This window comes from Camelus bactrianus, chromosome 24, assembly GCF_048773025.1.
Source record: "Camelus bactrianus isolate YW-2024 breed Bactrian camel chromosome 24, ASM4877302v1, whole genome shotgun sequence".
NCBI lineage: Eukaryota > Metazoa > Chordata > Mammalia > Artiodactyla > Camelidae > Camelus > Camelus bactrianus.
In genome coordinates, this window is record NC_133562.1 from 26,954,724 (window position 1) to 27,026,812 (window position 72,089).

The 72,089-nt window shown below is 42.4% G+C and overlaps 1 long non-coding RNA gene across 1 annotated transcript; it reads left to right on the forward strand.

Moving 5' to 3' along the window:
* Positions 1 to 17,002: 17,002 nt before the first annotated feature.
* On the forward strand, positions 17,003 to 24,031 carry LOC141574932 (uncharacterized). The gene is made up of 4 exons (XR_012502065.1): positions 17,003 to 17,244; positions 17,769 to 17,903; positions 20,614 to 20,721; positions 23,916 to 24,031. It is a non-coding gene; the product is annotated as an uncharacterized LOC141574932 (long non-coding RNA).
* The last annotated feature ends 48,058 nt before the right edge of the window (positions 24,032 to 72,089 follow it).

Sequence of the window (72,089 nt, forward strand, 5' to 3'; positions counted from 1 at the left end):
GATGTGCATGAAAACAAAGCTGGAGACCAAGTTACCATGCTGGTGGTCTTCAAAATATTAGTTACATAAAAGGCACATCTGAGTGTGCAGATTACTTTCTATTACAGTTTTTATGTTTTAAAATGAAATTCCAATGAAATATCTGTGGACCCCATGATTTTCTCTGAAAACTATCATTTTGTTAAACCCAATATGAAAACCACTGCTATAGATTATAAGAAAAACTCAGAAATAAAAATGCTGTTACTGAATTTGTGAGTTCAAGATTTGCAGATACTAACTACTATGTATAAAATAGATAAACAACAAATTTCTACTGTATAGCACAGGGAACAATATTCAATATCTTTTAGAAGCCTATAATGAAAGAGGATATGAAAATGAATATATGTATGTATGTGTATGACTGAAACATGCTGTAGACCAGAAATTGACACAGCATTGTAAAATGACTATACTTCAATTTTTAAAAAAGTCAAAAAGAAGTATTACTGAAAGAAAAAGTCTATTAAGATGATCTGGGCAGCCATATAATGCTAATTTTTTAACCTTATTTCTTAAATGTTCTTGATTCTGAAATAATTTGATGAGTCACTTACTAGAAGAGTGTACAGTATGAGTTTATTGTCTTGTGGCCTTGGATTTGTATTCCCAGCCTTGCCAGTTAGCAGCTGGGTGACACTGGACAATTAATGCCTCTAAGCCTGTTTCCTCTTCTCTAAAATGAGACCGTGGGATGATCAGCTGCATTAAGGTACAGTGCCTAGTATATTGCTGAGATTCAACAAACAGTGCCAGCTGTGTGGTTCTCAATATGTGCATCAACCTCTATTAATAGTACAGATTATATCAAAGAACCTGAGAGCATGCATATAAATTCCTATTGGCTGTGACCTGTTAAATTTACCTAGTATTTCAAAAATACACTTGAAAAATCTTCAAATCAGTATATGAACTTAGTTTAAAAACTGAAAAGATCAGTGGGTAGGTTTTTTTTAATGATTTGTCTTCTGGGATTAAGCAGGCCTGGTTTAGGTGATATGTTGTCAAAGATTATCTTTTTTATTAATATGACCCATGAAATTCCTTGTGCTTTATTGTCTTTAAAAAGTTGATGACTATAAAATGAGGGCCAGATCTAGCCTTTTGCTTGTTTTTCATCTGTCTCATGGGCAGGTGCTGTTTTGTGCTGTGGCCATGTGACTGGTGCAGTCACTGGATGTGACAGTATTCTACACATTGGGGCCCTTACCACGGCACTGTAGAATTTGACACTTCTCAACTTGTAAATGGGAAAAAAAGGAAGCTTTTGACCTGTAATAATACACAAAATAATGACACAGTATTTTCTCCTTCTAATGTAAAAGGCGAGAAGTCAGTGCTTTATTTTTCTCTCTATAAAATACATGAATAGAGATAACATACATGACCCCGGGATTATTTTTAATATAGGTTAATGACTCAAATTAGGAGAAACATACCTTTCTCCTGCTCAGCTGTCTGAGCAGTCCCTGATGCCTCTCTGCCTTCCATTTCTAATTTCTGACTTTTAGGTCATTTGCTTTTCTGCATGTTTGCTCTGCTGTTGCTTTATGCTAGAACCCCTTCTTTCTGACACCTCTCACCTGTTAAATTAGGTTGAGTGCTCAGTACTGCTGTGCTAGTTACCATTGGGGTCACTTATTTTAACCATACTAAGCAATACTTACACCCCCTGGTATTTCTGTAGAGGAGAAAAAACACATTGTGCCTTTTTCTTTTGTTCATAAAATCAGTTCTGTCCTTCAGTCAGGCTACTCTGAGTCTGATCAAGTATTTAGGGGGCAGGCAAGATCTTTTCCCTAGAGTCCTACTGAATATCCCTGCCACTTAATTAGTGATTCTGCTCTGATGATATACCCTACTTTTTTGTTTTTAATTTTTTTTTAGCAAGTCTGTTCCTTTTTGGGCACGCTTCAAATAGCAGTGGTGACCTTGTTACTGAGTCCAAACTCATTCTGCTCACTGCAAAACAGGCCAGTAAATCTGGAGACAAGGTGTTGGGGCAAGGAAAAGTGATTTTATTCAGAAAGCCGGCAGACCAAGAGGATGGCCAACTAATATCTTGGAGAATCATCCTTCTCCAGTCAGAATACAGACTCCTTTTATACAACAACAATAACAGCAACAACAACAACAACAACAAAAAACATCACAGGGGAGAGGTGTGGTTCATTGTTGCAAACTTCTTGCTGCAGGAATTCTTTGTTCTTGCAGCCATCCATGTGTGTCCCTGTAAACCTTCAACAAAACAAAGGTTGTTCTCTATTTTGCAACTTGCCATCTCTACATAAGTGCGGAAGTGCTAACATCCTTAAAGGTCAGAGCCCCAAGAATAGGCTTTCCTGTAGATTTCAGTCTAAAGGCAACATTGTTTCACAAAAGGTGCAGAGCCGGCAAGACTAAGCCTAGAAAACAGGGCACAGTGGTTAAAACTAAAGGAACAGATCCAATATGGCATCAGATTTGTTCTCCTCTATTACAACCTGAAGCATTAGATAGAAAGATAGCCCGTTGTAAGGCATTCTTACACAGTCACATGTAGGGCTTGGCTACATCTTAAGTTTAGAGTTGAAAATAGTCCCTCAGAATTTTATACTATGCAACTCACAGATTATGAAGAGGAAGAGGAGGCTATATATATTGTCTTATTTTTAGGCATTAATTACTTAGTCATGGATACCAGGAGAAAAGGAGACTGGTCTCCCTGCTTCTCTTCTTTTTTTCCACCCTTCTATGACACTTTTATTCTTTTCTCTAACTTTGAAAATTCCACTGTTAGTAATGAAAGGTACAAAGTGAGTTAATAAAAGACTTATCAAAATCTTAGATCATTATTGTCATTAGGTCCTTTGAATTCTTTTTTCCAGAGTTTGTTTCTTGGTGGGAAGGGGAGGAGTTTAATAGGGATGGAAGAGTGAACAGTGACATCAGGTTTTCTATTGTGGGTGACTGGGTGAGTAATCATGCCACGGCTAAAACATCAGATCCTGGGAGTAGAACTGGTTTTGTTGGGGAATATAATTAATTCATTTGAGGTTGTGTTAGATGTGATTTACTTATAGAACAGTCTGAATGTCTATTTGGAAATTTAATATTCAGAAAAGAATTAAGGACAAAAGACATAGATTTGTAAGTCACAGGCATATGGGTAATAATTAAGTGAAAAGTCTTGATTAAATTATCCAGCCCTCCTCCCTAAAAAGAGAGTTTTTAAAAAAGAGGGCTAAAGATGGAGTCCTGAGATGAATAATGTACCATAAAAGATGGAGAAGTATCCATCAGAATGGTGGGGAGAGGAAGGCTCTCTATGGAAGAAACAGTTCCCAGGGAGAGGGCCGTGTTAGATGTCTCAGAGGGTGAAGAAAATTTAAAAAGGTGAAGAAATTTAAAGGCTGGATTTGGCCACTAGGAAATTACTTTTTTGTTATAGCAGCTTTAATACAGGATATTGGAACACATAGTGGATGGCAAAGTTAGAGGACTGAATTTCAGTGGAAGAAACAGAAGATGAGATGCCTGGTGGCATCAGGAGGCAAAGAGAGAGAGGCAGAGGAGAGAGAGAATCCTTACAAAATGTCAGTCTGAGAAATTTAGGAGTAGTTTTATGCAGTGCAGAGGTTTGTTATGGGTGGTAGGAAGAGACAGTAACTAGTGGAGTGAGATTTTACAATGACCCCGTCAGGACGCATCTCCGCCTGCTGACAGGGGTTACTGAGCCCGCCATGATTTCATGCTGGTGGGCTGTGCCACGTACTAGCAAGTTTATATTTCACCCTGTGTTTATCACATCATATTGTCCCACAGCCTTGTTCACCATTTCCGGTAGATTAAGGGGTGACATTAGTGTTTTATATTTTCATGTATTTGTGTGGTCATGCTAGAGATTACATTTATTTCAACTGATGTTTCTTACAGACAGAGCAGCAGTGACATTGAGGCTCTACACCAGACGTATTGTCATGTAGCCCTTTCTTGGGAAGATGCAGATGAGCAAGGAACTGAGAGTGATGCAGGGGGAAATACCGAGAGCTCAGTGAAAGAGCATCCTCAAGAAGAGGAACGGTCCTCAAAAGCATCTCTACCACGGAATGTGGTAAAAGCTGCTTCCTTTGAGACTCTCTCTGAACAGTTTCCAGTGTGGTGTAATTTAAATTCAATTTACTGTAGTGATTGTTTCTCAATCTGAATTTATAGGATTTGTTTAAATGGAATCTGGGAATTGTCGGTTTAACTATAAATTTAGAGCTGAACATAGGGTAAAATTTCAGTTCCTCCTATAATGTGTCTTCCCAAATTAAGAAATCGCTTAAGTATTTTCACATTATTTATGCTTTTCCATGAACATATACTAAAGTTATTTTTTAAATAGAGAACAGTATTTGGGATCAACTAAATACATATTTAGCATGTGTGTGTTTGTGTACGTGTACGTACACCCATACTTGTATATTTGACGTGTGTAGGGGGGAGGGAGAGAAAATATGTAAATATATAATTCAAATATAAATACCTAAGAAGATTTTCTTGTACAAGCAGGTTTACAGTGGGAAACTGAGATTATTATATGTGCCATTTTATTAACTGTCTCAATCAGAGACAGTGTAATTTTGGTGGTAGTAGATGTTAAATTAAGCAATTCACATAACATTTTTGGTTGCTGTTTTAACTTTTCTCCCCTCTTAGATCTGCCCACGGTAGAGAAGCTGATGAAGCCTATCAGAATAGATTCCTTTGGGGTTGGTGGTTTTGACTTACAACCTGTCAGGTAAGAGTTTTTTGGAATGGATTGTGCAGGGTGTTTATTTCTTTATTGTTTTGTCACTGGAAAGGTTTGGCGTCATTTGTTCTGTGTAGCCACCCCTAGTGAATGATTAACGGATAACTAGTATGAGTCTACCTGTGAGACACTCCTCTCTTCCTAGTCTTTATCAACTAGTTTATCAAAATTCTTCTAGTGTTAAAATTTTTTAAAAAATAGATGCCACTAAAAATGTTTGTACAATTAGGTAGATAATCTTTAAGCTTTTCACTGGAAAAATAAAATCTCATCAGCTTTAATAGCTCAGGGACAGTTGATTCAAATGGTAAGAGAGAACATGGATTTTATTCTGTATATGAGTCATCCATTTGCTTCTTTTTAAACCAGTTAGTTTTGCACTTAGTCACAGACCAGCCATCATCTCCTAGGGTGAGTTCTTTGGTCACAGGATAAACAGGCTTTGTGAAAATGTTCCAGCTCCAGTAGCTTTTAATGGAAGCTTGTGGGACCTTGCTGTCATTCACCAGCACAGGGTACCATGTCACAGTAACCTTATCATAAGACAAGTGTCACATCCATTATCTCATGAGATCCGTACAATAAGTAGGTCAGGCATCTTTATCCCCATCATTCAAGTGATGAGACTGAGGTGAACCAACTTAGTGGTGGGGCTCTCACAAGAACCAGATGATGACAGCTAACATTTTTACCCCTCGCTTACTGTGGGCTTGATACTGTGCTAGGTTCTTTACATATTAGATTTCACTTACTCTTACAGCAGCCCCATGAGGTATATATATTCCATTATCACTCCCATTTCATAGATGAGAAACCTAGGCTTAAAGAGGTTAAATAAATTGTTCAAGATCACATGGCCATAACCCAGCAATGCACTTGGATTGTCAGGTCTTTGATCTCTGTGAAATATTTCTGTGAAAAGCCTGTCATCCATTCTTGTATTATTTGTTCATTTGTGTTTTCAACAGACAAGTTTTTGAGCCCCTCCTTGAACCCCAGGCTCATCATGAAATCCACGTGCAGTGATTTCCTGGCATTCTTTGTATTGAGTGTGCTAGTTGAGAGAAAGTGATATGCTGTAGCTTACCCTAAACCCTGTCTACTTACTGCTAAGTCTAGCGTTCTCCCCTGGTCTGCAGTGCTAGTTAGTGTTTTTATGGGGCTGATTGGGCTCCCTTATCACTGCTGCTTGGGGCTACACTTGGGTCACTGAAGGGATTTTTCTACACATCTTGTGTCTTTGTTGGCATAACTGACACAATTTTAATAATGTGAATTCTAAATAGAGATGTTTACATTTGTGTTTAGAAGCTAAAAACAAATATACTTACATTAAAGGCATAACAATAATTATAGGAATGTCAGTAGTAGGAAGTTGAATATACATATCCAAAACCTCTTTAGTAAACCATAGGATAAGTAATCCTAGCTGCTGTAACAAATAATCCTTAAAATTTTAGTAGCTTAGCATCATCAATTACTTATGTCTTGCTCACATCATAATTCCAAGTGTCTCATTGGAGTTGGGGGTGGGACTCTGCTCCACATAGTCATTTAGGGACCCAGGCAGCTTTCTGTCATCAACACATGGTTTTGAGGTCCTCCTGGCCTCATCAGTCAATAAGGAAAGGAAATAGATGGTTAGCATGCTTCCTTTTAACTGCCTAATCACAGGAGTGTTACCTCTCTTCAGCCCACATTGTGTTGGTAAGAACCAGCACATCCAACTAAACTAGGTCCAAGAGGGCTAGGAAGTGTGGTTTGCTCATATGGCCAGAAAGAAATGTAAATGCATTTGGTAGGCATCTAACCAGTATCCACCAGAAGCTTTCCTTCTAACAGCCAAATATCCATTCCACTCTTCCTTGAATGAAGACCTACTCAGCCCCTCCCCAAAGCAAACAGCCCAGAGTCCCACTCAGAAACGTATCCATCTGAAAGGCCAGGATTTCCAGGAGAAGCACGATTCTCTTTGTCAGGTTTCAGTGTAGCTCCTCATTGTCTACTAATCAGTGAATTAAAAGACAAGTTTCATCCTTCCTTCCCCACCCCAATATGGTGGTGAGACTAAGATTACTCCTAATCAGAAAGGAGAAGAGTGAGGAAGCTACAGCAATCAGTAGGGCAGCTTTGAGATCCACTGAAAGGCCTTATGAAGACCCCCTACCTTCAAGTTGGGCATTTTCCTTAATTAGGCCATTATTCTGCTTTTAAGGAAGAACTACTTCATAAATATATTGTTCCGTGTAACTCCTGGTTCCAGTGGTCTTGTGTTTCTTCACCACTGGCTTCAACTGAAGTGGGTAACGGGAGGAGGGGGCGCCCATCTTTGAGAATGCACTCTTTCTCCACCTGCTTTCTGCCTGCAAGTAGGTGGTTCTAAGGCTGCCAGACAAGTCTCTAGCTTTTTTTATTTTTTTAAAGTAGAGTTGTGGTTTCTTTGTCATCTTTGTCATTACAGCTGCTTCAGAAAGTTTTTTAGGCTTCTGATCAATTTGGTTCCAGTCAGTCCCATGTGCTAGTAATTACATTTAAAGAAAACTAGTTTGCTTTTTTTTCTGTTTAATTGCAGCTCTCTGGTTATTATGAGGAGCAATAATCTTAAGTTTGAAGATGACACCTCTAATGTGATATTTGCCAAGGAACTGAGTCACTCTTCAACAAAGAATTCTCATGAAATCTTGCATTTTCACAGCATTTTTCAGTGCTGAATCTTACTGTTTGAGTCCAGATGCAGAGAGTGAGCCTAAGAGGCCCTGAGTTTCTAGACTCTGTTCCCTTGGATTCCTTCTTTAAAGACCAGCCCATTCTGTCTTGAGCTCATATTTTTCCCATAGTATCTTGTCAGCAGTAGCCAGTAGTAGCTGGCATTTCAACACTTCCTGTCCTCTCCTACCATTCTCAGACTCTGCTGAGGGCCCCAGGTTCAGGAGCCAGTGGTCAGCCTTATAAACTACTGTAGGTGACAACTTAGCAAATGTTTTGTCACTTTTCATAAAATATGAGTTTGCTCCCTCTCCAGCCTCTAGTATCAGTTTCCTTGTCACCCAGAACCGAACCACTAAGCCCATGACACGTATTTTAGCTTCTGGTCACTGTTGCCTGACATTCTAAAGGCTGGAACTGGTGATGGTCCTGTGTAGACTGGAGGTGGAGTGGAGTGCAGTTCAGCTGGTGCGCGGCACACACGGGAAGCAGTGTTAGTGAGTGGCTGACTGGGTCCTGCTGCCACAAAGAAGAGCTCTTAGGTTTTCTGATGATTCCAGCTACTTCTCATAGTTATTTCTAGCAGTTATTGAGAAGCCAATCTAACTCATATGAATTGGTAGCCTCTTAAACGTTTCTTTAATCTTATTTTATAAATTACAAAATTAAGTGAACTAACTGACCATGATTAAGGTAATTTGAAAATGACAATATCCATGTTTTTGGAGCTCCCATAATATGCTGATGTTCACCCATATTTATAACATCTTCTTAAAGGATATTTCTGATATTTTAAAAATGCAATGTTCTGAAATGTTACATTGCATTTAAGTGTTTTAAGGCACAGAAATGATTTCATTTTAAAATCCTAGTGATTTTAAGATTTTCCTATACCATGATGAAATCCATGCTTTTTAATATTTATATTCTATGCTTTATTGATGTAAATTATGGTTGCTTCTTTAGTTTCTACTAGAAAGGTATGAAATGTTTTTCCTGCCTCAAATGTATGTTGATGTTATAATATGGACAAAGGATATATTACAAAAGGGCCATTTAGAAATTCATTTTTGATTTTTCTTCAACAAAAGCAATCTCAGTCTTGTTTGGTTTGGCTTTCCTATGAAGTAGTTCTTTGAGTAAACCATGAAATCCCTTATACTGTATTAAAATTATTATCTGAAATTTAAAACAATTATGTGACACCATGTGAGTATACTCTGTTAACCAGAATTGTAATATATTTAACATTAATGACCTAATTTGAGAGTTACAGGTATTAAATATATTTAATAGTATTATATGTTAATAATATAAATGTTTCCATGTATATCATGTGTATACATATATATTTATAAAATTAATATTTGAGGAGTCATATAAGGTTCATTCTCTGTGTCCTGTTTTGTTTTATAGCTACAAGAAACTGGCTAAGAATAAAGAAACTGAATTTGTTAACCCTTTACCCCTTAAGATGAATCCAAATCTTATGTCTCAAGAAACAAAATGTGAACCAATTTTTGGACAAAAATGAGCATATAGTTTTACAAAAGTCAACAAATGAAGGTACAGAAAATAACTGTCCAAGAGTAACTACTGTGGAAGAACAAATAGATAAAATGTACCTTGATATTTTGAAGAAAACAGTATCTGTTTGTCCTTGATTATTACCCCAGGGTGACAAAATACATAAGGTAAGTGTTTATAGTTTATATTGATTGGACATAGTGATCAATGAAATTACATAAATACTGCTGACAGGTATGTACTTCGTGAGCCAGTGGGACTGATTACAGAGTAACTGCCACATGGATCTTGGGTATCTGTGTGCAGTTATCTGTTACAACACCCTGTCGTCCCCAGATTTTAAAATGTCACTGTAGCATTAGCTTTCTTTTAGAAGCCATTTTTTACATTTTAAATTTTTTAAACAAACATAGTCCAGAATTTGAGTAGCATAAGAAAATTAAGTTTATTCTGGTGCTTTTTACTCAATCTTATCAGTAGTCTGTGCTGTGCAAAAGGAGGTAAGTTGGCATTTCATATAAATGCTGTTAGTGACTGTTGAGAAACTTATACATCTTTGTTCCTTGTTTCTGTGTTCTTGATTTATTCTGTTTTATAGACTCATGACCACAGTATTCCATTTTTATTTTATGATTTTTATTTATATGTTTACCATAAACTAGCCATAAACTATCTCCAGTTCCTTGTGAAATAAGGCAGGGTACTAAGCAGTTTTTACCTTGAGAAATCTGGAGGAAAAAAGATAAGATTTTAAGTCATTTCAACTGTGTTCTTCTCCACTCTTCTCCATGTTCATTCTTGTAATTACATGTTTTCCTTTCTGGCAAGCCTGTTTTGTTTTATTATTTTGCTATTTTTGTTCCTGACTTTGAAGATGTGCTTCAGAATGCTAAAATCCTGATGAATTAGGCTTGGAGAACTTGAATGTCGTGGCTCACCTTCTACAAACTGTGTTCTTCAGTAAGCACTATGGTTTTGCAATCTGTTAAATTGTTTTTACAACTGTCACTGATGTTTGTTTAAGTACTGAAGAATTTGTACTTGTGCACAGACTTTTAGATCTCAGCTGAGTTCCGGAGAAGCAGGAGCTGGGACTGGTACACAGCTACCACACAGGAAGGCCAGAAGCACCCATCCTTTATTTAGAGAAAACCCCAAAGTGGATTATATGCATCAGTTAGGAGCTCAGGCTAAGGCAAACCCAGTTCACCATTCAAGACATTTTCTACTCTTGAAAACTTCAAAGAACATTATGAAAAGCAAAACCTTGAGATCCATCTCTGCCTCAAATCAAGCCAGGAAAAAAGGTAATTGTACACACTTTTCATAATAAAATTCAGTACATTTTCCTTATTCTCTACTTTCCCTGTTTCCTTCTCTCCTTCTAAGAACTTTCCTTATTTGCAGAAAAAAATTTTATCTTAAGGTGCTACATCCTGTCTCTTAAAGACAGATTCAGTTCACTTCAGTTCAGGGGGTTTGTCATCATTAATTCTAGGTTTTCCTGAATGAGACCCAGAAAGTTTTGGAGGTGAATGTAAGATAGGAGAGTCAAACCCTTCCTCAGCTGGTTGGCTTTGTAATATCCAAAATGTTTGCCAGAAAAGAGCTATAAATGCATAATGCAAAGGGCAATGTACAAATGAAGGTGGATACAGAGAGAAATATCTGGATATGAGTTTGTTCTAGTGTTGGAGGGTCTGGATGTTTTATTAATCACTTGTGTGTGTTTGTACATCCCAGTGCCTCTCTGAGTTATTTCCTGGTGGGGTCATCCATTTTGGCAGGAGGAAAGGAAGATAGAGTTGGCCTTGGTGAGAGAGCCCTTTGAAAAAAGACTTGTAGGAGGAATTGGAATTGGCTGTGTGGGTGTGTGGGGGAAGCATATTCCAGAAAATGAAACAGTGTGAAAGTCCCGAAGGAGGAATGCCTGGCATTTTGGGGATCAGCATAGAAACCCACATGGCTGGGGCAGAGTGGGCAGAGAGGGGAAGGGGAGGTGAGATCGGGCATCACAGGGACAGGCACAGTCGGCTTTTCTAGGGCATGAAGCAGCCTTGGGTTTCACTCAGTTTGGAAAGGTGAGTGCCTGGGAAGTTGTGAGCATGGCAGTGACTTCACTTGATGCATCCTTTAGACAGATTCCTCTGGCTGATGCCATTGACTGAATGCATTCAAATATAGACCCACATCATAGGGGCACAGGAAGAAGCACAGAGACCTGTTAGAAGGGGATTTGAGGAATCCGGGCTGGAAGTGATGGGGCTCGATCCAGGGTGGTGGCAGTGGTGATAATGAGAAGCAGTTGGATGGTGATGTATTTAGGAGATAGAGCCGAAAGTCTAAGAGATTGGTCCGGGGTTGTGAGAGAGGCGTCATGGATGATGGCAGGGTTTTTGGCTTGAGCAGCTGGAAGAATGCAGTTCCCCTCCAGCTGGGATAGAGGGGGAGGCAGAGTGGGCTTGAGGGTGGAGAGAGGACCAGGAGTTGAGCTGCTGAGATGCTAATTTTGAGATGCCTGTTCTGTGTGCAAGTGGAGATGGCAAGGAGGCAGTTAGATGGAGGAGTCTGAAGTTGAGAGGGAGGTGTGGACTGTAGGTATCAAGTGTTGTTAAAAATGAATATTTTTGAAGCCATGGGTTTTTTTTTTAATTGAAGTATAATGAATTTACAGTATTGTGTTAGTTTCAGGAGTACAGCAAAGTGAATCAGTTTTTTTGCAGATTATATTCTGTTATGGGTTATTACAAGTCATTGAGTAGAGTTCCCTGTGCTGTACAGTAAATCCTTGTTGCTGAACTATTCTATGTACAGTAGTTTGTGTCTGTTAATCACATACCCTTGATTTCTCCTTTCCCCCACCTCCCCTTGTTAACCACCAGTTTCTTTTCTGTCTGTGAGTCTTTCTGTTTTCATATATGTTCATTTGTATTATTTTTTAAATTCCCCATGTAAAGTGATATATAGTTTTTGTCTTTCTCCATCTGACTTACTTCATTACACATAATATTCTCCTAGACTTGACAAAGATTATCAAGGGAGCATATCTGGAGAGAAAAGGCAAACCAAGGCCTGAGCCTGGGGCATTCTGACCTAATGAGTTCAGGAGGGAGAGGGCTATCCTGCAAGGACAGAGTAAGGTTGAGGCAACCTGAGCATGTGCACTCCTGAAGCCACGTGGGGAGAGTATACAGAGAAGAGTTGATCTGCCGTGTCCTCTGCTGCTGAGAGAGAGAGAGAATGAGGACTGACAGCTGACTTTGGAGTTTAGCAGGAAGGAGGCCGTAGGCATTGGACAAGCAGTTTCCGTGGGCAGGTGGCTGTGAAAGGCAGACTGGGAACAGGAGAAGTGGAATTGGCTACTTCAAGGTATAGACCCCCCTGGAGAAAAGGGTGTAAAAGGTGGGGGGAAGGCAGTATCTGGCAGGAGGGTGGAGTCAGGGGAAGCCTTTTGTCTTGCCTTGTTTTGAATTTAATGAGAGAAATCATGATATGAATGAACAATAGAATGTTTGCTCTTTTTGGAAAGATGCAGTAGCTGGGAAGAAATGCGTGATGAGGGGAGTCGTAGAGCAGAGTCCTCGAGTGCAGGGGCTGTAATGGGGTCCAGGGCACAGTGGGAGGGTTGGCTTCAGGTGGGAATGTGGACAGTTCACCTGTGGAAAAGGAGAAAGGAGGAGGGGAGAGGTGGTTGTGGGTACTGGTAAGGGCAGAAGTGGTGAGAGATGGGGGTGATTTCCTCCGGTTTCCTCCACTTCCTCTGAGAAGTAAAACGTGCTGTGATGAGGCGGCAGTGAGGATGAGGCCAGGGTGCTGGAGGGGAGCAGTTGTGGGGGGGCTCTCCTGGGGGGCTGGGCTCCCAGCAGCAGGAAGTCTGCAACAGGTTGGTGACCGTGAATGTGAGCTGGGAGCAGGCAGGCAGGAGGGGTGTGTGTGTGTATCTATGAGTGTACAGCCACTTTCTCCCGCATGACTGCGGGTGTTGATAGTTGTGTAGTTGGATTTACCAAGAGAAGTGGTTTTTGCCCAATGAGTGCAGTGGACTGAGAGAGGAGCATGAAGGAGCTGCCCATGTGTCTGGGATGTAAGCGGGGTCGTGAAGGAAGAAGAGACATTGGGGGTGTGGACAGTATGAGACGCACAGGATCAACATAGTGAGTCCCGGGGGCCCAAGTGCTGTGGGCATCCAGGTGCCAGAGGGCACGCCTGGTGGGGGTAGGACTGCCAGATGGTAAATACCTAAGACTGAGATTCGGGTGCAGTTGCATTACTGGTAACAGAAAAAGACCCAAAAAAACCAGTGTGAGAGAGCAGCTGGGGCGGAGAGACATGCACAAGGAGGGAGTTGAAGGGTCTCTGGTGTGCAGTTGGAAATTACTAAGAGTGAAGCCAGACGTCAGGTCACAGTCGATGGAAACGAGGGGGGTGGCATAGAGGTTGATAGGTGAAGGCAACAATATTTTTATGAACATTTTACCTGATTTCAAAATTTCATAGTGTCTGCTACTGCCAAAATAAATAAAAACACATCACTAAAATCCATATTTATTTGAGTACAATGGCAAACTGTGATTTTCTGTTTTTGTACTGATCTATTTCTCATTAGAGTCTCTGTTAAGTAGGATTTTTTTTTAAAAAAGCTGTCTTTTTGTTGGAAAATTGCCCAGAGTGATTTTAGTTTTATTCCAAAGAACTGGAATTCCTTGGGGGTGGTTGTTACTTGTCACAGGTTGGGTGCCAGAGAAGCAGCCTCTGAGCCAAAAGTGCGTGTACAGAAAGTCTAGAGACTGTGCTTGGCATCAGCCCTGGTTCCCAGGGAGCAGCCCCTTGTGACTGGCGCTGATGCAGTTCGAAGTCTTCTCTTTCACATAACCAGGAAGCCTGGGCCAGTTAATTCAGAGCTGGTGCACCTGTGCAAGGAACCAGACCGCCCACTTCTTTCCTGCTGCAAAATCCCTAGTCTGTGACTTCAGTCTTCCTTGTCACAAGATGGCTGAACAACCTCCAGCCCTGTCAGGAGGAAGAAGGTGAAAGCTAAAAGGTATACACCCATTAACTCAGCAGCTTAATCAGAGAAGTATTCGCTGTCCTGGAAGCCCGGTGTTGGAAATTTTTGCTTTCATCTTACTGGTCAGAACTTTGATCCTGTGCCCCTGCCCCCCACCTCACCCCGGGTGCATGGAGTCCAGGGAGAGGGGTGTTTTTAACTGGCACATTGCTGCCCGGGGCAGAATTTTAGTGGGGAGGAAGAGGAGGTTTGCAGCTAGCAGTGTCTGCCATGTGGTGATTTTCCTTTTTATTCTAAATTAATTTTCTTTGACTGTCTACTCGTGTTTTTATTTTTAGATTAGTATGTTTGTTGTCACAAAAGTAATAGTTGCTCATTATTTAAATTCAAAAATACAGAAAAGTAAAAAGGAAGCAATAATTTAGTCAGAAACAGCTGGTGTCATAGTGGGTGAGCCTCATTCCATGCCTCTCTTGTGTGTGTCCTTCTGCAGATGGAAGGAAGCAGGGATGAGAGCTGGAAGGAAGGAGACAGGCAGGCACATGGACAAATAAAAATGGATGAAGCATTTTATAGGAACAGATCACACTTTATCAGTTCTTTTCATTAAAACATTAGGTTTCATTTTACTTAAATCTGTAAGAAGAAAAAGAAACTTCATCCTGAGAAATGTTACATCCCAAAAGGTCCTTCAAGAACATAGATTATGAAAACCCCTGAAAGACTGCCAAAGCTGTATTGTTATTTTTAACTACTTTTTCCAATTTTATACACGATCAATTTTCCCTTCTATTAAATACGTAGTAAAACTCTTACATTGCCCACTCACATGACTCCTACCCATTTTTGTTTGGGTTTTTTTTAATAAGTATATTATTTATAACTTTATTTTATATACTATATATAATGTATGTATCATATATCATTATATATATTTATGTATGATTATATTATTTACAATTAATATATTTATTATATTCTCTCCAGCGGCTGTAATTCCCTTAAGCGTTTGAAAGCGGATCTTGGTTCTGGTTATTACAGAGCCAGAACTCCTTTCACCAGTCCATTAGCCATTGCTCCTCCATTCTGGAATTATTTTGATTGCCCTATAATTTGACTGATTTTTTTAATCCATTGTTTTTTTAAGAAGGGCTCAGAAGTCCCAAATTCTGCGGTGTTTTCATGTTTGAATTTCATATCTAAGCAACTTTCCTTTCCTGTATAAAAGGAAAAGATACTGTCCATGTACTATTACTGAAAAATAACAACTTAGAGAAATCAAAATAAAGAACTCAGGAAGGGAGAATTCTGGTGTGAAAGCACTGGCTGACCGCAGCTGGAGCAAGAACAACCTGCCACACTCCCGCCGCCCCGTCCTGGGGAGAATCACAGTGCTGGTGGGTCTGACCCCTTCACTGGCCACGTTACTGGTTCTCCAGTGACTTGGAGGGATTAATGGCCTGATTTTACATTGACTGAAACAGATCTTTATGAATGCTTTAAAAGATTTCTACAGAAAACCTTCTAAATCAAACTGCCTAATTAAATGTGATTACTGCTCTATAAGGAAAAAACCTGGAAAAGATTTGAAGGAAATCTTGGGGTGAGGTACTTTTGGGTACTTGTTTTTTCTTTTGACTTTTCTGTAGTTTCCAAATCTTTAAGAACCACTTATTTCACTTTTAATGAAAGAAGTAAACTTTGCATTTAAAAAGTTAACATCCTAAAGAAATTATATTAAAAATATAAAATTTTAATTCTTCACTTACCTCGAAGGCAGTCAGGGAAACGTTCACTGGGGGTCAGTTCAGGATCTGCAGGGTTTGAGTACGGGCCTCCAGATCTCTTCTAGGAAGTTCCCTGAAACTTTCTTTTTGTATTACTAACTGAATAATTATTGGCCTTAGAACTATTTCTGCTGTTTGGGGATTTACGAGGTAACTTAAAAGCCAAAAATTTGACCAAAATATACATGAATAACATTTTTTCTAATGTGATGAATGATATCACAGTATTAGAGCAGGATTATCATTTACTTCTTTAATCAAACTTAAACTTGTTGTTATAGTTTCCATGCAATTTATATTATTCCAGTGATACTATACCTTGATATACTTTATATACAAAAATGTCCTTTAAAGCCCACTTAATCTGAAGTAAAATTCTTCATAAAGTTATCAGCTGCTCTTTGATGCCTCTTTTAGATATTTTTAGTTATTTCTGTGAACATTTAAAAGAGTAATTTATTTAAAAATGACAAAACCTGAAATTATCCTGATCCACATTCTCCTCACATTTATTTAGCTCCATGTGTCATTGGACATGAGCCTTGGGTCAGTTGGCCTCTGTGTCAAATGGAGTAGAAGCCGGTTCTGGGCAGGGGTCCCGCATGCAGGGTCCTGCGTGCAGGGGGACAGCTGTGTGAGGGCACTTGTTATGCACCTGCCTGCTGTGAGATCTTCACTTGTCTTAGTGCTCCTGTTGTATTAGTGATTCTTGTTACATAATTGCCGAATACACATTCAATGTAGTTTGTATTTGCGGTGCTTTTATCCATTGTTCATGACATTTAGGAATATCTGGAGCAGGACTCACCAAGCCAGCAACTCCAGCCTCCAACGGGGAAAGCTGCGTGGCTCCCTGAGAAGTCTGCAGGCCCCTCAGAAACTGATGCCTGTGTTCAGTTTCTGAATGTAGGTGTTGAATTTCACAGTAATATTCATAATGGTTGTATGGTCTATAATTTTATGTTAAAATTAAATTATAAATAATGAAATTTCTTCTGCACTGAGTGATACTGTATTCACTCACTCTTACTGAACATTTATTTATTTTCTTGTGTAGTAGAACATTGTTAACCGTGTCATTTTCATTTGTGTTTTTTTTTCCCTAACCCACTGTGTTCAAATCTAATATATAACTCTACATACCAAAGTAATGCTTTTCCTTAAAAGCATTCTTCAGGCTACGGTGGTGGGAACAAGGAAGCAAAACTGACTATGTTTGAAAGAGTTCAGGAAGCAGAGGGAAAATGCAGAGGGGCACAGGCCCTTGGGCAGCGGATTACAGTCACATTCTCAGAAAAAGAGCGAGAACTTTGGAAGATAAGATGGAGGAACTACAGAGACAGCAGGAGGAGGAACTATTCCAACTGAGTCAAGACAACTATATTCTTCGAGCCAAGGTACTAGACACATTGTCCTACTTTTCCTTTTACTTATGGAAAAAGAACTAGTACTCCCTGCTAAATGCATTGTCACCCTCTGTCCCTGTGGCTCTTTGACTTGATGTGTTTGCTGCCAGTGACTTGGTTCCCGAGAGTGCCTCCCATCAGAAAAGCCTAAATCAAACCCCTGGGGAAAAATCAGAATTTAAACTGGCTCATATTGATCCTTCTCTTGTTAGTAGTCCTTTTTGAAAATAAATCCCTTAGTTCACTGTGGTGACCTTCAAGGAAGACAGAGTTTCAGAAAGATTGCTGTAGAAGGGCTAAGTTCAGAGAATGACACTGTGTAGCATTTCTGAGTTAATTACATCATCAGAGCCATCAGCACAAAACATCCTGTAATGAATTAACTGTCGCTGGTGTTAAACTAATTCCAGTGTGGTTGTAAGAAAGTTCTAGGTCTGTGCACCTTGTGTTTTCTTTTATTCTTCCTCACTTCATCATTTCCTTTCCCAAATAAAATAATTTCTGCATTTTCTTAGTGAAGTAGCTTTGAAGAATCAAACAAGAAACAAAGGTGGTTGCCTTTTGAGGAAACATCAGCTCCTGCCACAGAGAAAAAATAAAATCAAAAAAAGAAATAGGAACAAGAGACACTTGTTCAGGGACGTCAACAGGTAGGGTTCTTCAGCACATAATGAGTTTGTTATGAGATCCTTTGGTTTTGAAAATAAGGCATTTAAAAATATTTGTGTCCATTTATCAGGTAATGGGAATTCTGGCAATATGAGGAAGTAATCATTTGGTCTGTACATTTGTCATGGGCAGAATTAAAGTGGTTAAGAGCATGGGTTCTGGATTCAGAGTCTGGTTTTAGGCTTGGCTTCACTACCTGCTGTGCAGCCTTAGGCAAGTCACATCCCCACTCTGAGCCAGTTTTCCCATCTGTGAAATGGGAATGAGTCTGACAGTACCTGTCTCATAAGAGTGGTTGTGAAATTAAGATAAGACAGCGCCTCATCTCCCGGAGCCCTGCAGCAAAGGTGGGCTGATTCTGCCCCCAGCCTGCCTGCCGGGGGAGCCACCCTTCCCTAGTCAGAGTTAAAATACTATGTATTAAGGGAGTTTTCACTGGTGTAGTGAGCCAGGGGCCCAGAGGTGCCCACGGCCCCATAGGAAACCAGGCTTCTGAGAGTGCAGGGCCTACGCCCTGGCTGTTCCTGAGGGACACGGGGACGTTGTCAAAGCTGCTGCTAAACCCGCTGGTCAGGGCTTGGATGGGCTGGCGGGGCCTTCCATGGGCTCGGAGAACAGAGGCCTAGCAGGCTTTCCTTGGCTACCAGTTTTCTCTTGCTTTACACTTAAAAGCCACTTGTGTGACATTAAAGCCACATTAGGAAATATATATATTTAAATCATAAAAAAGACAGTGCAGGCCAACCTGAGTGCCCTCCACACAGTAACCAGTTAATGCGTGTTGCCTATGACTAATGTTATAGGCATGTTTCCTTAGAAACTGTCCCATTTTTCTTTCATTTTTTGTAATGATTTTCAGTAGATAATATTGGCTAGTTTTGATATTATATTCAGAAATATGAATCAGACATTAATTTCCAATGCCCTGAGATTGAAAAAAATTTTGACTTAAAATTGGGAGAAAATGTACGTGTCCTGTAGAAGTCAGACATTTGTTCTGTGTGATGCATCTTGGTGACGATAACCTGACAGGCAGGCAGGACAGGTTTGGTGATCTCCAGCACGAGCTTCACCTTCATTTCCTCCCCACCACCCCACCCCCTTCTGTCTCATTACCTTTTTCTCCTTTGACAGTAGTAGCCTAAGCCTTGAGCCTGCCAATAAGAAGCAGTTTCACTCCAGGGACATCCAGAGAAAGTGCTACTGCATCAGAGATGACAGCATTTACTGCAAATGAGATAGTACTGATTTTGCAGGACACACGGCCCTAGAGTTACTGAGAGCCATCCAGACCCTCTGCCTGCAGTTCTGAGCTTGCACGGAGCATGGCGCTTTGAGGAACAGACCCATGAGTATGCCAGCCACCCCTCACACACCCACAGAACACAAAACTTGTGTATCAACATATGTACGTATTTTTCTGTGTTTCAAGAATTCTGCAGAATTAAGCACAGACTATCTGCCAGGCATTAGGCCAGGTGCGGTGAGACAGTTCAGAGTTTCATTAGATTCACAAAGGTCCTTGGTTTTCATCAGACTCTTAATTTTAAAGAGGTTAATAAACCAGAGCATCTAAGCACAGATTGCCACTGATCTCACTGTCTGAGTCCCTCTTTAGCTCAAGCCAGGTGCTGAGCTGGGTCTAGGCTTTGCTTTGCCTCATCCTGATCTCCTGGAAACACCTAGTCTCTACCTCCTTGCTTGCAGAGAGTTCCAGAAACAAGCCTGTCTACCCACTGTGGCTCCATCCAGTTTCCTCACCACAGAAAGATGGGCCAAAAACAGAAAAAAAGAAGGTACAAATGTCACCAAGTCCAAACTCATTCTGCTCACTGCACAAAAGCCAGTAAGTTAGGAGACAGGGTCTTGGGGCAATGAACAGTTACTTTATTTAGAAAGCCGTTCAGAAAGCTGGCAGACCAAGAAGATGGCAGATTAAGGTCCTGGAGAACCATCTTCCCCAAGTCAGAATTCAGGCTCCTTTCCTACTTGCTTGGTTGTTGCAAACTTCTTGACATAAGAGTTCTTTGTTCTTGGAATCCTGTGTTCTTGCAGCTGTCCACGTAGGTCAGATCATGGTGCCCCTGTAAACTTCCAACAAAAGAAATGTTATTTTGTATTCTGCAACTTGTTATCTTTATGTGAATGGAAATGTGCTAATGTCCTTAAAAGTCAGAGCCTTGGGAACAGGCTCTCCTCTATATTTCAGGCTATTGGCAACATTGTTCCACAAAAGTTGCAGAGATGGCAAGACTGAGCCTAGAAAACAGAGCACAGGGTTAAAGTCAAAGGAACAGATCTAATATGGAGTTGGGTTCTTTTTTATCACACAAACAGCCCCCCTGGCCTTTCCATCCCTGATGTGCAAAATCAGGACGTGGTTTTTCCTGCAGTCACTCACCCGCTTACCCCTGTGAAATGCAGTACATTATACTGCCAGGCTCGCTGGCTTTGGGAAGTTCTGCAACTTTTTTGTTTACTAAGCATTTGGAGCATTTTGGAAACAGTTGTTTTCAGCTAGCAAATTGTCTTCTGAGAAAATTGAAAGTTTGAAAAATGTTTTAAAGCTTACTCAAAAACAAGAAATTTAAAGACTAAAAATATTTAAAGGATGTATCTTTCATGAGCACATATGCTAATGTTATATAGATCATGCTGACAACTACAATGTAACTTTCTATTTATAAAAAGGAAAATGAAAAATTGTATAATCAAGTGAAAGATCTCCATGAACAAGAAAAATGAAGAGTGAATGTTCAAGGAAAACCAGAGCTTATTCAGCAAATTAGCATCCTGAAAGTAAGTCCTTTTTAAATTCTTAAAATCAAATCAATTCTTTCTAAGCATTTTATTGTTATATTAACAATACATTTAGTTATACTTGGAAATTTTAAAAATTTTACATTGATTTTCAGTTTTGTAACTCATGTTTTTAGTTTTCAGTGGATTTTCTTTTGGCATTAGACAACTAATACATACTTCAGTATTTTCAGCATATTCATATTTGAATTTGACATCAGTTTTAGGAAATTGAACAGCCCTCTTGATCCGTCATTAAGCCTGGGACACTTATGTAATGCATCTCAGTAATGATGCTTTTAGTAATAATAGTAAAATAAATATACAGTATCATTTACTGTCTTAGGTCGGGTTCCAAACAAGTAGACCCTGAGCTGGGGGTCCTTGTGGAGGTGACTTCCTGCAGGATAACTCTCAGGAGAAGGGGAGCGAGAGATGCAACATGGGGGTGGGTAGGGGGAGGGAGGTCAAGTGAGACCGTGGTCTCAGCCAGAGGCTGGCGTCATTCTTCCCTCACCAGGAAGCTCAGGAGAGCAGACTGCACCCCAGAGTTGGTCCCCAAATGAGGCAAGTGGGAGAAAGCCATTTGTGCCCCCCAGCCAGTCAGGCCCTGGCTGAAGTGTGCTCTAGGAAGTGGGTGGGTGTACCTCTAGGCCAGGGGTCAGGGGCTGCCATTTGGTGAGGATGTTTCTCCAGAGGAGGGGAGCCTCAGTGGTGAGAACCAGCACTCACTGTGGCAGGCTGGCAGAGCTCACTCTGTAAGGGATTTTGGATGTTACTACACCCACCTTTAACATGTTAAGTGAAGGAGCTGAACCAACAGCCGTGGGCAAGCTAGGGTCCTGCCTTCTTTTAAGAAGTGACTAACCATTTCACCAAAACATGCAAATAGGACTGCTGTCAGAAGAAACTTCTTTGGCTGTGAATGTCATGTATGTTACACATACTCACATACTTCTTCCATTTTTCTGTAAGATAACCTAGGGCATTGAGGCAGGGCTGCTGTTAGCTCACACTGATCTTTCATGCAAAATAGAAAAAGACACATATTGTACAGACAAAGCTAGAAAGTACACAGGTTGGCAAGTGAGGGCCCTTTTGAGTAAGTAGGGGGGAAAAATCTCCTTTCCCTAGGCCAAGGCTAATCTGCCTAGTTCTGAAGCATGACGATTTACATCTGTTTCTTCCCAAATGCTTCAGTAAAGTGTTTCAAAATTTCACATCTTATATTGCCTGTTTTTTAAAAGAGAAGATCTATTCCAGCGTCCAAAACTGGAGCTCTAAATAATTTTCACAATGAAATAAATGATTTCTTTAGTACATTGGGGTTAGATGATCATATATGGAGTCCTAAGGTCCTTTTATAATGTCTCTGGAAAAACAGAAAAATTGATTCTAAGGTTCAGGTAGTGGACTGTATTTGGTTGGTTAGTTTCCATGTGTCTGACTGGCAATGTGTGCTTCTCAGAAGGGAGTCTAGAATGACATGACAGGGGGCACAGACCCCACAGGAAAATGCATCAAATCTTTGTGGGACATTGATTTGTTTTTTTCTCTGAGAATTGGCAGGAAGTATTTTTATATTCCTAATAAGCCAGCACTCTGAGGGTTTGCATTCTTTTAGATCCCACATCAGCGTTTCCCTTAGAGTGTACTCCTCACTTAGTGTTTTGCTCTTTAGAGAAAATAAACTTTGTCTTCAGTGACACAGAGTTCCACTGTGAGTTAGTTTTGAAATTTTAAGAACTGAATATTTTATATTGAAAGGAGTAAGGACCAGAGTGGTGGAAGATCAGGTCAGAGAGGCAGCCAGAGGCCCCTGAGTGTGTATCACAGTAAAATCTTGAAGAACCTCAGTAACTCTCCTGAAATGACATCCACCGAAGGTCACACAGAAGATTCAGTAATGAAATGATGAAGCCAAAACCCGTGATAATACAGGGCTTTATGGGTGGATTTATTTTCTTGGTGAGGCTGGGTTTTAAGGTAGTGTGAGACAAAGCTTCTGACAATTTTTATTTTGAAACTGAATTGTATCAAGTGTCCTGCCATGAATCCGAGAATTCCTTCAGCAGTTCTGAGTTGAGCCCCATGTTCATTTACTGAGCATCTGCCCTCTGCTTAGTGCCATCAGGTAACCAGGTGGTGACATCAGTCTCGGTCCCCACAGAGCTTGCAGCTTGTTAAAGAGAAAAGGCCTGCACACAGGTCAGGGTCATGGGAAACAAAGCACTGAGTGCTGTGCTGGAGGGACATGGAAGGTTCGTGCGGGGGGAGAGGTTATCAGGAAGAGCCGCACTTGAACTCAGTCTTGAAGGATAAGTGTGACTCTGTGAAGCAGAGGAATGAGGATATTGAGAGTTGTGTGGAATGTTGGGCCAAGCCTTTTTTTTTTCCTGCATTTGTGACACAAAGGTGAGCAAAATCAAGTTTTGCTTTCAAGTAAATATATACAGTGTCAGGTGCTGATGAGTGTTTTGAGAAGAAAATAAAGCAGCACACCTGGGGGCCAGGTTGGGGGCTGCCATTTTAGAAAGAGGGATGAGGGAAGGCCTTCCTGGGGCCGTACCTGAGCAGAAGTCCTGAGCCAGTGCAGGAGTGAGACACCCGGCTCTGGGGGGCAGAGCTGCAGGCAGGGGAAGCAGTCAGTGCAACCACCATGGGGTAGGAGTGTGCTGAGCATGTTCCCAGCCAGCCAGGAGGTCTGTGCAGCCGGAGTGGAGCAGGAGGGGAAAGATTTGGGAGACATGCATCAGAGGAGCAGGCAACACTGGGTTGTGCGACACTGAAGGTCATGGTAATAAGGACTTCAGATTTACCCTAACACAGGGGAGCCACCAGAGAGTTTCAGATGAAGGAGTGATATTAATGGACTCTTCAAAACAATTCACCCCTTCTTGTGTGGAGGGCAGACAGCAGGTGCCAGGAGTGGAAGAGGCGGGCTAGTTAGGGGGTCGTCGTCATCCGGGAGCAGTGAGAGAAGCGGTGGGAAGGGCCCTGCGGCTGTGCTGGGCACATGCTCAGAGCTGGCTCCAGCGGGCTCCGGGAAGCTCGTCATCATTTGGAGGGGGCGGGGTAAAATCAGAGCTGAAATTTAGGAAAGATGACCAGCAGCAGAATAGGATGAATTGGGTAAAAGAGAGCCTAGACCACAATCTGTCGTTATTAGGAATAAGTTACTTTTGTATTTCTAGGAATATCAAGAAAGAGAAAACAGGTTTATTGGAAGACCTCAAAAGACTGAAGCAAGCAAGCTCTTGAAGCAGACTTGGGAAAAACGAAGAAAGAGAGAGACCAAGCCAGAGAGCAGGTGCGAGCACCACAGGAAGCACGCCGAGCTGGGATGAGTACTTTATACTCGTAACTGTGCTGAACTTGAGTGTAATTTATAGCAACTAATATAAGCAAAATGCTATTCCTAGAAGTATATTGTAATTTTAGGAACTTTTGAAAATTAGTTATTAAGAGGTATGTACATTTGATTGGTTTCAGCAGCAATAACTGCAAGAGTTGAAGAAACTCAAAAATTATTTTGAAGTCGTGGCAATGTGTGTGCAGCTGTTTGCAGTCCTCCCAGCTGGACTGCGACCTTCCAGGGCCGGACACCCTTTTTATCCCTGGGCCTGACACATAGCTCTCAAGTGTTTGACAAGTGAACAGACAACACCGTGCTGTGTTTGTAGAAGACACAAGGGTGAATATGGCGTTCCCCACCGGGGAAAACAAAGGAGGAGTAAGGTAAGAATGCAGAAATGTTTAATATTTAAAAAAAAATTAGAAATAAACAGGAGGTTCCTGGTAAGGGTTTCAGGGAGAAGAAGCATTTGAGCTGGGTCCTGGCAGGTGGAGGGCCTCAGGAGGAGAGGAGGGAGGCCATGCAGCTGTGTCTCGTGGGCGTGTCACTGAGCAAACCTGTCCTGGGGCGCAGGCGGTCAGGGCACGGGGCTGGAAAGGTCGATCAGATGAGCCCTTATTGCCAAAGGAAGGCTCTTTTCTCTGTGATTTTATGATCTTCAGTGTAAGATATGTACAAATAAATTCCACTAGCATGTTCGTAAGAAATGTACTTTCCTCTTCTGCAAAATACACTAATAATAATTGCTCCCATCATGTGTTTGTCGTGTTAAATAAAATCATACAAACTTTGAGAATTCAGACTGTGAACGCAACCTTCTTTTACTAACACACTATGCTGTGCAAAACCTAGCTACATCCATTGTTTGTTTGTTTGTTTGTTTTTGCCCCTTATTTTTTCATGATGCTTTCATTAAATAGGCATTGGTTTTCATGTGAAATCTTTTAATTTAGTTATTTCCATATTTTGAAAAATTACATTCAGGTTATTGAGTTACTTTACCTTATAGGTGAAAAATTATATGAAATAAAAATTTTGGAAGAAACACATAAGAAATGAGTGGCCTGCAGAAAAGATTACAGCAGTGTGCTGAAAACAAGGAGATTCTGGGTAATGATACAGTTCAGCTTAAGAAAGCAACAGAATAAACAAAAGCTGACATCTGGGGTGATAGATGGTTCTAGAACATGCTCCTGTAGATGGACACTGTTCACCAAAATAGTCAGCTCGGAGACTTGTGTCACTGAACCACTGCTCTAAATGCTGTTAATTAAAACAGCTCATTTGGGTTTGGTTTGCTTTACTTTGGGTAGTCTGTTTTAGATTAGACTGAGAATACAGCCCACTGTCCATATCTAGGGGCCCCCTATTCAGCAGATTGAACGAACTGTAGATGGAAAATATTCAGAATAATGGAAAGTTTCAAAAAGCAAAACTTGAATTGGCCACAGGCTGGCAACTACTTACATAGTATTCACATTGCCTCAGATACTGTGAGTAATCTAGAGAGGATTTAAAGTACATGGGTAGGAGAACGAAAGATCCGTGCAAGTCCTCTGAAATTTTATACAAGAGGTGTCAGAATCCATGGATGTTGGTATTAGGGGGAAGTCCTGGAACCAGTGGCCAAAGGTTACCAAGGGATGACTGGAAGCCCAGGCTCCTGATCCCAGCCTGGCACATCCCCATGTGATCTGAACCCTGCCTGTAACACAATGCCCTGGTCACTCTCCTCCAGCCCTGCCAGACTGCCCTCTTCTTCTGGAACAGACCAAGCTCACTGCACTTCATGTCTGACCTCTAGAAATACCCGTTACAGTCTGAGCATGGCTCTGCTTCAGTAAGGTGGGCTGCATTGCCACTAGAGAAGACAGGATGGAGGTTCCTTAAAAAAATAAAAATGGACTTACCTTATTATCCAGCATTCCCACGCCTGGGGATACGTCAGGAGAAAACTCTAATTCAAAAAGTCACATGCACCTCAATGCTCACAGCAGCCCTATTTATAAAAGCCAGGACGTGGAACCAACCCAAACGTCCATCGGCAGGTGACTGGATAAAGAAGTAGTGGTCTACTGATGCCACAGAACACTACTCAGCCATGAAAAATGTAAAAGAATGCCATTTGCAACAACATGGATGGACACAGAGATAGCCATTCTGAGTGAAATAAGCCAGAAGAGAGAAAAATGCTGTATGATACCACTTCCATGCGGAATCTAAAAAAAAGACAGCAATGAACTTAACGACAAAAGAGGAACAGACCCACAGACATAGAGAAACAAGCTGATGATAACCAGGGAGAGAAGGGGGTGCGAAGGGGTAAATATGGGAATTGGAAAATTGCCCCTCTTGGGGAGTGATGGAAATGGTAGCTATCTTGATGGTGGTGATGGTTTTCTGGGTGTAGACATCTATGAAAATTCATGAAATACTACACGTGAGCTGTGTCTAATTTATGGAACAGAAATCTTACCACAATAAAGGTGTTTTTAAAAAAAGAGATGGGCTGCATTGTGTCCTATGTTTCTATGTGTCTTCAGGGAGTCCTCGAGAGGGCGGTGCTGGCCTTCCTGCCAACATGATGACATGAAGCCAGAATGATCCATTGATGGGAAGAAGATAAGAGCTGTGGTCACATCTGGACCCCAAGCTTAGACATGGTGCACGGGTGACATTTATCGACAATCTGGCGAGGTTCCAGCCAGAGCTTGAGGCCGGGGAAGCATACCGGGAGTGGCACTAAGGAGCATCGTGGCGCAGAGGCTGGACTGGGGGCCCTCAGGCTCCTCCCAGGAGGAGCCTCAGGGTTAGGGAGGTGGCTAACGTGCCTGCTTCGTGTCACCAGCAAGTGATGCCACCTGTGGAAAATCAGCTGGAATCCTGAGCTGGGTCAGCCCTGGGTGACGCGGTAAAGGCTCCTACCAGAGGGGGCGCCAGACGGACAGTGAACCAAGCAACAGGCTGCTGAGTTTGGGGCCTCTGTTTATCGTGCTTTCCGTGTCTCTCTGCATTTCATTGTCACCCAGAGGAATTGGGGCAGTGTTTCGAGGCTGATGGCCTCTCGGTTCCTCATCAGCCTGGCAAGCCCCCCAGCCCTGTCTGGCCAGACCTTGGCAAGCGCCTTCCCTTGTTCTAACAAAAGCCTTCCCACCCTCGCCTGCGGTGAGCTTTTGTTTTCTTAATTGATGGGAATGAGGATACCTTACAGCCTCCTCAGGCCCTTCCTTAGGGCTTCTGCCTTTAGAACACGGGAAGGGGGCCCTCCCCCAACCCGCTGCCCTGGGTCCTGCACTACAGAGGGTCCCTCTGGCCCTGACACTCCCTCTGGCCACGCCCTCCATGGGGTGGAGTCAGCAGGGCCAAGGGGACACGCCCATTGGCTCCACCCCGTGCTCTGGAAACCCAGGACCCCGAATGCCCTGCCCCAGCAGCCCCTGACCCACTTGTAGTGTCTGCATTGGGTCTCCCCAGAGTTCAGCTCCTCAGGACTCACACAGAGGCCAATGGGCAGCTGTTGGCATGGAGGGTATGGACAGAACCCAGACGTGAGGTCTGAGTGTCCCCCTGTGCACATACAAGGCCACTTGGGGCATGGGATGGACCCAGCATTGGGAAGAAAAGGGTCAGGCTAGTGGTCAGAGACTGGGAATCGGCTCTCCCCACACTGTCACTTTCTGTGTGGGACTCCCCTGTGTCTGGGAATTGTAAAGTTGAGCCTGGCCTTCCCCCTTCTAATGAATGTGTCGTTGTAAAGGCAGGAGTTTAGAACCTACTGCACTTAAAATGTTGACATCTATAGGATGGGAACTCCCAGGTATGCTCTGGCCCTGCACTTCCAAAGGTCCAGAGCAGTTCTGTTGGCTCTGCTGAGACTGCAAGAGGCAACGACCATCTCCAGAGAGGAGGGGCTCCTGCTTCATGCTCCGAAGTCAGGAGCTTCTGAGCGGATGAAACAATGGACACTGAGACCCTCGATTGTAAGTTGGTTTAGAGTGATGCCAAAGGTGTGTGTGAGGTGTGTGTGAGTGCGGGCTCGCGTGCACCTGGGGACGTGTGTGGTACGTGACAGTGACTTTGCGTGTGTGTGCGCACCTGAGGACGTGTGTGGTTGTGTGTATGTTATGGGTGTGCGTGTGGCACATGACTCCGTGTGTGTGCATGGGGATGTATGTGGAGCAGAGGCAGTGTGTCTGCACGTGTGTTTGTGTGTACGTGCATGCATTAGTTTTAAGAATAGCAGAAGCTGTCCTTTAGAAGTCTGAAGTCGTAAAAATTGTATGGTGTTCCTCACTGTATAATTCAAAATGAAAATAATCTTCAATCACCAGAAATGTAGTCCCCCCCGCCCCGATTCTGATTTTCCCCCCATATTGATTACGTCTTCATTTGACTGATGAGGAAACTAGCTTAGAGATGTTAACTGACTCAGCCAAGGGCATGGAGCTCGTGAGCCCAGGGCCAGGACGCAGTCCAAGTGGCGTGGCTTCAGAGGCCTGGAGGCCTGCTCACGACCGCACGTGGCCTCTTGGCCGGGGGAACAGATTCTGATGGGCCGGGGCCAGCGTGCAGGCTGCCCAAGCCACGGACTCTGCAAGTCAGGTGGAGAGTACCACACAGCAGACGAGGGTAAAGGGCTGCTGAGAAATAAGATAGGTTCCTAAATCTTTGATGAGTAAGGAGGCCCACTGCTCAACCTCGATCCCTTTGCTGGTGGCTAACAGGGACCAAGGCCCACCAGAGCGCTCCTGGGAGCTGCCTGCCGAAACCTGGAACAGGACTGCTCAGGACTGGCTCTGCAGCAGGAGCAGAGGGAGGCAATGACGCCACCTGGTGGACATCCTGGGTAGTGGCAGTAGGAGGCCTAGCAGCATTGGTATGGAGGTGGCAGGACGAGGTCCTAGGGGATGATCGTTTCCACATGTCTTAAAAATCATTGCTTCATATATTTTATCCATCTTGGAATTTATTCTAGCATGGTAAATATGGTCTCCGTTACTCCTTCTTAGCTGAATTGATGAATTTTTTTTGAGGTTAATTTTCTCTTCAATGATTTGGAAGCTGTATTGCCTTTTAATGAAAATTCTCTCTACATTTTTATAAATCATCTCTAAATTCATAACTCTGTATGTAATTGGACCAGTATTGCTAGAACAGTCTCAAAAATGAAATCATCTATTAGATCTTGTTTCTCAATCATGATACATTTAGCATATTTTACCTCTCTGCTCTTCCCAATTGTGTGTGTGTGTGTGTGTGTGCGCGCGCGTGCGCTACACTTACTGCTTTTTAGACAGTTGCTTTAAGTCTGTTACATTCCCAATGAATATATAGGTATAAACATCTTGGATTTCTTTGCTCACTACCACTACTTAATCCCATGTCTTTCCCATTTTTGAGTTCTTTACTTCTTTCCCAATCAAATGGACACATGATTGGCTAATTTTTTTCGAGCGGTGGACTTGGAACCCTTTCCTGTCTATACGCAGCTTTATGTTCTTGCCATAACTCTGCTTCATTGAGAAGCATGTTTTTACCATTTCTCAGAAGGGCTTCCGCTTTGAACCACTAAACCATCACCTCACTCTTTCTCTCCATGCTTATTCCTGAAAAAGTGAGCCCTCTACTGGAGTAAAGATGCTTCCCGTCAGAGATGTGTGGCTCCCAGTCCCAAGGTCCAAAAGAAGAGAAAGGGAAAGATTCCTGGTTCCAATGGTCCCATTTTGTCAGCTGAGAGATCTAGTTATCCGTGTGTCTGCGTTGGAATCTGCAATATCTTGCCTCAGAGTTCCCTTTTTCTGTCTTACTAGGGGAGCCGCATTAGCTGAGGTCAGGGCGCTCTGGCCCTTGTCAGGATCCCGGTGCTGAGGCAGCCCCTTCCCCCCACCCCCACTCCTTGTTCTTTTGATTGTGCAAACTGGGTGCCAGCCGTGCGAACCCTGTACCTGGCAGCCAGGATTGCCCCCTAAGCGACGTGTCCCCATTTCCTTGGCGTCCCTCACTGCTAGCAGCTAGCTCAAGGAAGGGTGCGATCTGACTTCCACTGCCATCCTTCCTCCTTCCTGTGCAGGCGGGTCCTCCTTTTGCTCTAGTCGGCCTGAAACCTTCTTTCCTGCGCTGCGTCCGCTGAAGAAATGCCTCAGCGTTTCCAGCCGCTAGAGGGCGCTCTTCTCCTCTCTTTGGTCCCCTTCAGCACTTACAGTGGAAATTTAGCAGGTGGGAAGGGCTTGGGGGTTCTCCGTATCTAGGGGCGCCCGATCCAGCAGATTCAACTAACTGTGCGTTGAAAATATTCGGAAAAAAACAGAAAGTTTCATAAAACAACACTTGAATTTGCCATACACCGGCAACTACTTACATAGCATTCATGTTGTATTAGATATGGTGAGTAAGCTAGAGATTCTTTTAAGTACACAGGAGGACATAGCGAAAGAGAATGTGAGAATGAATGTACGTGTATATTCATGTATAACTGAAAAATTGTGCTCTACACTGGAATTTGATGCATGATTGTTAAATGTGTATAACTCAATAAAAAAAGTTTGTATATATGTATAAAAAAAGTACATTGGAGGGTTCACATAAGTTCCATGCAAGTCCTATGCCATTTTATAGAAAAGGCGTCAGCATCCATGGATGTTGTCATCTGTGTGGAGTTCTGGAACCAGTACCCCATGGTTACCAAGAAATGACTGGAAGTCCAGGCTCTATAACCAGCCTGGTATGTACCCACGTGGTCTGAATCTTGCCTGTACCTCAGTCTTCCGGTCACTCTCCTCCAGCCCTGCCAGACTGCCCTCTGATTCTTGAACAGGCCACACTCACTGCACTTCATGTCTGGCTCATAGAAATACCCATTACTTTCTGAGCATGGCTCTGCTTTAATAAAATGGGCTGCGTTTTCACTAGAGAAGGCAGTGTGGTGGTTCCTTTAAACCTGAAAATGGACTTAACTCATGAACCAGCCTTCCCACTCCCAGGCATGTGTTAGGAGAAAACTCTAGTTGTAAAAGTCACATGCACCTCAATGCTCACAGCAGCACTATTTATAATAGCCAAGACATGGCAGCAACCCAAATGTCCATCAACAGGTTACTGGATAAAGAAATAGTAGTATATTTAGACAAAGGAATAGTACTCAGCCATTAAAAAGAACAAAATAATGCCATTTGCAGCAATATGGATGGACGTAGAGATAGTCATTCTAAGTGAAGTAAGCCAGAAAAAGAGAAAAATGCCATATGATATCACTTATATGTGGAATCTAATAAAAGACACAAATGAACTTAACTACAGAAGAGAAACAGACCCACAGAGATAGAGAAACAAACTTACGGTTACCCTGGAGAGAAGGGGATGGGAAGGTATAAAGATGGGAATTCGAAAACTGCCCCTCTTTGGGAGTGAAGGAAATGTTAGCTATCTTGATTGTGGTGATGGATTTCTGGGCGTAGACATCTATCAAATTCATCAAATAGTACATGTGAAATATGTGTAATTTACTATACAGGAATCATACCACAATAAAGGTGCCTGTAAAAAAAAAAAACAGGAAAAGATTGGCGGCATTTTGGTCTACGTTTTTATGTGTCTTCAGTGAGTGGGTCTTCAAGTGTCTGGTCTGCCATATTTTCTGAACCAGAAGTGCCCTCCTCCCCTTTTCTTTGATAAACTGTCAGTTGGTGGCATTTATTCCCATGACTTCAACTTCTTTCTGTCCACTGATTGACTGTCAAATCTTTTCCGGCATGGACATCTCATTTCAGTCCCAGAAATATACTTATAATTGACAAGTAGACATTCTCACTTGATTAACCCATAAAAATCTCAAGCTCTGTATGTCTGAATTTACACTCGCTCAGAACTAGGTTTACTTCTTCAAACAATGTCATCACTATCCCATCTGTTTTCCGTGACATACATCTGGGGGTTTTCCTTTACTTTTCCACTCCCTCACCACCGTCAGTACTGCAATTCTTTTCCTTACTGTCACCCAACTAAGTCCCCGCCACTCGCTCCCCACTGCATTAATTCCCACCCATTGCTAGTCTCCCCAATGCTGTTCTTTAGAGTGAACAATCCACTTTTCTCACTTTTAATGACTAATCTGTGTCACTCTCCTCCTTAAAACCCCAAAGAATTCCCTGCTGCGTAAGTGAGAAAGTCCATGCTCCCCGATTTAACGTCACACATTCTCATCGCCTAGTTGCTGCTTTTTTTCAGCCTCAGCTTCCGTTAGTTCCTCACAGCCTGTAGCCTCACTGACCTTCCTTCCCTAAGTGCCAAGTGCTCTTAGACACGACCAGGCGTCTGCACGAGACAGGCAATCTGCCGAGAATCCCGTCCCCACCACGCACTTTCCTGGTCTAGAGATTTGCTGGAATCCTTCAGATGTCAGTGCAGAAAGCATTTCCTCTCTGACACCTTCCCTACCTTCCAGAACCCTGCCCCAGGCAGTGCAAGAGCCCCTCTGAACATACAGTACACATGATGCCAAGTGACTCTTACCACATTGTTTTGAAAACCTATTTAAATTTGTCTCTTCCACGACATACTGTGATCTCCTTGATGGATGGGGGGCTGTCTGGTATTTGTCTAGAGAGCTAATGTCTGGCACATACCCCGGGCCATGAGAAAAAGCCTGCTGACTCATCAAGAAAAATTGTCATCTTTGCGACGTAAGAAAGACTACATGATCTCTGATCTTACACCATCCAGCAAGGGTCCAAATAATTTCACATAGAACTACACAGGCAAAATATGTGTATTCTTTTCCTCTTTGTGAGCCCGAGATCATAGGCATCCTGGAACGGAGGTGTCACTCTAAGCTGTCTGTCCCCTAGGATGTCATGTCCAGGTTCAACATATTTTTTAGAAGTTGTAGGGATACGTGTACATCACCCCGTCTTAGAGCAAATGGCGCTTCAGCCTGACCAAGTTTAATGTTCATATAAAAATCAGAAATCTTCCAAACTCAAGCCTGAAGAAACATTTCCCATCTCTCCTTCCAGTCTGTCTGCCATCTGCATCCCACATCCCCACTGCTCATCTGCTTCAGGCCACCTTCTATCTAGAAACATTTTCGGTGGGGCACTTGGATGAGAACTAATTATAGCAGTCATGAAAATGGTCCCATGAATGTAGGCTCTACACAACAAGGATGTTTTAACCAGAGGCCTCAGCTGTGGCCTGCAGGGTCTGTTCACGTGTTCTGCCTGGCTTCCCTGCAGATGTTCTGTAGAAAATCAAGCCGGCAGTTAAAAGTCATAGAAGGCCCATGAAATCCAGAAAAATGGAGTGAGATTCATCTCCTTGGGAATATTTTTGAAAACCATCCACTAATAAGAAGAAGCGATTTAAGAGGTTAGTTTCAGAGCAGATGATGTCCAAATTCAGCTGGGCCAGTTTTGTCATTGTTGCTCGCTAGTTGGCTTTCTGTTGCTTCTAAAACGCCTCTGTTTAGAGAAGTGGCCTGAGTCGGCCCTCAGAGCAGAAAGGTGAGCTGGGACTGGCGACAGCCAAGCTCCTCTACCAGGTAGTAACCCGCTGAGAAGGAAAGGATGGCCCAGGGCTTCCTCTGACTCTCTCCCTCAGTTATAAACTTTATGAAGGAAAAATGGAACAAAACATCTTAATTCAATATGGTATTGTCAAAGTATAAAAATAACTGTCTTTGGAGGGGATGGTATATTTCAAGGGGTAGAGTACGTGCTGGGTTCAATTCACAGTACCTCAATGTAAAAAAATAATAATAAAAAGCCTTTAATTAAAAAGAAAAATAACAAAGAAGAAAAGAGATCTCAAACAACCCAAGTTTAAAAAGAAAAACTGTCTTTTAAAAATAGTAGTCAGCTCGGTCTTTTGCTAGATTAGGTGTTTGGGATTAACAGATTCACACTACTATGTATAAAATAAATAACCATCTCTCAGGTCCTTAATAACCTAGTTCAACCTGAATCCTTTCTCTTTTTTCCCCTAAACAACCTGTGGAAGCCTCTGAAATTCTCATCTTATAAAAGAATTCATTTAAAGGCGGTTTGAAAGTTACTGGTTAAAAAGTTATTTGTGGTTTCATGAATATAGGTCTAGTAAGAAAGACAGATAATAAACCAGTAAGCAAATAAATATATGACGTACTGCCAAGTACTAATAATTGTCACAAAGAAACATAAAGCATAATAGGAGAGAAAATGATTGAATAGGAAGTATGTGTGTGCTATTTTAAATAATGTGCTCAGATAAGTCCTCTCTGAGGGTAAAATAATTTGAACAAAGTCCTGATTGAAGCAAAAGGATAAGCCACGTAGGTAACAAACAAGAGAAGCCTCCCAGGCCGGGAGAAGTGTAAGTACGGGACTTGGAGTTACAAACACTGCTATCCTGGTGGGGACCATCTGGGCGGTGAAGATGAGCTGGAGCAGAACGGTGAGAACTGAGGCTGCAGAGACGGGTGAGGGACCGGATCACACAGGGCCTTGGTAGGGACTCCGGATATCCTTATGAATACAATGGAAAATCACGAGAGTATTTTGCAAACCGGAACAACTTGATCCGATTCATTCTTTAATAAGACCGTTGTGGGTAATATATGGGGAATTAACAATGGAAGCAGGGCAAGGTAAGCTGATGGGAAGGCACTGGGAAGAGTGCTGCTGACCTGGAGAGAGACACCGAGGTTGGGCTGGGATGATGGGGGTGACAGGCTGAAAGGGGACACGATTTGACATTAACGGTCATGGGGCTTAATGCTCGAGTTGGACACAGACACAGAGTGGTTCAGGGTGATGGGTATGTGATATTTGGGGCTGAGTCACAAGTTTTCTGCAGGGAACTGACAGAAGAATAAAGTGGGGACGTTGACGTCGGTAAGAAAGGTTGGTGGGCGTTGAATTCCCCCTAAAGCCACGTCTCTGTTTCTCTGTAGATGAAGTCAGAGAGCAGGGATGGGTGTTCCTACTTCTGCAGAGAATTGCGTGTCCTCCTCATGGACAAATTCGAGAGGCCTACCTGCCCATCCAATTGCAACATCTTGAATCTGCTTCTTTCTATCCAGGAGGAGATTTCCAACTAAGATGCCTATCAAAAATTCCTGTGTCCAGTGTTAGAGCTGTGTGCCTTTGGGATGATCTCAGAGATACCTCCACAGAGGCTCGGTGTGCTCTCTCTCCCTCAGAGCACACAGTTCCCTTCGGTCCGGTGGATCTTAGCAGAAAAGATTTCACAAATAGCCCCTCTCAGGCCCTGGGAACTAACCTCCCGCTTGGCCGAGCTCTGAAAATGAGCACGAGTTCCGGGCAAAGGGCCTTCTCCAGGGCGCCATCTGGCAGATTACATGAGGACAGTGTACAAAAGTGTGGGAGGGTTGATGGTATAAATGGATTTAAATTTTTGTTCTGAATCTGATTCTGTCCTTCCGTTTAGTTAAGGAAGTGTTCTTAGGCCAGACATAATTCTCCTTTTTTCTTTCTATTTGATCATGTAAAAGGTTTAGATAGGGTATTTGTTTTAGGGTAAGAATCTTTAAAAAAAAAAAAAACTTTCAAATAGCCTCTTGTTAGGCATTTGGACAAGTAAATTCTCCCAGCAGTGTTGAACCCCCTTGTTCCTCCATGGCGGTCTCCAAAGGTATACATGTTCCAAATCTGACCCAAAACCAGTGAGCCTTTTCTGTTTTTTAAGCACTTCACCATGGACAAAAGATGTCACTAAAGAAGGTGAGAAAAGAGCCGGTCTCCATCATCCAGAGTCCCTCCCAAAGAGCCCACAGAAGTAAAGAGGAGATGAACGAGAGAAACGGTTTATTTATTCACACGCAGGAGCCAACCAGAAAAGTAACTACCATGTTAAATTGTGAAAGTTAAAGGCTTTGTTATCAACCTAACTTAATAAGGCAAAGGGAGAAGAGACAATTGGCTTCCATGATAGGTTTTCTTCTGCATCTATTGAATCTCAGATATCTTCAGCTTAAATTGCTATTGTATTAACCGTGGGTTCCATCTGACTTTCCATTCCTCGAAATTTGTTCCTCTTTTTCAAAATTCACTCATGTATTCTGAGCCCCTGGATTTTCCACGTGAATTTTAGATTGATTGTCAATTCCTGCAAAACACCACCTGGGATTTGGGTAGGCCTTCTTTGAATCCTTAGATCTATTCGTGAACTATTGTCATCTTAGTAGAATGAAGCCTTCTGCTCCATGAATATGGGATTATTTTCTGTGAATGTAGGGCTTAATTTCTCTCAACAGAATCTCTCATCTATTGTAGTCTTCAGTGTCCAAGTCTGGGACTTCTTCCTCACCTCTTTTGGATGCTGATTCAGAAGAGACACGACCTCCTGGAGAACCTCTGCTACCACAGAGCTGACATGGAACTGAGTCCTGAGAAGGCTTTAAATTCTTTTAAAAATAGGATTAATGTACTTTAATTACTCCATTGATGCATAATGAATGGGTTACATTAACTTAGGATTTTAATCCTTTTAGAATTAGTAGAGCAATACAGACACATTACAAAAAATTGAAATATTACCTAAAAGAGAAGAGATTTGTAAATCCCACCCACAGAGGTGACTGTCATGAATGATTTGGTGCTTATCTCTCAGTCTCTGTGTCTCTCAGTCTCTCTCTCTATCTGTGTCTCTCACATACTCACAATCAGATTCATTTCCATCTATGTTAATTTCACACATATGTGGTAATGCAGATGGGACCCTGGGTGCAGACAGTGGGTCTGCATACTTCCACCCTGAGGCCTCCCTTGACATTGGGTTGTGACCAGGCACCCACTTTTCCAACTGCACAACATTCATTCATCTACATGAACCAGAATGAATGGGCAACATCCCCTCTCCATTTACCTTAGTGTTGCTTTAATTCCGACTGTTTCGACCAGTGATCTGATGAACACCCCTGAAAAGACATCTTTGAAGAGGTGTGCAAGGACTTTAGTGGGATGAACTCTAAGGATCCTGGGGAATGTATGCACCTATTGCCCTTTGATGAGTGCTGCACCCTGTTCCCCCGGAGAGGAGTGTCCATCCACCCTTCCCTCCACGGTATCTGCTGGAGCCTCTGACTGCTCACATTGTCACCAGGGCTGGTTGTTACCTGACTAAACACCTGCCAGTGTGATGGTGAAAAGTGTTGTTTCAATAGTGTATCCATCCATCTGTGTCCTCACCTGAGAGGTCAAGCATCTCTAACACACACTGGCCACCTGAACTGCCTCTCACTGAAACTGCCCATGTCTGTTCTCTTTCTGTTTATAACACTGGGTTTTGAGAGGTTTTTGGGCTACAGGGATGTGAAAACTTTCTCCAACCTTGGGTTATGAGGAACACTTTTTCCAGGTTGTGATTTGTCTTTCCAGCTGTTTTTCTGGGCTTTTCTTGTTTTTTGATTTGTTTGGTTTTGTTTTTGCCACAGGAAGAGCTAAGAATTTCCTTTCTGTCTTCTGGCTGTGGTGTCACCGGGGGAACAGCAGTGTCTACCCTGAGATTATGCACAGAGTTTCTAAAAGGGCTTCATTTTGTACATCACATCTTTAATCCCCCTGGATTTCCCTTTCAAATAATAAAAATGCTATTTCAAGCGAAAACAAACAAGCAAAAATTCACCAGCTGCAGCTTAAAACAAGTGGGCAAGCACAAAAAGCCACCTTTCATAAAGTTTCATTGACAGGGAACACCCAGGAGAAGTAAAGACACCCAGAGAGAAAGAGGACTTGGGGTTGTCAGGGGCTGGGGGAGGGAGAAAGGGGAGTGCGTGCTCTGGATCCAGGGTTTTACTTTGAAGAAAGAAATAGTGTGAAACTAGATGGTAGTGATGGTCGCACATCATGTGAATGCACCTAATGCTCCTGAATTGCACAACTTAAAAGGGGAAAAGGTCTATATTTTATTACAAGAAACTTCAAAAAGAAAAAAATAAAATGTGAAACAAACAAAGGAAAGTAAAGAAAAACCAAACAAAAACATATCCAGCGGAAGGGACGTCAACTTTGGGAGGGGGAGGGGGAGGGGACAGATGGTGGGATTTTGGAGAACATTTTGGAGAAGGTGTGGGTGGGTGCAGAGGGGTCTCTGCCCCAGGGGGTGGTGATGCCTGAACTGGTTCTCCATTGCCCAGAGGTCCAGCTGCAGATGTAGTTTCAGGAGGAGCTGCAAGAGCAGCAGGAGGGATCTCGGGGCCTCCTGCTGGATCCAGATCGTCCTTTTTTTGGTCTCTGACATCTTCCCCTGCCCCTGCCTGCTCTGTAACTGGTGGATGTGGAGAGAGTTTTAAGTCTTGTGGAAGAGCTCCTGCCGTGAAAAAGGAAAAATTTACCCACCTGCCTCCCTTTCCATGTGCCTCTTCAAGGACAGAAACCTTCCCAGAGCTTTCCAGACAGCTCCCACCCAGAAAGTGCCCACAGGATGTGTTATGAGACTGAATTATTCCAGACAGGTGGTCTGAGGCCATTTTTTGCTCTGGTCTCAACAGTAGCCTCTGGGGACACCTCCTTGTGTGGCCCAGCCCTCGCCCCTCCCTTACCTACACACAGGCACCAGCCCTGCCTTTCTGACACTCGGGCTCTGCTTCTGGGGCTCCTGGTCCTCCACCTGACTTGCAGCGAGGTGGACACGGTGCTCCAGGTCAGAGCCGGGTGTGCTGAGCTGCCCGTTAGCCCCGGGCAGAACCCTGGGGAGAGCCCTGTGTGATATCTGGGTTGGAGGCGTGCCCCACTGATTTCTGGGCAATGGTGGTGGGGAACCCTCCATATCGAGACCCACCTGGATCCTGCGCTGGCCCTCAGAATAGTGGCACAGCAGCTCTTCCCTTGGGGAGGGGGCGTTGGTGTTCTTACTCAACAGCTCCTGTTCAATATGTGGTATCTGGCTCTGCAATGACAGTGACCAGCAGCTGACCCGGCCTGGGAGTCTCAGAGCCCTGCCCGGCCAGGAACACTCCTGCTTCTGTCCACTCGACCCTCTGCTGCCAGATCAGACCGGGACCTTTTTCAGCTCAGTCACCCGGGAGTGAAAACACATACCCAGAATGCATGGGCTCCACCTCGGGCAGCAGGACCCTTCCCCAGCTCTCCACATCCCAGCCAGCCAGCTTTGACCTGGGCTGTGTATGTGACCAGCCTCCCAGGCCTCTGACCTGCTCTTGCTTGAGGCAGAAACCCATCCCCAACATGACTGCTCCACCTCCACCAGCCAGGACGTGACCGTGGGGCTACCTGGGTGGGATCTGAGTGGTGGCCCGGCCTGGGCGGGCCTGCCCTGGGCCTCCCTGTGTTACCTTTGGGTCTCTCTGGCCAAAAGGCCAGAGGCACCTGGGGTGAGACCTGACCCAGTGTCGGCTCCATTGGTACAGCCCCTCGCTGCGGGCTTTCCGGGGTCTGTGGCCTCGAGATATTGAGATGCAGCAGAACATGCCTTTGTCTCCAACCAAGTGAGCTGAGTAGGGGCTTCTCTACAGAGTGGGTGCCTGGTGACCTCTTTTCCAAGTTGTTGTGCTCTATTGCCAGGGAAGTAAGGTCACTTCCTTGGGTCCCCTTACCCAAGCCTCCTCCCTAAACAAAGCTCCCCAAGGGACTTTCTGGGCTGCCAATGGCTCACTTCCCACCCCATGCCATGTCCTCACACAGCAACACCAACTGAGAATTCCCCCATAGCCCTGGGGAGGCCTGGATGCAGCCAAGGCCACAGCTCTGAGGACGCAGCTGGTTTCAGACCTGGCTCCCCCCACTCAGCAGTGCTGTCACCCTGGACAAGCCACGTGCCTCTCAGGGTCTCCCCAATCCCCCATCGGCATAGTGGGGATCATTCTGGCCCCTCCTTCCTAGAGAAGCCATCCTGTCTCTAGACCTAGAAACACCTACTGCCTCTGTCATCCCCACGGGCTGGCATCACAGGGAGCTCGTGCACAGACTCAGCAAAGGAAGGACCCCACAGAGGGCTGGCAGAGCGCAGAGCAAATGCCACACAGGCCGGGGTCTGCCCTGAGGTCTGGAGAAAGTCACTTTCCTTGCTGCTTGCTTCCCAGCTCCCAGACGTGTGACTAAATTTAAATACAACTCTGATATTGTCCGCTCTGGCATACAACCTCCTAGGTCATTCTGTCATGTTGACATACCGGCCCAGTGTCCCATCTAGGCCTCTGTGGTGGCTGCCCCTCAGTGGCTTCCTGTTTTTTGCCTTTGGTCACACGCCCTTGTGTGATCCCCACACTCTTCCCTGGTGGGTGGATGGACATTGCTACCAGGTTCTGAGATGTAGACTGACTTGTGAAAATGTGCGTGAGTTCCACTCCTTCCCAGCTCCAGTGTTTATTTTCTCTGTCTGTCTCTCAGTGCCTCTCTCTCTGTCTTGTCTCTCTCTGTTTCTCTGTCTCCCCCTGCTTCTCTGTGTTTCAGTCTTTCTGTCTCTTTTCCTGGATGTATGTGTGTACATATTTATGTGTCTATGTGTATTTATGTGTATATTTGTGTATTTATGTGTGTGTATTGTTAGGGCTCAGAGAAAGTCACTTCTGAAAATGCCTTGATGACATATTGATTATTTTGAATTCATTTTACTGAAGAAAAATCATCTTTGAAAGTTGTGCAAGAACTTTGGTTGGATCAGCCCTTAGGACCAGCACTTCTGGGGAAGGGATGCACCTGTGGCACTTTGATGTGTCCTGTACCCTGTTCTCCCAGAGAGGAGCGTCCATTTGCTCTTCCTTCCAGGCAACCTGCTGGGTCCTCTGCCTCCTCACATTGTCACCAGAGCTGGTTGTCACCAGGCTAAAGGCCTGCCAGTCTGATGGTGGCCAATGCTGTCTCCACAGTGTGTCCGTCTGTCTGTGTCCTCACCTGAGACACACTGGCCACCAGCACTGCCTCTCATTGGAACTGACTGTGTGTTTTGTTTCTTTTCAGAACACTGGGTTTCAGGAGGTTTTTGGGCCACAGGGATGTGAAGCCTTTCTCTGACCTTGAGTCATGAGGAACGCTTTTTCCAGGTTGTGGTTTGTCTTTCCAGCTGTCTTTCTTGGCCTTTGTTTTCTGGTTTTGTTTGGACTTATTTTGCCACAGGAAGAGCTAAGCATCTCCCTTCTGGCTCTGGTTTCACACTTAGAACAGCACTGCCTACCCCGAGATTATGCACATAGTTACTAAAAGGGCTTCATTTAATACGTCTCATCTTTAATCCACCTGGATTTTCTGCTCAAAATACAAAAATGCTAATTCACATAAAAACAAAAAAATTCACCCATCCCTGCTTAAGATATATGGGCATGCAAAAAAACAAAAACAAAAGCAGAAAAGCCACCATTTATATGATTTCATTGATAGGGAACCTCCAGGATAGGTAAAGACACAGAAAGAGACAGGGGATTAGGGCTTGTCACAGGCTGGGGGAGGGAGGACGTGGGGTGTGCTTTGGATACAAGCTTTTACTTTGAGGAAGGCAATAGTCTGAAACCAGTGGTGTTGGTCTCACAGCATTGTGAATGCACCTAATGCACCTTAATTGCACAATTTAAAATGGGAAAAGGCTAAACTTTACTCATATACTTAAAATATAAAAATCGAATAAACTATATTAGAAAAGAACAACTCTGACTCCATATTAGATCTGTTCTTTGGCTTTAATCCTGTGCCCTCTTTTCTGGGCTTAGTCTTGCTAACTCTGCACCTTTTGTAAGACAATGTTGCCTTTACCTAAAATATATAGGAAAGCCTATTTTCAAGGCTCTGATCTTTAAGGATCTTAAAGCTTTTGCACTGATATAAAGACAACAAATTGCAGAATAGAAAATAAATTTTGTTTTGTTAGAGGTTTTACAGAGGCACTATGACCTGATCCATATAGACAGCTGCAGACCAAGATAAAGGCAGACTAATGTCCTGGAGAACAATCTTCCCGAATTGAGACTTCAGGCTCATTTTTTAATAAAAATGGCAAGAGCTGGGGTTAGTTGTTTCAAACTTCTAGGTGTAGGATTTTTTTGTTCTTGGAATCCTCTGCAGCTCCCACGTGGGTCAGTTTATGGTGTCCCTATAAAACCTGGAACAGAGAGTTCTGCTTCAGGGAAACTGTGCTACTTACATATCTATAGGGAGGCAATCGCTCAAATTCGGTTTCCCAGCTCCTTTTTGCAAGGAAGGGCAGTTTGCACTGAAAAACCGAGTTGGAGCGAGTGCCTCCACAAAGACATGTATGTAGCATGTTTTTGAAAGGACAGAATATCTTGGTTTACAACAAGCTAGGTGAAGGACAGCTTCCAAACACATTCAACACTCAAAAGTGAGCATGGGGAAAGGTGTTCTTTCATCCAGCATAAAAGGCAGAGGGACATATATAAACACTTACTCTGATTTCTCAGCAAGTTTCCTAAAGCCGGTTTCCAATTAAAAGCGGTTTGCAGTGGAAAACGGTGTTGGAGCGAGTGACAAACGATAGATATGTCAGAGGCGTAGATACCTTAGGTCAGAGAATCTGGGTTCCCAACAAGCTAGGTGAACGACGGCTTCCACACACACAGATCTCAGAAGTGAGCATGTGGAGAGGTGTACTTTCATCCATCAAAAATGGCAGAGTGACATGTAGAAACACATTCTCTGATTTCTCAGAATGTGTACTAACGCCTGTTTCAAAGTAAAAGCGGTTTGCTGTGGATAACCACTTTGGAGTGATTGCCTCTTCTTAGATATGTAAGTAGCGTTTGTAGTTCACGCAGTTTTCACTGTAACACATAGTTGGAGCTAGTACCACCCTATATATGTATGTAGTGTATTTTCCCACTGAAAGAAACTGTGTGTTCCCAACAAGCTAGGTGATTGACGTCTTTTACACACACTTAACTCTCAGAATTCAACATATGGAGAGACTGTCATTCATCTAGCATAAAGGGAATGGGTTGTTGTAGAAAAACTTACTCTGGTTTTTCAGTATGTTTCCTAGTGCTGGTTTGAAGTTCATGCATTTTTCACTGTAAAACCGAGTTGGAGCTAGTACCTCCCCTTATAAATGTAATTAGGGTAGTTTCCCACTCGAAAGAAACTGTGTCCCCAACAAGCTAGGTGATTGACGGCTTTCACACACATTTAACTCTCAGAATCGAGCACTTGGAAAGACTTCGTTTATCTAGCATAAAGGGAATGGGTTACAGTAGAAACAATTACTCTGATTTCACAGTACGTTCTTAGTGCCGATTTTAAACTCATGCATTTTTCACTGTAAAACCTAGTTGGAGCTAGTACCTACCCATATATATGTATGTACTGTAGTTTACCACTCAAAAGAAGCTGTGTGTTCCCAACAAGCTAGGTGATTGGGGCTTTCACACATACTTAAATCTCAGAATTGAGCATGTGGAGAGACGTTCGTTCATCTAGCATAAAGGGAAATAGTTGCAGTAGACAGAATTACTCTGATTTCTCATATGTTTCCTAGTGCTGGTTTGAAGTTCATGCAGATTTCACTGTAAAAACGAGTTGGAGCCAGATCCTCCACATATATATATGTATGTAGTGTAGATTCCCACAGAAAAGAAACTGTGTTTTCCTAACAAGCTAGGTGATTGATGGCTTTCACACACACTTAACACTCAGAGTTGAGCATGTGGAGAGACGTTAGTTCGTCTAGCAAAAAGTGAATGGTATGCTGTAGAAACATTTTCTCAGGATTCTAACCATGTTTCTCAAAGCCGATTTCAAGTAAAAGCGGTTTGCTGTGAAATACCGAGTTGGTGCTAGTACGTTCCCATATATATGAAAGCAGCGTAGTTTACCTTGGACTGAAACTCTGAGTTTCCAACAAGTTGTTGAAGTACGGCTTCCACATTCATACAGTTCTGTTAATTGAGCATGTGTAGATCCGTTACTTCATCCAGTATAAAAGGCAGAGGGACTTCCAGACACACATTCTCTGATATCTCAGCATGTTTCCTAAATCCATTTTCAATGTAAAAGCCGTTTGCTGTGGAAAACCGCGTTGGAGCGCGTGCCTCCCCTTAGATATATAAGTAGCGTAGTTCCCCTATACCAGAAACACTGGGTTTCAAACAAGTTACTTGAAGAACGGCCCTAACACATTCATATGTCAGAAGTGAGCATGTGGAGAGGCGTTCTTTCATCCAGCATTGAAGGTTAAGTGACATACAGAAACTCTTACTCTGATTTCTGAGCATGCATTTCAAACCCGGTTTCAATTAAAGGGGTTTGCTGTGGAAAACCGAGTTGGTGCTAATACGTTCCCATATATATGAAAGCAGCGTAGTTTCCCTAGTCCAGAAAATCTGAGTTCCCAACAAGCTAGGTGAAGAACGGCTTCCAAACACATACAGATCTAAAAATAGAGCATGTGGAGAGGTGTTTTTCAATCCAGCATTGAAGGTTAAGTGACATACAGAAACACATTCTCTGATTTCTCAGCAAGTTTCCTTAAGCCAGTTTCAAACTAAAACAAGTTTGCCGAGGAAAACAGAGTTGGAGCGAGTGCCTTCCCTTAGATATGTAAGCAACGTAGTTCCCATAGACCGGAACTATGGGTTTCCAACAAGTTAGGTGAAGAACGGCTCTAACACACATTCAGATGTCAGAAGCGAGCATGCGCAGAGGCGTTCTTTCATCCAGCATTGGAGGTAATGCGATATACAGAATCACTTACTCTGATTTCTCAGCTTGTTTCTCAAAGCCGATTTCAAGTAAAAGCTGTTTGGTGTGGAAAACCGAGTTGGTGCTAAAACGTTCCCATATATATGAAAGCAGTGTAGTTTCCCTAGTCCAGAAAATCTGAGTTCCCAACAAGGTAGGTGAAGGACGGCTTCCACACATACACAGATCTGAAATTAGAGCATGTGGAGGGGCTTTCTTTCATCCAGCATAAAAGGAAGAGTGACATGTAGAAACATATTCTCTGATTTCTCAGCATGTTTACTAACGCCGGTTTCAAAGTTAAAGCGGTGTGCTCTGGAAAACCAAGTTGGAGTGATTTCCTCCGCGTAGATATGTAAGTAGTGTTTGAAGTTCATGCATTTTTCACTGTAAAACCTAGTTGGAGCTTGTACCTTCCCATATATATGTATCTAGTGAAGTTTCCCACTGAAAAGAAACTGTGTGTTCCCAACAAGCTAGGTGATTGACGGCTTTCACACACATTTAACTCTCAGAATTGAGCATGTGGAGAGACTTTCGTTCATCTATCATAAAGGGAATGGGTTGCAGTAGAAACACTTACTCTGATTTCAAAGTATGTTCCTAGAGCCGGTTTGAAATTCATTCACTTTTCACTGTAAAAGCGAGTTGGAGATAGTACCTCCCCATTTATATGTATGCATTGTAGTTTACAACTCAAAAGAAACTGTGTGTTCCCAACAAGGTAGGTGATTGAAGGCTGTCACACAAACTTAACCCTCAGAATTAAGCATGTGGAGAGACATTCGTTCATCTAGCATAAAGGGAATGGGTTGCTGTAGAAAGAATTACTCTGATTTCTCATATGTTTCCTAGTGCTGGTTTGAAGTTCATGCAGATTTCACTATAAACCAAGTTGGATCCAGATCCTCCCCATATATATGTATGTAGTCAGATTCCCACAGAAAAGAAACTGTGTTTTCCCAACAAGCTAGGTGACTGACGGCTTTCACACACACTTAATACTCAGAATTGAGCATGTGGTGAGACGTTCGTTCATCTAGCATAAAGGGAATGGTATGCAGTAGAAACACTTACTCTGGTTTCTCAACATGTTTCTCAAAGACGGTTTCAAGTAAAAGTGGTTTGCTATGAAATACCAAGTTGGTAGTAGTACGTCCCCATATATATGAAAGCAGCGTAGATTACCTTGGACTAAAACTCTGAGTTTCCAACAAGTTGTTGAAGGATGGCTTCCACACTCATACAGTTCTGTTAATTGAGCATGTGTAGATCTGTTCCTTCATACAGCATAAAGGGCAGAGGGACTTCCAGACACACATTCTCTGATTTCTCAGCATGTTTCCAAACGCCATTTTGAATGTAAAAGCGGTTTGCTGCGGAAAACCACTTTGGAGCGAGTGCCTCACCTTAGATATCTAAGTAGCGTAGTTCCCCTATACCAGAAATTCTGGGTTTCAAAGAAGTTAGGTCAAGGACGTCTGAAACACAAATTCAGATGTCAGAAGTGAGCTTGTGGACAGGCGTTCCTTCATCCAGCATTGAAGTTTAAGTTATTTACAGAAACAGTATTCAGATTTCTCAGCATGTTTCTCAAAGCCGGTTTCAAGCAAAAGCGGTTTGCAGTGAGAAAGAGTTAATGCTAGTATGTCCGCATATATATGAAAACAGCGTAGTTTACCTTGGACTGAAACTCTGGGTTTCCAACAAGTTAGGTGAAGGACGGCTTCCATACTCAGACATTTCTGAAAATGGAGCATGTGGAAAGGTGTTCCTTCATCCAATATAAAACTCAGAGGGACATCTAGACACACATTCTCTGATTTCTCAACCTGTTTCCTTATGCCGTTTTCAATGTAAAAGTGGTATGCTGTGGAATACCGCACTGGAGAGAGTGCCTCCCTTTAGATATGTAAGTAGTGTAGTTCCTCTATACAAGAAACTCTGGGTTTCCAACAAGTTATGTGACGGAGGTCTCCAATACAATTTCAGATGTCAGAAGAGAGCTTCTGGAGAGGCGTTCTTTCATCGAACATTGAAGGTTAAGTGACATACAGAAAGACATACTCTGATTTCTCAGCATGTTTCTCAAAGCCGGTTTCAAGTATAAGTGGTTTGCAGTGAAAAACCGAGATAATACTAGAACGCCCGCATATATATGAAAACAGCGTAGTTTACCTTGGACTGAAACTATGGGTTTCCAACAAGCTAGGTGAAGGGCGGCTTCCACACTCATAGAGTTCTGAAAATAAAACATGTGAAGAGGCGTTCCTTCATGCAGCATAAAAGGCAGAGGGACTTCTAGACACATATTGTCTGATTTCTCAGCATGTTTTCGAATGCCGTTTTCAATGTAAATTTGGTTTGCTATGGAAAACAGTGTTTGAGCGAGTACCTCCCTTAGATATTTAAGTAGCGTAGTTCCCCTATACCAGAAAATCTTGGTTTCAGAAAACTTAGGTGGAGGTCGTCTCCAACACAAATTCAGTTATCAGAAGTGAGCTTATGGAGAGGCGTTCTTTCACTCAGCATTGAAGGTTAAGTGACATACAGAAACACGTACTCTGATTTCTCAGCATGTTTCTCAAAGCCGGTTTCAAGTAAAAGGGGTTTGCAGTGAAAAACCGAGTTCGTGCTTGTACGTCCCCATATATATGAAATCATCGTAGTTTACCTTGGACTGAAAATCTGGGTTTCCAACAAGCTTGGTGAAGGACGGCTTCCACACTCATACACTACTGAAAATTGAGCATGTGGAGAGGCGTTCCTTCATGCAGCATAAAAGGCAGAGGTATTCTAGACACACATTCATTGATTTCTCAGCATGATTCCTAACGCCAGTTTCAATGTAAAAGCGGTTGTTTTGGAAAACTGCTTTGGAGCGAGTGCCTCCACATAGATATGTAAGTAGCGTAGTTCCCCTATACTAGAAAATCTGAGTTTCCAACAAATTAGTTGAAGGATGGCTACAACACAAATTCAGATATTAGAAGTGAGCTTGTGGAGAGGCGTTCTTTCACCGAGCATTGACAGTTAACTGACCTACAGAAACATTTACTCTAATTTCTCAGTATGTATCTCTAACCCGGTTTCAAGTAAAAGCTCTTTGGAATGGAAAAGCCAACTGGAGCTTGTGCCTCCCCTTATATAAGTAGGTACCGTAATTCTCCGAGGCCAGAAACTGGGTTCTCAAAAACCTAGGTGAAAGTTGGCTTCCACTCACATCTGTTTCCAAAATGGAACAAGTGTAGAAGAATTCCTTTATCTCACCTAAACAGCAAGGATAAATCTCAAGCACTTACCATGATTTCTCTGCATGTTTACTTGAGTAGATTTAAAGCTAAAAGCATTTTTCGCTCAGAAACCTAGTTAGAGCTTATTCCTGTTGTTATATATATTGGTCGGGCAGTGCCCCAACACCACAATTCTGTGTTTCCAGCAGTGTTGGTGAAGGATGGCTTCCACACACATTCGGTTTTCTCTCCTCCTCACTCTTCTGCTTAGACATCAATGCAGGTTGTGTATTGTGGAAGCCAAGGAAATTTTTTTTCATTTAGGATCAGCCTCGGAGAAAACTGAGACCTGCTTCTGCTTCTTTTCCCTGCTAGATTTCCTCTTGGTGCATTACCAATCCTCAAGAGTGAGTTCCTTTATCCAAGTAATTATTTCAAAAAAATGAGGTTTCCATAGGGTCATTACTTCTTTTATATTCTTGCTTTTTAATACCTCTCTTCCATCTCTTTATCTCTAGGTGTCTTATTTCTATGTCCTTTGGTTTGGGCTGATGGCTAATCAGCATTAGTGTAGAAATTGTTGCTTGATATTACTGATCTATATTCTTTCCATGGATATTTGATTTATCATTGGATTTTAGTGAAGATAGTTTCTTTAAAAAAATTCTGGTAAGTAACGTGAGGGACTCTGATTCTGTTGGTCTAGAACTATAATGCTTAATTTCTGAATAAGTGATACTTTCACAGAGCTCAAAATTCCAAAGTTTTGAGTGCCACCACTGTCCTGAAGACTTTCAAACTTTTCTTTGGGGGCACTCAGAACTGAGTGTGTGTGTGTGTGTGTGTGTGTGTGTGTGTGTCCGTCCTTCTGGACTTAGTTTAGCCTGAAATGAGCAAAGGCAAGTACCCCCCATTTTACACAATCAACAGACGACTTTCACAATTTGATACCTTTTAAAAATATATGAACTGTAATGTTGTAGAATTTTACAAGAGTCAGTGAACTTCAGGACTGTCAGCAATGGAGGCAGAAGAGTTGGAGGGACAGCAGGTGCTCGTGCTTAGTGGCTGAAGTCACACAACATCCACGGCCACCTCTGGTTAATCTTATAGAGTGGGTGCTGTCTGCAGGCTTTCAGGGCTGTGCCCCCCTCCCCACCAAACATATATATTAGGAAAAGTGGTGAGCCTCAGTATGAGAAACAATAAAGAATTAGTAGGGGAAATTGAGTTTATTGTTTTTAAAAGAAAAATTAGCATCCAGGTAGTTTAATTTCAGCTCCTAATAGACTGATGTGTTGACATTCACAAGGATGCGTAAACACCTGCAAGATCATGGGGCAGGACCGGAGACTCTGAAGCAGCAATCACCACACACAACTTCCACTGCTGTCCTTGACAGCCTTATAGAATTACTTGATTAAGAAAGGGCCATAGATGTTAAATATCATCATTTTGAGAAACCAGTTCTTTTGAAATCTTATATACTAATGTAACTGAATTGGATAAAGAAATGCTAAATGTGTAATAAAGTATCCAAAGAGGTAATGATTACTGAAAACACCACAAATTGAAGAGGACCACAGCATAATGTGCATATATATTTTAATGATCTGGAAGAATCAGCTCAGCAGTGTATTCGAGACATCTAGAGATGATGTCAAAAGTGGGTGTCCTTGGATAGCTTTTTGTGAATGTTAGAGTGAAGTCAGAGTCAGGTACACAAATTTAGTTTAAAAACAAAAGGTGAAACAGATTTCTTTTCAAAAATCTATTGTGTCTGTTTAGAAATCATCAAATCCAGGGTCAAGGGAAGGAAAAAAAACCTAGTGACCACGTAACTGTTTCAAGAGCTGGTAGTAAAATGACAGTTGACAATTGTGTAAATTAGATATGATCTTGATGTCCAACTGACCCAAAGATTTTTAGTCCATGTGCCAAAAATATATCAAGGAATAAATAGTGATCTATGTTTTTTCAGCTCTGTTATCCCCCCTTCAAGCCTGCATTGTGATTGGGAAACTAAGAACTTCTACTGCAGGGAGGGGGATTTTCAAAAAAGGAGAGTCCCCCAACCGAGAAAATAAAGAAAAGTAGACGTACACTGTAGAGACACAGGGAGATCTGTTGAGCCAGATGACACTCGCTTTACTGTCAATTATTAGGAGGCGCAGATTTTCATGAGTTGGTTACCATGTTGCTGCCTTTCTCAAGGTATTGCCCACGGCTCTTGAGAAGCGATGAAGTGGGGCCAAGGAATTAGCCTCTGAATGCCCTTTGCCATGGATGTTGTCTCTATTCTCCACTTTTAAGCTTTAGCTTAGACAAGTTGCCGTGTCTTGCCAAGTGAGCTGCAGACAGTAAGCGTGTCTTGAAGCACACGGCTCTTTCCTCTTCACTGCAGCAGAGAACCTCTGCATTGGAGCATCCTGAGGTGTCATCGGTGGTCATTTTTCATGTTAGGAATCAGTAAGGATGCTATGTCCACATGGATGAGGAGGGTAAGATTTCAGTCTCTAAAGTGGCAATGATGGGTTGACCTTTTCACTTAAAGACCTTTTCAACAAATGCGTGTCTGTTCTGGACCAAGAAGAAACAAGTGTTTGAAAAAGAATAGCTTGAAAGGTCAGTGGGGCGTGTCAGGCATTTTCTTCATGTCTTCATTTCGGGTATCAAACATGGTTTTCCTATCCTGAGTGATACTGACAATTTGTCATGCTCTGTGCCTCATGTATACCGAAGGCTTTCCTAAATAAAATATCTAGAAATGGTATCATTCTTGATATCTGTTAAACAGGTGGAGATGAAGGAATTAAAATTAGTCCCTAATGTGCATTGATTTTTTAAAGACATCAATTTTATAGAAACTTTTGAAGAATTAAAGTGACAGAAAATTGCAAAGAACCTTCTCCTTCTAGTAGAAAAGGGTTCTGTTTTCCTTTTTTGATGAATGTAACATAGAATCAGTACTAATATTGTTTGTATTGTACTTCATGTTTACAGAGTGATTCACAGATATTCTCCTATTTCATCTGTGCCATGACCTCTGGAAGATAAGATTTCCTAGTTATGTTTTTTAATGTCTATTTTTAACTCTGTCTAAAAGAAGATTGATTGAGCTCCATTTCCTCAGTTTAGAAGGCTGGACTGATTAATTGTGTCAGAACACTCCAGGAGGCAGAGGAATGGAAGAGACAGGAGTTCTACACAATGGAAGCTGCTCTTGAAATGATTTGACAGCAGTCTTATCCATTTTTCCCAAGGCTGGAAACAAAACACAACCCAAGACAAGGAAAACAGGGAGCCCATGTGACTCCAGCCTTGGCACGTAGTCACGGCTCTCCTCCTGTGCCTTGGAGAGGAGGATGCTTTGGGTCTCTGTTCTACAAACTCTGTTTTGCTTTTTCTCCACAGTGTCTTGTTCTACTGGCATATGCTGAAACTTGATTTACATTTCATAGCATTAAAACAAAAATCAAGATCTCTTTATCATTTATTAACTATTTGGTAAATAGTTTTTGGTGAAAGTTTAACTTTATTATTAGGACTTACCATGGCAATGTACAACACCTAGTTCAACAGATAACAGCAGTGGCTTAAACATGCTCAAATTGTATTTCCTTCTTACATAAAGAAGTCAAGCAATCGGTACCCCAGGGCTGGTTTGCATGATGGCCCCAAGGTCAGAGAACAAGATGCCTGTTATCTTCAGCCCATCAACCTGATGGCCCAAAGTGGCTGCCTGAGGGTCAACCATCAGGTCCACATGCCAGGCAGCAGAGAGGAGGGAAGAAAGGTGCTTCAGTTCCCTTTTGGGATGGTTCTGTGAAGTCCCAGGTAGCTTTCTTGCTTTTATCTTGCTTTAGACAGAGGGCTGAGAGACAGCTTGCTATGAGGTAAAATCAGCTCAAGACCAGCCATCTCCCTCGAGGGGAGGGGAGGGAGTGGGCGGGGAAGCACCGCTCATCCTGCACATGGTGTAAGACACCACGATGAGCCGCGGGGGCCTCTGCAGTCCGCCCTTTGCTTCGGGCTGAACTGAGCGGTTGGTAACGGTTGAGATTTTCACGTAGAGCTGAGTGTATGCTGGAACAATTGCTCTGTTCACTTAAACTAGTGGCTACCAGAGCACGTTGGAGAACACATTTGTTCTCACTTTCTAGTCAGTGACCCTCCCTCCAGGTTTCTGTCCTGCTGTTCATTTCCACGTTATTTTCCAAGACTTCTGGAAGAAATGTAAGCAGCCTGATGCTCAAATGCTTTTCTGTGTGATTCCCCCCTTGTTCTTTGAAAGAACAACAAATTGCCTAGATAACAGTGGACGAAACGCCAACCCCCCCATTTCTTTAAAGGTCTGAGATTTGGTGTTAGGAAATAGAAGAAAATTGCAGAAACACCCTTAAGAAACTTATTATTTCTTTCAAATGTGATTTGGAACAGCAAAGGACAATATATTTTATAGCACAACTTTTAAGACAACTGAATTGGCAGTAAGTTCACATAATGAAACTTCCAACAAGCCTCTATATTTCTCCTGGAAATTCCTTGGTTCTTGGTGTAAATTTGTAATAATTAATCAGCTTTCTATTCTTTCTCTTCCTGTAGTTGTAGAGTTAAAATGAGATTGTACGAGTGACTCTCAGGCAGAATCCTTGGCAAAGTGCTAGTTGCTCTTGCTGCTTTATAATATCTTCTTAGGTAATTCCCTTGTCCATTGGCTTGTGAATACCTCCTCATTTGATGTAAGAAAAATAGCATGCCTTAAGAATTTTAAAAATAATGAATGAAGATTTACTGATTAATGCTGGGTGTATTTTTATAGGTCATTTATTTAAAAAAAAGTAGGATTTCTCTAAATAGAATTTATTCACTGTGCCTAGAATATGATTCAGTTAAAAATGATTTTCCTTTAAATTCTTTACAGAAATTTTCTGTGATATTTTTATTGAATAGTAGTTGAAGTTTTCTGAAGAGGGGTTACATTTCTAAAAGTTTATTCTAGTAACACTTGATACATTAAATAAATGATTCATATCCCTGGACAGCATAAAGCCCTGGCTGTTTTGTTTTATTTTTTTTTAATATATATAACTTTGGGAGTAATTTGTATGACATTTTATTGGGTAGGAGTATTTCCCATTTCCATTTTACAGGCAGAGAAGATGAGTCATATGATACTCATTATACAAGAGCAGCAGAGGCTGATTAATTTGGGCAGAGGAGGAAAAGTGTGTGGAGAAAAAATCCTTGATTCTCAAACTGGACACATTCTGCAGTGCTGTGCAGCTGAAACGGTTTTGATTTTGCTTTTGGGTTGTCCTAGGGTTCGGTGCGTGTGACTGGAAAGGTCTCTCTGGCAAAGATGCTAATTTAAGAAGGTTGTCATTCTAAATGCTCTTAAGAGGATTAAACAAAGTCCACAGCAAATAAATGAACATGTTTGGAAGGTTTTCCACCCTCATGTAACTTCCAGAAAACAGACATGATTCACTTGCTAAAGCAAACACACAGGTATATTAATGAGCCTGGCTCACATGACTGGACAGCACGGAGGGAGCCGCATCTATTGGCGTGGGTTCCGCTGCAGGAAGCGCACCTGAAATTTTAATTAGAATTTATTTCCAGCGAGTGCTGCTTCCGCCTTTTTCTCCCCAATGTAAGGAAGCGCCCTCCTTGCCTGGCCATCAGTCTGCAGAGCCCTGTGGCTCACACACTCCCCCGTTCATCAGGAGGCTGATGGAGCCAGTTTGCTTAGAAACACTTAGCTACACGCGCAGCGGGGATCATCAGTGTCTTCTGTGTGTTCACCTCCACGTGCAGGGGAGAAAATCGAGTTTTGCTGGCGACAAAAGCTAATTGACCACCAGCTGTTTCAGAGGGACTGTGATGTTGAAAACTGGAGTTCCTTTCATTTTTATATGTTGGATGCAGACAAACTGCACGGCGACACCCCCACTGTAAGTACACCCACCAGGGAGGGGGTCGGAATTTGGATCTGCACGTATTCAGATCCTGGCACTGGTCAGCTTACAGTGTTCTTGCTGGGTTTGGGAGAATTTCTGTAGTGATTTCTTTGGTTTCCAATAAATTTGCACAGCCGTCTCCTTCAGTCGAGTTCTGACGAGTTCAGTTGGGAAGGGCATGTGAAATTGGGGCAGGCAGAGAGGTGCAATGAAGACTAGACACCATCTGGTTACCTCTCATTTTTTATGGACCAAAAAATGCTTGTCTTGTTTTCTTTTCTCCTCCATCCACCCCTTCAGGTCAGGGAGTCATCTTCAAGAATTTCTTCCTAAAATGTAAAGTAATGATGAAGGCAGTGTGTTTCTGTGGTTGATTTCATTTGACTTGGGTTCATTTTTCAAGATTTTCTGGTGAGGTTCTTATGAGCTCTTAAAAGCTGGAAGAGCAGCACAACCAAGGAGAGAAAGTCAGAGAAACGAGTCAGAGTCGCCTGTGAGGTCTGGGGTATGAGGGCAGGAGGTGGGGCTGAGGCAGCACCGTGGCCTCCCCTGCAGCCCTGAGGGCAACGTGCGCATGTAAACCCAGCGTCTCTTGTCACCATGTGTTCTAACAGGACTCCCACTAAAGGAATGCGAGGAGATTTGGGGAGGCCTTACCTTTTACCCTCTTGTCAAACATCTTTAATGCTGATTGTATTTATTCAAGATGACACAGAGATCACCTGCAGAGCTTGAGGAAGCGATGCTTGCTTCCTGTCTTGCCCGCCCCAGGCTCACTCATCAGACACCTGATTCTTGCAGGCACTGCAGTGCCCGTGGGGGGCGCTCTGCTCCTGGGGGTCTCTGCTCCTGTGGGGGGAGCTCTGCTCCTCGGGGAGCTGGGCACGGGAGTGCGCACATTGGAGCCAGTCGCACCAGCACTGATCCCACTCCAAATGGTGAGATGAGCCCTTTGTGTAAATAGCAGAGGTTGGATCCAGAGTCTTCCTGTGTCTACGGAGTTACCAGTAAAGCCAACTTGGAGGAAAGAAAGGAAATGCCTGTTCCATGACTGTGTCCTAAGAATTTAAAGCTCACAGCAGAGCACACGTGAGATCTCATCCAGTAAATACACTGGGGTCTTGACTCTGACTTGTCATGAATTTGGCATTCTCATAATGTTATTTCTCTTAAAATGTCTAATCAATCATTTTTGTGTGATGATTATGTGTGCGTAAGTGTCCTGAAGAAAATGTTGTGGATGGAAGTGTGGGCATCAGTGGTACCAGAAGGGCTGGTGGCCCTGGGGGCTGCCCGAGCTCACACCATTTGTCACCAGCAGTCTTTCAGATTGCATCTTATTCCAGAGCTCACTGGGGCTCCCATCTCTCACTACGTGTCTTGAGAGAATATTTGTTCAGAGGGGAGGGGACGGGGTGCTTCCAAGTCTGGGTTCTGGGGTTCCCAGTCTAAAGGTGGCACTGGCACAAATCCTTTATTCATGGAGTAATGAAGCCCCCCAGTCTCGTGGCTAATTGGGCCTCCCTGTCCTTCTTCATGTTAGGAGCCGGAGGGCTTGGGTTAGGCCCCCAAACCTGTTTTTTGGTGAGCTTTCAGCCCTATCACACCACCTGGGTTGTCCCGTTTCAGTCACATGACTTTGATTTTTGCAGGTAGGTGTGAATCCTGGATAGTGCCTGGGGCTTCCAGGTTTCCCCTACAGTAGGGACAATGAAAAAAATTCACTCCGTAAGGTGTGTTCGGGGGCCTCGAGGACAAGTAGGGACCGACAGACAGATGTTTGGATGGGTGGCGATCAGGCCCGAGTCTTGGAAGAACAGAGATTCCATTACTGTTTTAACAGTGAACTTGAGGGAGGAATTCGGGAAGGTCTGATGCAACTGAGATTAAAAGTATTATATGGTTTTTATTGTTAGCAGTAGTGGTTTTTAACCCTTAGACCCAGTCCCCCCTGTTTATAATAAATATTTTGTAACCTTTCTTTTCTGGTGCCCGGAAGTGATCGTCGTAGAAAATGTAACCTAACTATAAATATGATAAACAAATAGACAGGTAGATGGAAAGATGTGGTACCTAAATTCTTATATTATGGGGTATTTTATATTCTATGCTAATTAGTGACCTCTCAGGACAAAAGGCACATAGGAAGGGAGTCACTTCTAATAAACTATTTTTTCCAAGCCTTACCTAACTGGGAAACAAGTGGCTTCAGAATGTTAGAGCACCTCCCATGTCCCCGGGGAAATCTCCTTGTCAGAGTTACACTTGCTGATGGTGTCCTGTGCCAAGTGCAAGCACATGCGGTTCGGAAGCTGCCCGGAGGCTGACTCCGGGGATTCCTTCTCCGTCGCAGCTGTGAGGGAGCCTTGTCTTTCCTGACCACAACCACAGAGGCGATTTTGAATCTCTGAAAACGGCCATACCAGTGTATATCACAACCCCCACAAGATATGTTGAATAAAGTAGAAAACTTTAAGTGTCTCCTTTAGGATAGAAATAGGGTATAAAAGAAATAAATTAAAAAATTCTAGTGCCCGAATAAGTGCTACATTACACTGGCTGCATCATAAGGTTAGGAAACTTCATTACTGCTTTACATACCACATCTTGCAGTTAGATTTTATTAATCTTTTTTTTCCCTAAAGAAAAAACAATCATTTGATGAGTTCTTGTGTCAGAGGTGACGAGCAGACAGCAAGAGTAAAACCGGGAATCTTGATGCTTGTCAGTCTAAGACCATCTCCGTCACTGCGCAGATCATCTTTACTCATTTTACTGCACTTTTTGGAATCACCTTCTCACTTGGAAAAAACCCTGTGTCAGTTGGATTTGTTAGTAAAACAATTCTTTTTCTTACCTAGCGCATCAGTGATGTTTTCAAGATGATAAAAAAAAATTGGCCCATGGCATTTAAACAGTTGCGTGTTCTCGTAATTCATGGCTCACGGTCTCGTATTTGTCACAATTGGAGAACTGTTTTCTTTGTGCAAATTCTCATTGCTTTGGTGACGCAGGGACACGTGTCCTTACTGGATGGAGTATGATAGTAGTTGTTTGCATTCTCTCCCTAAATCTGGATTCCTGTGTTATGTTTCCTGTTAACTTAAAAAATAGGAATATTGTTATTTACCTAAATAGCTAACCTCGCACCAGTGATGCATATCAAATTGGTCCAAATAGGAATTCCAATATTAAATGAGACAGTAACTTCACAACCCACTGTTCCAAAAATTTGGATTGATGGTTCAATTATACCAGGGACATTAACTGTTTTAATTGAATCAATCATTGCTTTCTTCAATAAAATTTTCCATTCCATCTGCTCTTTTGGTTTATTGTTCTTCAGTGTTTCATTTGCTTTCTTTCCCAAAAATATATGATTTTGGCTTTTGTCATTGAAAATCATTGCTGGTTTTGCTACCTCATGCTGGAGAGGAAGGCTTGTGACTGTTTTATAGTCACTGATTTCATGGTTGTATGAGTGCTTAATGCCACCTTGCAGGGGTGTGGAGACCTAATGAAGTGTGTACATAAAAGGCTTAGTCTACACTGAGTGCAGGGTTAGTGTTCACAGCCCATGTCATCAGTATCATAATTAATCCATTACAATCATCCTCTATTAATCAGTGTTATCCTTCTAACGTCTCCAGGAGAGGAAATGTAGTATTCTGAATGCAAATATTTGCCAAACTTTTAGTCAATTCAACACCTTTAAAGCTTTGCTGTAATAGGACTGTGTGCCTGCTATCCCTACTTCTGCTCCTCCTGACCCAGGACGCGGTCTCCACGGCTGATGATCCACAAGACAATGGATTCTTGATCCCATGGCTCTGTGTGTTCTGGGACATCTGGGGACTTCAGCACTGTTTTAGGGGCTTTGGGTCCCACCTCTTCATAGCATTGCTGAGATGAGATCTGTGCGTTCACCCTCATTCTTGAGCGTATGGTGCATTTTTTTCTAGAACCAACACACGCCACCATGGCAGCACTGCTTTGACCACGTGCTTGGACAGCGAGTGCTTGTCAGTTCTTGGGTTTAAAGTTTTCTGTTCTAATTTCTAAAATGGGGTATATTGATGGATACACTCCATGTAAACAGAAGCTCTTTGGGGTTTTCAGCAACTTCTAAGAGTATAAATATTCCTGAAGCAGCTAACCTTCCTCCCAACAAGTGAGGAGCAAGCCGGCAAGTCCTGGGTGCCTGTGGCGGCCAAGCTCTGCAGTCCAGGCTGCTCACCGAGGAGAAAGGAGAAAAACTTAAAAGCCTACTTCCATGTTGTCTTCCATAGAATCTCAGAACTGAAAGTTTTAATATCTAAAGAGGGGTGTTTTTTTAAATAAATTTTTTATTTTTTTCCTTTTTCACTTTTATTAGGTAGAATTATTACAGTTCAACTCCACATACAGATATTGCATGTAAATACATGTATAGAGTATACTGCATTTTTTTAGTTTACATATATGTAATAATTATTGTTTCTAAGAACAGATTAGAGCTTTAGATTTTTAAACCTACAGTTACCAGAGGAATAAAACCAACTACAAAAGAATAAACAGAATATAATAATCCAAGCACAAAGGACAGTTTCTTGAAGATGTGCTTACACATCTTCAAGAAATCAAAATAATAATTAGTTCATTGGTGGTCTTATTATTATTGCTATTAATTTTAGATTCTCCATAAATGAAGTCATACGGCATTTTTCTTTCTCTTTCCACCACACTTCACTTAGAATGACCGTCTTCAGGTCCATCCATGTTGCTGCAAATGGCATCTTTTATGGCTGAGTAGTATTCCATTGTAGATATGTATCACCTCATCTTTATCCAGTCATGTGCTGATGGACATTTGTGTTGTTTCCATGTTCCTTATTCTATGTCCCTTCTGGCAATAATTACTGATTTTAAATATTTTCCACCTTAAAATCCTTCCTGAAGGAGATGTGGTAACAGGAATCAAAAACAGTTACAGCACAGGGTTGTGTGTGATGGGCCCTGGGGGCTTGGTAGAAAGGTTGGCGGAAAGGATTTCAGATTCTGATCAAATGATTCCTCCTCTTGTAGCCCTGATGACCACCTCTCTCACGGCCTGCCCTACAAGTCTGACCAGTCCCTTCTGTGAATCCCACTGTATTGTGCACAAATTTTGTCCAATTGGTGTCATCCATCAGGTACCTTATGTGAGGCACCCAAGCTCCTGTGTTGGTTTCTTCCATCAGCCCTTAACTTCCTTGGGAGCCAGAACTGTCTCATTGCCCCAAGGATCCCTAATGCCTAGTGAGATGCCTGATACAGCTGGTACTTAATGAGCACATGAGTCAAATGGAAAAACCTGATCAAAGAAAAGGCCCTCATTTTTCAGACATGCCTACTTGAGTACATAGGGTAAAATGACATGTCTTCTGGGACTTGCTGTCAAATACTTCAACAAAGGACAAGGAAAAGAACAAAGGTCTGAATAAAGGAAATATGGAAAAGTTTGTGAATTTCTTAACCTGGGTGATGGGCTTATTGTACTATACTTACTGATGTATACTTAAGTTAGTTTATAATTTTACTATCATTAGCTGAATAACAAGTATTAATACGTATTAATTGAAATCCTTAGAACTGACCAAACTTACCCCACACAAAATCCTTATTGTCCTAGTAGTGTGTCTTATAGAAATCTTTTTCCCACAAAGAAAGGAAAAAAGGGAGACAGATCCGTGCAGTATTTCCACATTGTCAAAAGACCAAAGGCCGACACAAAAGAAGAGATTGTAAAGAAGATAAAGAGGCTGAAATCAATGTCCAGAAAACCTAGCTAACAATCCTAAATGGCCCAACTTAACTAACCTCAGCACTGCCGCATCAAGAATGGGGCAAATAGCACCTAGTGGATTTTTTTTTTAAATAAATAAATAATGATCCAGTTCCTACCACAGGCAATTATGGTAAGAGTGAGTATAAGTTCTAACAACAAATAGTGTACAAATCATAATTTCTACCTGATTCAAACTGCTTCTTCTATAAAATTTGAATCTTTTTATTCTTAAGACAGATTTGTGGCATATGACCTAGTGATAAAATTTTCAACTGGCTTGTATTCAAAAAGTTCACCATAGTGAGAATTTATTACATCAAGTATTCCTTTTTGGGAAACCCATGTGCCTTGTCACTCTCTTTCATAAGATTTCCTGTGGAAAATTCAATCCTTCATTCAGGAAAAGGCTGAGCAATATATATCATGGAAAACCTTCATAAACTGCAACACAAGAAAATGAAAATGACAGTGAGCAGCCCGTGAAGCTGGCAGACACACAGCGCACAGCTGTGTTCCCGCCTCGACTTTCTGTAACCAGCAGGGAAAATGTGCATTTCAAGAAATAGACATAAACACTTTTCAGGACCTGAGCATACAATTTCCCTTTCAGGGTTTAGTGGGCTTCCATTTAATTCTATGAGAAATGTTTAAAACAACAGAACAACAGCTGAGATAGGGTTTAAAGTAACTTTTATGTCTTAGTGAAAATAAAGCCAACTGATAGTTATCATTTTTACTTTATTTGATCTCACTCTCTTACTTTACCTCCCCAACATCCTCCACAAAATGATGGTGAACATCCCCTCCTGGGTCAGAAGGCTAAGTAGAAAGTACCAATCACATTGCGGTGTGCTTTGTTGTTTTATTTTTCAAAACAAACAAGTTTCATTCATGTGATTTAATAATTAAGATCAGAAACAAAGTCTACTCAATAAATGTTAGCCAACACATGTCATCATAGCTGCTTATCAGGTTTGGCCCCACGTTACACACTTTTACATGGACATGTGCCATGTGCTGTCATGGGAAACGGTGAGTGGGGACAGGGTCTCTGTTCTCACAGGGCACACAGCCTGGTGGGGGAGGCGGTGTTCAATCATTGAACTTTTTTTTAATGCACTTACAAATTATGGGAAATGCTATTTAAAAAGAACAAAATGAGTCAATGAAAGTGAAAAATACAAGGACAGTATTTAGGCTGAGGGAAGACAGGGAACCTCTTTGAAGAGCTGACACTCCACTGAGACCCAAAGGACAACTCCGGTGCTGCAGGTGAAGGGCAGGGTCACATTGATAAAGGGCTGATATCCAGAATATACCAAAATCTCTTTAAACTCAACAAGAAGGATGAACAACCTGATTAAAAAATGAGCAAAATGCCTGAACACAGACCTCATCAAAGAAGAAATCTAGATGCCAAAGAAGTCTATGGAAAGATGCTCCACAGCATCTGTCATCAAGGGGATGCAGACTGAAACAGCGAGGTACCACTGCACACATGTCAGAACTGCCAAAACGCAGAACACTGACAGCACCGAATGCTGGTGAGGATGTGGAACGTCAGGAATTCTCATGCATTGTTGGTGGGAATGTAAAATGGCCCAGATACTTTGGAAGATGGTCTGGCAATTTTTTACAAAACTAAACGTACTCCTAACATATGATCCGGCAACTGTGCTCCTTGGTGTTTACTCGACGAAATGGAAACTTATGTCCACACACAAATCTGCATACAGATGTTAATAGCAGCTTTATTCATAATCACCAGAACTCAGAAGCAACTAAGCTGTTCTTCAGTAGGTGAATGGATAAACTGTGGTCCAGCCAGAAAATGGACTATTATTTGGTGCTAAAATGAAATGAGTTATCAAGGCATGGAAAGACATGGAGGAACCTTAAATGCTTATTACTAAGTGAAAGAAGCCAATCTGGGAAGGTTCCGCAACTGTCTGATTCCAACTGTATGGTGTTCTGGGAAAGGGAAAACCACAGAGACTAAAAGATCAGTGGCTGTCAGAGGCTAGAGGGGAAGGAGCAATGAATGAGGTGCAGCACGGAGCATTTTTAGGGTCACTAAGACAGACTACTCTGTATGATGCTGTGATGGTGGAAACGTGTCATTTTACATCTGTCCAAACCCACAGAGTGCACACCACCATGTGTAAATCCTAGTGTCAAGTATGGGCTCTAGGTGATGATGACGTGTCAGTGCAGGTTCACCCATTGTCGCAAATGCATGCTCTGGTGCAGGCGTCAATAGTGAGGAGGCTGTGGGGACAAACTGCAGTTCATACACCCAATCCAGCCCCAGCCACCGCTGTGAATAAAGCTCTGTGGGTGTGTGGACGGTCCGGCTGCTCAGGCGTCTGAACAGCAGAGCTGAGCAGCTGCAGCAGAGATCAGGAGGTTTGCAGACCCTGAAATATTTACTCCCAAGCCCTTGACAGAAAAAGTCTGCTGAGCCCTGTTCTACACGAATCACAATTCACCCTGATGAGACAGGACAGCAGGGCCCAAAACAGGCATGGTTAATGGGACTGAAGCTATGTTTTAGTTCCAACACCTTTGCTGAAGTCCTGCAGGTCCAGCGATAGGATGTAGCCAGGAAGCGTCTGCAGAAGGAGTCGGTAGAAGGCCTTTCAGCCAGGCTCCGGGATGCCGGGGGCCGCGTGCTGCACGGGGGCCACCCGCTTGAAGAAGGCGGACTTGCGGTGGAAGCCGATCAACTCATAGAGCTCGGAGAGGATGCTGCACTGCTGAATTCTCTCCTCGGAACGCTGAAGCACAGGGAGAAAAGCAACAAGCATCTGAACGAAACATGTAAGTGAAAAAAGACCCGTAAAAAAGGTTTTCCCTTAAAACAGAGACCCGATGACACAGGAAGGAAGAGGAAGGCTGACTTCGTGCACTGATGGGACCGGATGCAGAAACGCAGGGAAGCAGCGCTGTGCAGATGCTCCAGGCCCCCTCCGGGCCCCACCTCTCCACGTTCAGCCTGTCCTTTTACTAGAAAGGCCCGTATTCCCTGAAACAGGGGAATCTGCTACCTAAACATGAGACACAGGGAAAGGAAAGAGGAAAAGGAAGAGAAAATAAAGGAACAACAGTTCATCTAGACCCTAGTGTTTGGGCGGGACTTTCACCAAACACACAACCTCTCAAAGCACAGAGCACACAGTGAGAGGCTGACAGAGTGACTGCGACTTCTGCTCCTTAAACACCAGCTACCTGCCAGCACACGCTGCACCCGTTACTGAATCATTACAATCATCTCGGAAACTATTACTACCCCAGCTCACAGGCAAGGAAATCTGAAACTCGGGGAGGAATTATTATCATCCTGGACAAAGTTCCACGGCCCAAAAGTGTCAGAGTCTCCGGCAGACCCTGGACTAAAATGCTCCTCATCACCACGGGTCCTGAGCCTCAGGCTGAGGCCACGTCAGGTCTGCACAGGCCCAGAGCATGAGTCTGTGGGACAGGGAATGCTCCCACTCTAAGTGCAAGGCCAAGGCCCTCAGGAAGCTATGTAATGAAACGAAATCCCCAAACTCATTTCCAACCCACTGCCCTGTCTGGGAGGACTGCTTGGCACATCTGCGCTGTCACCTGTGCACAGGCTGTGCAAGGGGCCCAGACAGTGACGTGACGTCCCAGTGGAAGTGGCTCGGAGACAGCTTCATCACAGGACACACTCTCCCGGCTTCCAACGTTAACTCTCCATTCCATTTCCAACTGGAAAGTAAGTTTAGACTTGTTTTCCTCTCCAGAAACAAAGAGAGTGGTAACATCAGCGGGAAACTCAAGACTGAAGAAGAGTCTCCTGGCCATTTGGAAGGATAGGCCGGGGAGGGAACAGAGACAGGGATCAGAAAGACCCGTGTTCCAGTCCAAAGTCTGCACATCTCTCGCTTTGACAGTTTCCTTATTAATACAGGTGATAAAATCTAATTATGATTGTTGGGAAAACTAAATGAAATAACGTATGCCACTAGCATAGGTGTAAAATCCTCCATGAGTGTTCCAGGAATGGACATGATCGTGGTTAGTTACTGTCTGCCAAGTCTTGTGTGCTAAGCTCACATCAGCCAACTAGAGATGTGCCAGAGAATGCCTCAACAGCCAGCAGCCTTCTCCAACTTGGAAGCGCACAGTGTCTGAGGAACAGGCAGTGGTGGATGCTTTGGGACACTCTGGAGGTAGCACTCCAGTGATGACTTTAAAAAACTGGGGAGAATTTAGGGGACCATACAGTTCAAATACAGAAAACTCATTCCATGTCTACCCACATTCATCTCTAGCCATGATGATTCAGAGAGGAAATACATATTCAAACGTACACCATCTTCCCACAAAATCATCTGCAAACGTAACTGGGTCCACTATCAGTCATCATCATTCGAAGAGAAGGATGGAAAAGAACAAAGCCAAGCTAATACGCTCCGGTATTTTGTTGGGTTACGATGTCACAGAGGAGACGGACAGGTCAACAAGGAACCCCTCTGCCGTGATCACAGAGCCGGGGAGCGGGAGGGGCGGCAAGATGTATGACGCAGCCGCAGCTGTGCCCGCGCTTCTAGGCAGGTACCCAATCACCTCGACAAGGTGTCAAATGCTTGTGCCCACGTCCTCATCACCTGACATGTATTAACGAGAAATGAAAACTTATAAACGTCCAATAACCTCGGTGGGTACACCGTCCAAAGAAAAAGTCACAGTTTGACAACTGACCATCCCGGTTCCCTGGGAGTCATTCATGGAGAACCTTAAAAACCACTCCTCTGTCCTCAAGAAGTGCAGCCTACTTGTCCGATCTTTGGCTCAGAGATACAGCACGTTCACGTGGACTTTAATGTCTGCACAGATTTGACTGTCTTTCTCCAGGTTCACTTGTCCATTCTGAAGAGGCCTGAGTTAAGTCCAAATTCCATAAGATCAATTCCCTCCAGTGAAAATTCAACAAGCCTGCAATTACAAGCCAACTGAACAGGAATGTCCTCAGCTAAAAATGTCACCCACCCTTCACTGCTTTCTTAATCTCCTCTCCTGGCTAATTGCAACAGACTAACACCACCCTCCACCAAGTTCCCCAACTATGTCAAATAGAAAGTAAGATCCATAAAAGAGGAGACAACTCCATAGTCACCTCTGAATTCCTACCATACAGTAATGTCAATAAATAGAACTATGATTATGGCTTCTTTCCTTTAAAACCTTTCTGGTTATTTAAATGAGACCATGGAAGGGAAGTGTTTGGGTCCAGTATCTTGATCCAGAAGACTCTGGAGGCCTTTTTCGGAATGACTGTCCACTGATTCATTCAAAACACGACTTCTCTTTCCGGGAGGAGCTGTGATTTTCTGCCAGGAGTTTGTTGTCACTCTCATGCCAGAACAGCTTTAAACTAAACCGTTACTTTGGATATGTTATTTTTCCCCTCTTCCAAAAAAATTGACTTTCCTTACTTCCTTGCCTTGAGGAATGCTTTTTTCCTTTTCTTTCTAATTTACCCTTTTGTAAAGCAGGATTCTCAGGATGTGCTTGGCCTTACATAAGAACGGCCATCGAACTCCCAGTGTGAGACGCCTGGAGCTCACCTCCTGCCCTCCTGCCAGGGCAACTGAATCTCAGTTCAGGAGCCAACCGGCACCCCAGGGCTTCTAAGTCTCACTTATCTCCCAGAATCCCTGCTTTCTGGTTTGTCTTGGCTTCTGAGGATTTCCCCTCACTTTCTTGACAATTAGCTGTGCAGCTTGAAAGATGAGGAAGGAAGGTTTTATCTCTTAATCAGCATTTTAAGGAACTTATGTAATGAAGGTTTTCACGAGTTTCTAGAACCCTCCATTGCTGAGACAGAAAACACACTAGATATTTTCTAAATTTAGTTATCATGTGCATTTTTTCTTTGCTTTTGTTTTCTTAACTACTAACAGACATTTTTTAATTAAAAAATAAAATAAGGCCCCAAATAGGATAGAACATTGAAGGGGAAACAAAATTAAAGGGCAAAGACAGAAAAATGATAAGTCCTCTACAAATATAATAGAATACATACACTATGGATCAGATCAGCAATTCTCAGTAACAGCTAATTGAAACCTGACCATGAGGTAAAACGTCTCTCCTGTCAGGAGATGGCTAACAGAAAATAGAGTTAAATCAACAAACTAAAATTCTAAGTCTGGCTAGGTATAGAAGTCTACCAGCTAAATGTGTCTTCTTTTGGAAAAGAGGGAGACTGACCAGCTCTTTTCTGTGGAGCCTGAGCCCACGGGAGGATGGTGAAGTGAGCTCAGTAAGAACTCAATTAGCAAAGTGAGTGATGAATAAAGAGACGTGAGCTTTGATGACAGAGATGATACTACTATTCACTTGTCCTTTAAGTATGTCTTCACATTCAATGATCAATACCTCGGCGTCCTCAGGGATTGAGATTATAGGAAAATGCACAGCCCAGGCCCAGACCTCCTCTGTGATTGTGACACTGCACTTAGATATCTCAAGGGCAACTCGAACTCCACCTGCAAAGAGCTGACTTCACGGTTCTCCTCCCATAGCTGTCCTGCCCAGGGCCCCTGGTCGATGGGCAAGGTCTCCCTGCCTCTCCCAGCTCAGGCCCATCACTCACAGATGTGAAAGGGCCCCTCCTTAAGGGCCCAATTTCCTCAGCCACCGAATCCCACCACCCAAACCTGTCCTACCAGGTACTCACTGGCACTCACGCAGCACTGACTCTATGCTGGAGACCACGCTGCACACTGTGCACACGTTATCTCACTGGATCTCCACAGCAGTCCTGGGAAGTCGGTACATCTCTATTTCAATTTATTAGATAAATTGTTTCACTTCCTTGAGTGCGTCATCCAAAGTGACACGGCTACTGAGCCACAAACCTGGGACTGAAAATCACTTGAAAATTGAACACTGCTACACCTCACAGCCACCCTACTCTGACTTATCACATCACCTCCTGCCGAGGCTTCTAAATGTTTCTAAGCATTCTACAAGAGAAAAGTGATCTACGAGAGCACCCCACTCCCCTACTTAAAATCTGTCAATGGTGGTCCACTGCCCTTAGGAGGAAGCCCCACTGGCCTGAGCACAGCCCAATGGCCTGGCATCCGCGTTCCCTGCACGGCCGCGCCGCCTCACCCACCATGCAGCGCTACACATGCCGTGTCCAGGACAGGGATGCTGACTCCGTACAACCCGGGGCTCATCTCACTCGAACAATGATCACCTTCTTCAGTGATGACCCTCTTCATTGCTGACTCTCAGAAAAATATTTTCTCAGGATGAATCAATATCTTTTTCCTTACAACTTCCCATCATTGATAATGAGCTCCACCCAAAAGAGAGAAGACATAATCCTCAGTCTCCTTATCTATAAAGTGTGAATAAGAAGGAAATATGAAAGGTTTTAAGAGAAGTAATATTCATGTGAAGCTGAGGGACAATTCCCAAGATACAGTAAACACTCAGTATATGCTTTCTTAATATTAATAAGAATAGTTTCCATTCCAGCAACCTTAAATCAATGCTTTATGGCTTTGTCCAAAAGAGTACCGACAAACTGTTGGACGAACCGCTTTGAGCAGATCAGCACAAGTGTACTGGGAGAGGTAAGCACTGAGTCCAGTTACAGCTACAGCCACCCAGCACTATGGGGCGGGGGCAGTTTGCTCAAACTCTTACATGTTGCTTGAGCATTTAGTTGTAGTTATTGAATAAAGACAGGTATTATTTAGTCAAAGCTCCTGAAACATAAATCTTCAAAGATTGATGCAAATTAGGTTTCAAGTACAACACTCTCACTAGAAATTATTTGAAAATTATAGTCTTAGCTCCTCCACACATCAAAAGGTCATGTTCTTAATGTACCTGACTATATACACTGAAAGGATTTTTTAAAAGAAATTAAGATGAAGCCATCCTGAATAAACTCGCAGTATAATCTGCACAAAGCCCCACCCAAGGTTCTCACTTCTCACTTCCACATAGGTGTTCAGGTAGCTTAACCTGGGTCTTTGTTTCTTATAACAAGGGGGTGGGAAGAATTGTGGATAGATTTATGTAGCAAATATAAACCTGGGGTATTTGCTGTGTAGGAATCCTAGAAATAAATAAATTGATATATAGTCCCACCCTTAGGAAGCTCAGCCTTTCCATTTACAACAGCATTAAAAATAAAATGAGAGATACATTTAACAAAATTTTACAAGATTTGTACATTGAACAATTTGAAGTATCACCAAAAAAATTTAAAACATCTACATATATGGAAGACATCTCATGTTCATGGAATGGTAGACAATATTGTTAAAAATGTTAAGACTCCCCAAAGTGATCTACAAATTTAATGGAATCCCTATCAAAATTCCTGCTGACTTCTTTGGAAAAATTGAAAAACTGATGCCAAAATTCATATGGAAGTGCAAGGGGCCCAGGTCAACCAAAGCAATCTTGAAAAAGAAGCAAAGTTGGAGGACTCACTTAAAGGTTTCTACAAATCTATAGTACTCAAGTCAGTATGGTACTGGCATAAGTTTGGATGCATAAATCTATGAGACAGAATAAAAAATCCAGGGGAAAATTACATTTACAGTCAGTTTTCCACAAATGTGCCAACAACACTCCATTGAAAGAATAGTCTATTCAACAAACGGTTCAGAGACATCTGGGTATCTGCAGGCAAAAGAATGAGTCTGGAATCTGGACCCCCATATTTTATATAACAAATAAAGATTAATTCAAAATGGATCACAGACAGAAATGTAAAAACTAAATGTATAAACTTTCTACAATAAGACATAGTATAAATCTTTGTGGTCCTAGGATAGGCTATGGCTTCCTAGATACAATACCAAGAACACAAGTGATAAAAAAAAAAAAAAACAGATAAAATAGACTTCAGCAAAATTAAAACCATTTTTTACAAAGGACATCATCAGGAAAGTGCAATGAAAGGGGAAGGGGGTAGCTCAAATGATAGAGTGCGTGCTTGTCAAAAAACAAACAAAAAAAAGAATAAATCTAATTACCTCCCCTATAAAGAAATTGTTTTAATGTTTTAAAAAAGTAAAGTGAAATGACAATCTGCAGAATAGGAGAAAAATTGTGCAAAGTATATATCTAATAAGAGACTAGTATCCAAGATATAAAACAAATACTTACAACTGACCAATACAAAGAAAATCGACCCAATTTTTAAATTTCCCAAGGATTTAAATAGATACACAATTGGCCAATAAGCATATGAAAAGATGCTCAGCATCACTAGCGAAATCAAAATCAAAATGAGATCTCATTTTACACTCACTAGGATGGTTATAATCAAAACATGGACAATAACAATTGTCGGTCATGAGGCAGAGAAATGGGAACCCACAATATGCAGCCGTTGGAAAGGGGCAATGGTGCCGCTTCTTTGGAAAAGCCTGGTGTTTCCTCAAAAGGTTAGAGTTATATGGCTCAGCAATTCCACTCCTACATATAGAGTCATCACTCAGTATCCTCGGGGGGTTGGTTTCAGGAACCCCCCACCCTGGATTCCATAATCCAAGGATGTTCGATTCCCTTTACAACCAGCCATCTGGATCCATGAAGTGGAAACTACAGATATGGCGGGCCAACTGTACAGCCAAAAGAATGAAAACATATTCTCACAAAAACTTGCACATCAATATTCATGGCAGTATCATTCAGAGTAGCCAAAGGTTACAAACAATATCCATTCATCAATGAACGGATAAACAAAATTACCAAGAATAGGCCCACAAACTTTTGGTCATTGAATCTTTGACAAAGGAGGTGAGAACATACAATGGAGTAAAGACAGCCTCTTCAGCAAATGCTGTAGGGAAAACTGGACAGCTGCATGTAAATCAATGAAGTTAGGCTACTCCCTCACAGCCTACACAATAATGAATTCAAAATGGCTTAAAGAATTCAACATGTAGACAAGACACTATAAACCTCTTAGAAGAAAACATAGGCAAAACATCTGACATACATCTCAACAATGTTTTCCTAGAGCAGTCTACTCAAGCAATAGAAATACAAGCAAAAATATACAAGTGGGATCTAATTAAACTTACAAGATTTTTCACAGCAAAGGAAACAAAAAGCAAAACAAAGACAACCTATGGAATGGGAGAAAATAGTTGCAATAAATGAAACTGACAAGGGCTTAATTCCCAGAATATGTAAACAGCTTTTACACTTTATAAGAAAGAAAAACAAACAATTCAATTCAAAAATGGGCAGAAGTCCTAAAGAAATATTTCTCCAATGAAGACATACAAATGGCCAATAGGCACATGAAAAAATGCTCAATATCATTATCAGAGAAATGCAAATCAAAACTGCAATCAAGTATCACCTCTCACCAGTCAGAATAGCCATCATTCAAAAGTTCACAGACAATAAATGCTGGAGAGGCTGTGGAGAATTGGGAACCCTCCTACACTGTGGTGGGAATGCAGTTTGGTGGAGCCATTGTGGAAAACAGTATAGAAGTTCCTCAAAAGACAAAAAATTGACCTCCCATATGACCCAGCAATCCCACTCCTGGGCACATATCCAGAAGCATCCGTAATTCAAAGACACCTTCACCCCAATGTTCACAGCAGCACTATTTACAATAGCAAGACATGGAAACAACCTAAATGTCCACTGACAGATGACTGGATAAAGAGGTTGTAGTATATTTGTACAACAGACTACTATTCAGCCATAAAAAAATAATGAAATAATGCCATTTGCAGCAACATGAATGGACCTGGAGAATGTCATTCTAAGTGAAGTAAGCCAGAAAGAGAAAGAAAAATACCATATGAGATCGCTCACATGTGGAATCTAAAAACAAAAACAAAAACAAAAACAAAAAAAACCCCAAAAGATAAACTTATCTACAGAACAGAAACAGACACAGAGACATAGAAACCAAACTATGGTTACCAGAGGGGAGAGGGTGTGGGAAGGAATAAATTGGGAGTTCAAGATTTGCAGATACTGAGTATGTATAGAATAAACAGCAATTTTATACTCTATAGCACAGGAGAATATATTTAATATCTTATAGTAACTTATGTTTAAAAAGAATATGAAAATGAATACAGGTATGTTCCTATATAACTGAAGTGTTGTGCTGTACACAAGAAACTGACACAACAGTATAAACTGACTAGACTTCAATAAAAATATTTTTAAATAGACCAAAAATGAAAAAAAAAGAAAAAGGATATTATCAAACAAAAAGAATAAAGTACTGATTCAGGCTACAATATGGATGAACCTTGAAACTTTATGCTAAAATAAGCCAGACACAAAAGGGCAAATAGTGCCCTTTAAGGTGAACTGTACCTAAGCGTTTACTGTACTACTCCTGTAAATTTTCCGGAGGTTTGAAGTCTATCAATATCAAAATAAAATGGATTATTCATTAAAAACATAAAATGATTCCTCACAGAAGGGCTTTATTTATTAAATGCAGAAATGTATGTAAAGCTCCTGGAACAACATTTTGCATGTCCACACACAGTCACTGCTATCACTGCCACTCAGAGGGTGGTGCCAGCGCTGATGAGGGCTGCTTCCAGTCGCTCCCCTGCAGACAGGAGTGAGGGCCTGGGCTCTGACAGGCAGGGTAAGCGTGAACCTGGGTCAGACACAGCCATGCCCCAGACTCTGTGTTACCCAAATTTCTAATACAAACTGCAACATGTAATGTAAACACGCTAGAGGGATGTATCTTACAACACAGGGAATACAGCCAATGTTTAACAGTAACTATAAATGGAGCATCTATTGTACACCTGAAACTTATATCATATTTTAAATCAGCTATATCTTTATAAAAAATTAAAAAATAATTTAAAAATATTATCACTTCAATATTCAATTCGGTTTTTAAGTAACTACTAAACAGCTTAGAATGTATAAAAGCATTTAAGTGTGCTGTTTGTTTACATATTTATTTACTTTCAGCCTCATGCTAAAAGAGAAATTAAACAATTTTTTAAAACACAGCTTAACAGCCATAACAACAAAAAGGCAAAACTGAGAGTGAAGAGAAAATGGAGATTCAATACTTAAATGAAACCAGGGGGAGGTAAAGTCATAAAAATGGATTCCATGAAGTCAGGGCAAGTGTTAAAGGCCGACTAGAAATTCAGCTGTAAGATTCTTGGCAGCTAAAGCAAAAAGAAAAAGATGATGGGGCGGGTGGTAGAGCTCAGTGGTAGAGCGTGTGCTTAGGGTGCACCGGGTCCTGGGTTCAAGCCCCAAGGCCTCCACTAACAGACAAATACACCTAATTACCTACCCTCCCAAAAGAGCCCCAAAGAAAAGAAAAAGAGAAATTTCTTTCCAAAAAAA